The following is a 67,453-nucleotide window of genomic DNA, read 5'->3' as shown; positions in this document are numbered from 1 at the left end:
GGAAAATCGAATTTAGCAGCCAATCTGTGTGTGTTTTTAAAGACTACCCCTTGCTGTGAATTTCACCATTAGAAGACAGGACTTTTTATAAATGATGCGGTCTTGGTGGTGGATAACCGTAAGCAAAGTGGCATCAGTAATTACGTGGTCTTCCTGGCCATCGCCCCGGCCACAGCCTGGGAGCCTCTTGGGGGTATGGGGAGCAGAGTCCTTCAGTATGTGGTCCTCCCGGCCCCTGCAGCGGGCGGCCCTGTGACCAGGGCTTCCCAGCAGCTCAGCAGATGGTCTCTCAGGTTTTCTGTTGTGTGGGGTTTTTGGACAGACGTTATTTTCTTTTTTGTAGAGTAGCCTGTTTGTAAGTTTAAAGTGTTTCTTTTTCTCCTTTGCAGCATCATGGCCAGCCCAAGGACCAGGAAGGTTCTTAAAGAAGTCAGGGTGCAGGATGAGAACAACGTAAGCCTCTGCCCCCCACCCTCGCCCCAAGCCTTGGTCAGGATCAGCGAGTCTCGGGAAGTTGTGCTCTGAGCCCGTGGTTCTGGGACCCTCCTGGAGTCGATGGTGGTTGGCGTCCTCTGGACGTGTGTGACTTGTGCTGGCTGGTGGCCTGGGTGGCCGGCTCTTAGAGTGGTGCCATTTCTGGCGCTCATCAGTGCTGGCTGTTGGGGGTGGGGGCTCCTCCACATTCCTCAGGCCACATCGCTCTAAGGACAGGTCCGCCTCATCTTCCCATCTGAACATTTTATTGCATGGGAGGCTCTTTCCCCTCATGCCTTGCCCTGACCCACCCCCCCGGCCACCCTGGGCAGCCCTCTGCATTCGCTTCTTGAGGCCACCTGTCGGATCTTTGGGGTCCCTGGGCTCTGCCCTGAGCCACCTGGTGAGTCACTGTGGCCCCTTTGCAGGTTTGTTTTGAGTGTGGCGCATTCAATCCTCAGTGGGTCAGTGTGACCTATGGCATCTGGATCTGCCTGGAGTGTTCGGGGAGACACCGCGGGCTTGGGGTGCACCTCAGGTCAGTGTCCTACCACTCCGGCTCTGCGGAGAGCCTGTCGCCATCCCAACATCTGTTTCTGACACTGGAGGTGCTGACGCCAGGGAAGCTTGGGGGCCGTTTCCCATTGCGTTGCCAGTGTCCACTCCAGTGACGCCATGGCACAGGGTTCCAGCTGCTGGCCACTCGGCCTCCCTGCGGCTGCTGCTTGCTGTGTCTAATTCTCAGGATGATGCTGGGTGGAGGGTGTCCCTGGGTGTCCCCGGTGCTGGTTGATTTGCTCAATCCTCTGGTTTCCAGCTTTGTGCGCTCTGTTACTATGGACAAGTGGAAGGACATTGAGCTTGAGAAGATGAAAGCTGGCGGGAATGCTAAGTTCCGAGAGTTCCTGGAGTCTCAGGAGGACTACGATCCCTGCTGGTCCTTGCAGGAGAAGTACAACAGCAGAGCCGCGGCCCTCTTTAGGGATAAGGTAGAGATGGGCCTGACTCACTCTTGCCCATGGTGCGGTGCTGCTCTGCTTTTAGTGGTTCTGGAGTCGGTTCTTTTGCTGGTTCTGACACACCCACTGGGCCACACATAGTCCAGGACAGAAAGGAATGTCGTGGTCCTTGCTGCCCTGCCCAGAGGGGAGGCAAATGGCTTGTGGGAGAGATGGACCTTCCCCGCCTCCAGGGGAGAAAGTAGCTGTGACCCTTTATTGCCTCTGTGACATGTTGGGCACATGTTTCTAAGAAGTTTGGAGGCCACATGGGTGGGTCCCCTTGTGTTTGAAGTTGGAGCTGCACCAACTAGGAGCTCCCCAGCTCTGTTGTTCATGTGAAGGGAGCCCTGGCCTCACGTCCACACCTGGTCTGTGCACCTGAGCAGGGGCTGTCGAGGCGGGGCCGGGAGGAGGCTGCGGGTGGTGGGTGCTCCAGGCGGGCCGACGGGGGTGCGCTCGAGTCAGTGGAGCCCAAGGGTGTCGCCAAGCACCTTTATGCTCTCTGATGCCCTGTGTCTCCTTGTCAGGTGGCCACTCTGGCCGAAGGTAGAGAGTGGTCTCTGGAGTCATCACCTGCCCAGAACTGGACCCCACCTCAGCCCAGGACCCTGCAGTTCACGGCACACCGGTAGCTGCTCCTCATGGGGCCTCAGTGCAGTTTCCACTGGGCCCTGATCTTAGTTGACTGGGTTACCCCGCAGAATTCTCCCCTTCTTTGCTGTTGTGACAGCTCTTTTCCCAGAAGTCAGTGGGAAAAACAGATTTTTTAAATTGCCAAGGCAATTCAAGCTTTTCATAAATTTCAACCCATAAAGCTGTCTCAAATAGTGCCCTAGGTAAGCTCCGCACGCCTTCCAGATGTGCACACAGCCATGTGCGCTGTGGCGCTGTGGGAATTCACATCTCCGTCCGCGGCGCTGTGGGATTCACGTCTCCGTCTGCCCACAGAGGTGTTGTCTTCCCTTCCCCAGAGTTGCCTATCTACCTGTGGCACTGGCCCTGCCACCCTTGAACTGACCCCTGTCATGGATACGTCCTGTGTCCCACTGCAGGGAACGTCCCGGGTGAGGTGACTGGGTAGCACGAGGCCTCCCCACCTAACTTGGAGCCGCGGAGCCCCGCCAGCCAGGTGCTTCTGGCAGAAGGCTTTGCACTGCGGGCAACTCCGGCTTGATTCCAGGCCCTCAGTCCTCTTGCCCCACCTCTCGCCTCTGCCTCCTGCTGACGGGGAGAGTGCAGAGCCCACTGCAGAGGCCTCTCGTGTTGCCCATGAGGCTGGCATTGCTGGGTTTCAGCACCTGAGCCCAAACATCCGCTCAGAGCTGAAGGCCACCCTGGCCTCAGGTGCTCTCAGGGGTGACGTGAAAGCGCTGCCCACGTAGGCCACATGGTTCTGGGGGTGCTGCTGGGGTTCCCTCAGACTTCACCCAGTTTTGGCCTCACCAGCCTTTGATTCTTGGTTTCAGAGCCTCTGGCCAGCCGCAGAGTGTGACTGCCTCTTCGGACAAGGCTTTCGAAGACTGGCTGAATGATGACCTCGGCTCCTATCAAGGGTAAGGACTTGAGAGCTGGGGATGCCTGGGGCAGGCCAGACCCATGGGGTTTAGTCTGCTGGGTAGGGCTGCTTCCCTCTGGGCCTCCCGTGTACAGTGGGTGCAGAGTCTGACTGCAGTGAGTCCCGGCTGCCCACCCAGGTGTGGATTGGGGGTCTTGGATATCGAGAAGAGCTAACACTGAGAAGAAAAGCATAACACGTTTTCTGCTTGGAATTTGCTGTGCCTATACGTGAACTGTTATCCCCAAAGCCGTCGTATGAAGTTGTTTTGATCTTTTCTTCCAGTACTGCTGTGACTGGGCTTGGGGACTTGCTGGGGGCCCTCTCTCTGGTGATGTGGCAGGAGGGTCTTTTTCAGTGTGCAGAAAGCACGTCTGTCTGCTGCTGGGGAGCTGCCAAGGCTCCTGCTGCTGTGGGAGGCGGCGTGCACGTCCTGTGCGTGGGGACGTTGGCACATCCCTCAGAGCCTCAGCCTCACCTCTGTTCAGGGCCCCACGCCTTCAGGAGGAGCAGGGTTCACGCCAGCATCTTCAGCCTCTTGTCCACTTTGTTTTCAGAGCCCAGGGGAATCGTTATGTGGGGTTTGGGAACACGCCACCGCCTCAGAAGAAAGAAGATGACTTCCTCAACAACGCCATGTCCTCCCTGTACTCGGTAAGGACTTGTGGGCCCTGCAGAGCATCTCCCATGGGCAGACCCGGACTGAGGGCACGCCAGGCCGTCGGGGGCAGTGTGGCAGTCCTGGAACACGTGCTCTTTGCCTTGTTGTGATCTAAGGACCCCTCCCTTACCTTCAGTGATGTTTTCTTGCAAAAATGTGGCTTAAATTTTTCAGATCCCAAATTCAGTCACTTCTTTTTTTTTTTAAGACAGAGTATTGCTTTGTCGCCCAGGCTGCAGACTGGAGTGCGGTGGCGCAATCTGGCTTACTGCAATTTCTGCCTCCCAGGTTCAAGTGATTCTCCTGCCTCAGCCTCCTGAGTAGCTGGGATTATAGGCACCCACTATCACGTCCAGCTAATTTTTGTATTTTTTTTTTTTTTTTTTTTTTTTGAGGCGGAGTCTCGCTCTGTCGCCCAGGCTGGAGTGCAGTGGCCGGATCTCAGCTCACTGCAAGCTCCGCCTCCCGGGTTTACGCCTCCGGAGTAACTGAGACTACAGGCGCCCACCACCACGCCTGGCTAGTTTTTTTTTTTTTGTATTTTTTTTTAATAGAGACGGGGTTTCACTGTGTTACCCAGGATGCTCTCGATCTCCTGACCTCGTGATCCGCCCGTCTCGGCCTCCCAAAGTGCTGGGATTACAGGCTTGAGCCACCGCGCCCGGCCTAATTTTTGTATTTTTAGTAGAGATGGGGTTTCACCAGGCTGGCCAGGTTGGTTTCGAATTCCTGACTTCTGATGATCTGTCCACCTCGGCCTCCCAAAGTGCTGGGATGATAGGAGTGAGCCACCGCACCCAACCAACACTTACTTACTTCTGACACAAAATGTGTGTATTTCAAATCTAACAACGGACGTTCTTCCAAGGAACCCCAGGACTCTGACGGCCGCCACTTGGCCGTGTTCTCTGCAGAGGGAGTGCTGTATGCAGTGGGAAGCTGGCTCTGGGCTTGGGGCTCTGTGGCAGTGCTGGGAAGCTGCTTGGGCGCTGCCCGAGGTCACTCAGGGCCACCTCTGGTCTGGGGGTGCCTGGAAGCTCCAGGTTGGATGTTCAGAGTATGACACCCTGGGCTTGTTGCCATTTTCCTATTAACAGAAATACATGTTGTTTGATTTTCATTTTCCAAGGAAATTTTTACCGTCTTTAAAAAATGATTCTTGCGGGTGTGATGGCTCACGCCTGTAATCCCGGTACTTTGGGAGGTGGAGGCGGGCAGATCACCTGAGGTCAGGAGTTCGAGACCAGCCTGGCCAACATGGCGAAACCCCGTCTCTACTAAAAAATATAAAAATTAGCCAGGCGGGGTGGCATGTGCCTTGTAGCCCCAGCTACTGAGGAAGCTGAAGCAGGAGAATTGCTTGAACCCGGCAGGCAGAGGTTGCAGTCAGCCTAGATAGCACCATTGCACTCCAGCCTGGGCGACAGAGTACGACTCCATGTTAAAAAAAAAAAAAAAGATTTTTATTCATCACAGCATTATTGTCTGTGACACTAGCAACCTGAGACTCTGGCCACAGGGGCCTCTTGAATGGGAGCTTGCACTGAGAGCCAAGGAGGGATTTATTTGTTTATTTATTTATTTATTTATTTATTTATTTATTTTATTTATTTATTTTGAGACAGGTCGTGCTCTGTTGCCAGGGCTGGAGTGCAGTGGCATATTTATAGCTCACTGCAGCCTCGAACCCTGGGTTCAAGCGATCCTCCCACCTGGGCCTCTCGAGTCGCTTAGCTTGCCAAAGTTCCAGTATTACAGGAATGAGCCACCATGCCTGGCCAGAAAGGATTTTTAATACTAACATGACAAGATCTTCGAAGTATGTTAACTAAAAACAAGCAGGTTTAAAACGGATGGCTTCGTCTGCAAGGAGCCCTGCCATCGAGTCTTGGGAGCCCCCAAGCGTGTGTAGCTTCCAGTTGCTCGGGGTGGCCTGGCTGCACCTCGGGCCGCTGACGGCCATGGCTGCTTCCTCTTGCAGTCATTGCTGCATCTTTAGGAAAGAAAAGTGCATTTTTCCAGCCTGTGTGTGGGCTTCACATTTGCGGCCCTTCTGCTGCCTTTTGCTGGGCACCTGCTCTCTGGGAAAGGCAGTTCAGCTTAGTGATCTCTCAGGGGAGGGTCCCTTTGCGTTTCCTTTAGGAGGAAGAGGGTGAGTTGTGATTGAAATGAGACATTTTTATTTTATTTTATTTTATTTTATTTTATTTTATTTTATTTTATTTTATTTTTTGAGACGGAGTCTCGCTCTGTCGCCCAGGCCGGAGTGCAGTGGCCGGATCTCAGCTCACTGCAAGCTCTGCCTCCCGGGTTCACGCCATTCTCCTGCCTCAGCCTCCCGAGTAGCTGGGACTACAGGCACCCGCCACCTCGCCCGGCTAGTTTTTTGTATTTTTTTTTAGTAGAGACGGGGTTTTGCCGTGTTAGCCAGGATGGTCTTGATCTCCTGACCTCGTGATCCTCCCATCTCGGCCTCCCAAAGTGCTGGGATTACAGGCTTGAGCCACCACGCCCGGCCGACATTTATTTTTCTAAATAGCTTTAATTGTCTCGGGAGACTCAGGAGGAAACCCTGAGCATAGATGAAGGAGAGCAGGTTACGGCGGTCATGACCCCACACGCCTCACCTCTTTCTGTTCCTCTGGGGAGGCAGGAGGAAGTGCCAGCCGTGGGGAGGAGAGCAGGTTAGAGCAGGTTACAGCGGTTGTGACCCCACATGCCTCACCTCTGCCTGTTTCTCTAGGGAGATAGAAGGGAGCCCTGGCTCTGGGGAGGGGTCCTGCCCTGCAGTGTGGGCTTGCTTCTTGAGGGTGGTGGGATCCACAGGAGGCTGGATTGCATCGTGTTGGGAGCACTGCAGTTGGCGAGGTTGGGGTAGCGGGCACGTGTCCGTTGTGCCCTGGGTCCATTTGTACTCCTCCAGCAGCCTGGCGAAGCAGGCGCTGTGGGGTCAGGACAGGGCGGGGGCCTGGTCCTCGTCCTTGCTGAGATGCTCTGCTCAGCGCCGGGCTCCTGGGTCCCAGTCCTGACGCAGCTGCTCTTTGTCGCCTCCCTCAGGGCTGGAGCAGCTTCACCACTGGAGCCAGCCGGTTTGCCTCAGCAGCCAAGGAGGGCGTAAGTCACCGTCCCCACCAGGCCCCCAGGACACTGGCCGCTTGCTGGTCTGCGGGGGCCACTGCCTCTCAGAGCGCAGGAGGGGGCTGTTCCCACCATGTTGCTCCCCTCCTCCTGCCGGGGGGCTGCCTCATGTACCCGCTCAGGGCCTGCAGGGCCAAACTCGTTTCCTGTTCACGGGTAACTGGTGCAGCCACTGCGGCTGGCCCCCTCGTTCTGGGAGCTGCAGAAGGGATGTGGGACACAGAGGGTTTCTGGGTGCTCCAACCATGGGCTGTGCCAACGCAGTACCAGCCAGGGTGGTCCCAAAGCCTTGGAGGTTCTGCAGGAACACAGCAGCCCAGGCTGTCAGGAGCCGCTCCTGTGTCAGACCAGCTGCTGGCAAAGGGATCCCGCCCTGATGAAAGTGAGGAGATGTGAACCCCATTGATTCCTAGACTCCACCCTAACCAAGCAGGGCAGGTCTCGGGCACCCTGTGCCCTAGAGCTTCTGGGGCTCAAGTCGTGGTTTGGTAGCGTTTTCTCTCTTTCGCCGCTCCTCAGCCTGAAACGGGAGGATCTGGGGCTTTCGTCAGGGCAGACAGTGGAGCATTAGGCAGAGACCCAAGAGCAGGCCTGGCATCAGGATGGGGCGTGGGCCCCCGGGGGCTGGCTGGGCTGTGGTGTGAAAGGAGAAGGGGAAGCCCAGAGCAGGGCAGCTGGGTGCCTGCAGCTGCCCAGACAAGCAGCCAAGGCACCCAGGTTAGGGCTCTTATGAGCGGAAGTCACGGTGCGTGCCTGTCAGATGTCCCCGTGGTCACTCTGGCCCGGTGTCTTCCCTGGGAGAGGCAGGCCTGGGAGCACCTGGAAGGGGCAGCAGGCCAGGTGTCCAGGCTCCAGCTCTCACGGCCCTGTGACTTTGCCAAGTGTGAGGTTCTGGTTCCCGCCAGGGCCTCCGTTTTCCGTCACCACAGGAGGGCTGTGGCCTGGGGAGGCCCAGGTACCTTCCAGCCAGTGTCACGGCCGGGCCTTTTCTCCTCCCCCAGAGCCTAAAAGTGACCGAGGTGGCTGGACTGTGCTTGACATGGAGCTGCCCCCGTAGCGGGGTAGATGGGCCTGGGGCGGTGGCGCCACCCATTGAAGACAGTGCTGGTGTGGCTTCCCCAGCCTGTCCTCTGCTCCAGCAGGCCCCCGCCCTGTCCTGAAGTCTGGAGGATGGGGTTGGCCCTGCTGTTCCCTGGCCTCGCACACTGCTCACGTGTGCCCTCGCCCCAATAGCTTGCTGGGCTGGCCTCCCTCCAGGGAGAAGCCAGCATTGGTGCTAATCCAGGCCCCACTGCAGCTCTTCTGGGCATCTCAGAGTTATAGTCCCCCCCATCCGAGAGCTGCTGGCAGCCCAGGGGCCGTTGGGAGACAGTCTTGGACCTGAGTCTGTGGGCCCTGAGGGCGGAGGCCGGCAGTCCGTGTTAAAGACGGTCAGCCCAGGGGCCGTTGGGAGACAGTCTTGGACCTGAGTCTGTGGGCCCTGAGGGCGGAGGCCGGCAGTCCGTGTTAAAGACGGTCAGCCCAGGGGCCGTTGGGAGACAGTCTTGGACCTGAGTCTGTGGGCCCTGAGGGCGGAGGGCGGAGGCCGGCAGTCCGTGTTAAAGACGGTCAAGCCTTGTTTTTGTTTTTCATTGTAGGCTACAAAGTTTGGATCCCAAGCAAGTCAGAAGGTAACAGAGGAGAAGCTTCTGCACCCTGGTGCTTCTAAACTGTCCTGAGTCTCTGACGTCATGTGCAGCGCCTGAAGCTGCCTAGTCCCCTCTTCTCAGGCCACATGCTCAGAGCATAGGAGGGGCTGTTCCCACCGTGTTGCTCCCTCCTCGTGCCAGGGGGGCTGCCTCACGCACCCGCTCAGGGCCTGCCGGGCCAAACTCATTTCCTGTTCACTGGTAGCCGGTGCAGGTGTGCAGCCACTGCGCTGGCCACCTCGTTGGGAGCAGGACTGCCCGGCTTGGCAGATGGCCCACACTGGCGGTGGCCGCTCAGCCGGAAGGGCCGTCGTGGGTGGTGCTGTACCTGCGGCACGTAGGATGTGTCTGCATGCCGAGGCAACGGAGCGTGCCTTTGCCCTGGCCAGGGCATCCCCCAGTTGTAGGCAGTGTGGCCTCAGGCCTTTGCATGTTTTGTTTTGTTTTTTTCTTTTTTTTGAGACAGAGTCTCGATCTGTCGCCCAGGCTGGAGTGCAGTGACCGGGCCTCGGCTCACTGCAAGCTCTGCCTCCCAGGTTTACGCCATTCTCCTGCCTCAGCCTCTCGAGTAGCTGGGACTATAGGCGCCTGCCACCTCGCCCGGCTAGTTTTTTTGTATTTTTTAGTAGAGACGGGGTTTCACCATGTTAGCCAGGATGGTCTCGATCTCCTGACCTCGTGATCCGCCCGTCTCGGCCTCCCAAAGTGCTGGAATTACAGGCTTGAGCCACCGCGCCCGGCCTATGTTTTTTATTCTTTAGGATGTGGGTGGGGGCCCCACAGTCCCCACTTGGTGGTCAGGGCTGTGGTCTGGCTGTCCTTGGATTCAGAATCACACCCAGGAGGCAGTGCCCACATGAGGCCCACCATGAAAGCTCGACTGCAGGCGTGGAGCTGTGCCTGGCTTTTTAGGACACGCCCTCGCCCCCGGGCAAGGGGGTCCATTCTCACAAAGTGCCCATCTGTCACCCCCGTGGCCCATAGCACCCCCTTCTTGTCTGAGGGAGTCTCCCCACGTGCCCACCCCCAGCTGCAGGGACGCCTGCCTGGCTTTGCCGCAGGCCTCCCGGGGTCCTGAGCTGCCGTCGCTCAGCAGGTCCTGCAGGTGGTGGTCAGTTCCCGGGCAGGGAGCAGCTGCTCCAGGGTTGTGTTGCCTAGAGCCTGCCTGGTGCTGCCTTAGTGCTGCAGCCCCCCGTGGCGGGCTTGAAGGTGCTGCTGGTTACTAATGCCGCCCCTCACCTTGCTCTCTCCTCACCTGTCTCCTTGCTGTCGGGTAAAGTTTTGGGGTCACAAGCAGCAGCCGGAGCCGGTAAAGCCTGTGTCTGCTCGTGCATGCCGCCCGCGTCTCTGCCGAGAGTGTGCTTGGCTTCCTCGGTCCTCCTGCTGCTGCTGCTGTCTGGTGTCACCTCACGCGTGCGCACGCTCAGACCCTCTCCCTGGCCTCGGTCCCTCCTGCGTGCTGCTGCTGTCTGGTGTCACCTCACGCGTGCGCACGCTCAGACCCTCTCCCTGGCCTCGGTCCATGGCTCTCCTTTAAGATCCAGGATCTGCCTCAGGCTTGGTTGTGTGTGTCTGTCAGCCCTGCACAGTACTACTGCGCTCCACCCTGGGCAACTAAATGAGTCCCCCATCTCCAGAACACACAGACCCCTGACCCAGGCTTGCTGTTGGGGAGGCGCTGGAGGGAGGGCAGGGGCACTGGGCGCCCAGCTACTGAGCAGGGTTTCCAGGCCGCCTGCGCTCCCTCGAACACGGTGCAAAGGGGAGGGTGATGAGTTCTTCCCTTTCCGGCCTTTGATCCGTGCTGCTCCCTGCCTTTGGGGGAAGAGGAGACCTCACACCACATCCCCAGGTGGCCTCGACGCCACTGACCCGGGATCAGGAGAGGCTGAGCTCCTTTCTCAGCAGCCTCTTCCTGTGGCCCTGGCCTCCGTGCCCTCTTCCCTTCAGGGGGGACTCAGTGCCTGCCTGGGGAGGAGGGAGCTGCATCCCAAGTCAGCACAGGGTGGCTACAGCCGGTGTTGGCCTCAGGCACAGGCTGCACAGGGCATGTTCCCACCAGCCCAGCCCTGCTGGCCGCATGGTGGCCCGTGAGGGAGGACCCTGGAGGGAGCTCCCCCTCGTCCTGAGGGCACTTCCTGCAAGAATAGGGGTGGGAGGGCCGCGGTCTCCACCTTCTAGATGTGGCAACCGATTGCGCTTTAGGTGTTGTGTGCGAAGCCTTGTTACCTGCTCCCTGCATTTGTATCCTGCTGCCTGCCTTCCTGCTGGTGAAGCTCACACTGCCCTTTGCTGGCCTGGACTGCCACTGACGACCCGTGTCTCGCGGTGGAGCTGCCATGGGGCTCACGTGACTTTCCTTCCTACAGGCGTCCGAGCTGGGCCACAGCCTCAATGAGAACGTCCTCAAGCCTGCGCAGGAGAAGGTAACGGGCAGCTGCGGGTGGTTGACGTGCTGCTTATGCCTGGAGCTCTTCACTCCGGGGGATGTGGGTGTGTCAGGGGCGTTAGGGGATTGTTTGTCCAGCAGCTGGGACTCAGAGAGGTACCTCTCAGACCCCCCAGCGCATCCCTTTCCCCGGTCTAGGGCCTCCCTTGCAGCTCCCCCAGCCCACCTCCATTTATCTGCCTCACCACCACAGCTGGCCCCGGAGCCCAGCACCCCCAGCCCACCTCCGTCCTCTGCCTCACCCCCACAGTGGGCCCCAGAGCTGAGCCCAGAGGAGGCTCTGGTACGGGAATAATGCCCACCATCCTCGGGGGTCGAGAGCCCCGCCAGCTCCCTGCCTCCTTCGGGGCTTGACTGGGACGAGCAGGGCAGCCCCCTGGGCAGCATGGGCGTCCTCAGGTCATGTTGCTATTTGTCAGCAGTGGCTGGCGGGGGCCACGTCTGCAGACACCAGGCCTCACGATGACGTGGCTCTTGATGCTGGAACCCTTTTGGGGCCACTGTAGGACTTTCTGGGGCTCAGCCTGACGGGTGTCCACAGGCCCCTGTTACTTTGGATGCCCTCACCCTGGGGATTCCTGCACTTCTGAAGCTTTAAGCTTTAATCTCTGCCGCCCCCATTAATGCTGCCGTCTTAATCCGTGCAGGTGAAGGAGGGAAAGATTTTTGATGATGTGTCCAGTGGGGTCTCTCAGTTGGCGTCCAAGGTAGGGAGCCTGCCGCATGTGCAGGCACAGTCAAAGCCAGTCTCCATATTCCACGGCCCTGGGCATGAGAGCAGGGTGTGCCCTGTGCAGCCCCCAGCCCGCCTTGGCAGTGGCCGCTGTCCTCTGAGACGGGAGGAGGGCTGCCTGGCCTGATGGCCCGAGGGGTATGGAAACAGCTTGGCCCACTGCGGCCCGGTCAGCCACTAACTGTCGCTTCTCCTGCTCTTACCTTGCTGCCACTGGCCTTTTCCTCGGTAAGTGCCAGCGTCATCTTTGCTGCCATCGGTCCCGCTGCTCTGTGGGCCATTCAGGGCGTGCATTTTGTCCTGTTCCCTGGCATGAAGCGCTCTGCAGATGGGGAGGGAAGAGCAGGTGTCGGTCCTCTCCCCCCAGCATGTGGTCGGAGCTCTTGAGGTCTGTGCCCGAGGCTGTCCTCACTGCCGTGTCCCGCATGCACCTGGTGCCACTGCGGCGTGGCTGTGTGTTTCTGTGTCTGTACGCTGTGTGCGGCACCCCTTGTTTCTGGATGTTTCTGGATTTTACCCGGGTCTTTTCAGTGGTATGGCGTGTGCCAGCTTGTGTGTGGGGGCCTCCAGAAGCTTCCTGTGCCGTGACAGGGCCTTCCTAACCTCTCTTTCCGTCGCCTTCCAGGTCCAGGGAGTCGGTAGTAAGGGATGGCGGGACGTCACCACCTTTTTTTCGGGGAAAGCAGAGGGCCCCTTGGACAGGTACGCTGTGTCCCCTCCTGGGCCTTACGTCCCACTCCCCTGCCTTGGGCACTCCTCCCACAGGCTGTCGGGGAGGTGGTCGGCATCGTTGCTGGGGAGGGGAGAGGGGCACTGTGGAAGGTTCTCTGAGTGCTCTGCAGCTGCAGAGGCCTATCCTGCCTGTCTCTGCCCTGGCTGTGTGCTCTCTGGAACCCTGCAGGAGCTGGGCTCCCCAGGCTAGGGTGGGAGGGAGGGTCTCACCCACACACCCCCATGTAGGAGGAGCTGGCCCTACTCTGCTGTTCCTCTATCTTCCAGACTTTGGGTGGGGGGCCGAGGACAGGAGGGCTGGGGGCCAGAGACCTGTCCAGGCCAGAGACCTGTCCTGGCCCCCATGTCCAGCTCTGCCCTTAGCGCTGGGCACCCCAGCCATTTCTGCTGGAAGCTGGCTGCTTTTCTCGGCCTCTGACTCCGATAGGGGAACCACAGGGGATCTCATAGGGCCTGGCCTTGTGCTGTCTACTGAGAGGCCAGTGCTGGTGGGCACAGATGGGCTGCCCCATAGGTGGGCCCAAATTTTCCCTGAGACGCCCTTCTCTTCCCTCTGTGTGTGTGGTTTTTCAGTGATGTGATTGCAGCTGACGACAGAGGGCAGGGCCTGGTTCGCGGCCGGCATAGCTGAGGACAGGGCAGGGGCCGGTTCGAGGCCGGCATAGCTGAGGACAGGGCAGGGCCCGGTTCGGGGCCGGCATAGCTGAGGACAGGGCAGGGCCCGGTTCGGGGCCGGCATAGCTGAGGACAGGGCAGGGCCCGGTTCGGGGCCGGCATAGCTGAGGACAGGGCAGGGCCCGGTTCGGGGCCGGCATAGCTGAGGACAGGGCAGGGCCCGGTTCGGGGCCGGCATAGCTGAGGACAGGGCAGGGCCCGGTTCGGGGCCGGCATAGCTGAGGACAGGGCAGGGCCCGGTTCGGGGCCGGCATAGCTGAGGACAGGGCAGGGCCCGGTTCGGGGCCGGCATAGCTGAGGACAGGGCAGGGCCCGGTTCGGGGCCGGCATAGCTGAGGACAGGGCAGGGCCCGGTTCGGGGCCGGCATAGCTGAGGACAGGGCAGGGCCCGGTTCGGGGCCGGCATAGCTGAGGACAGGGCAGGGCCCGGTTCGGGGCCGGCATAGCTGAGGACAGGGCAGGGCCCGGTTTGGGGCCGGCATAGCTGAGGACAGGGCAGGGCCTGGTTTGGGGCCGGCATAGCTGAGGACAGGGCAGGGCCTGGTTCGGGGCCGGCATAGCTGAGGGTGTTGCTCAGGAGAGCCTGTGTCCCACCTTGAGGCCAGTGCCCCTGCCCCTCCCCACTTGACTAAACCACTGTTTTATCGCAGCAGTTTGGAGCTAGTAGAAAAAGAAGTTTTTAGTAGAACTATCTTGCAGTTTGGGTGATTGATAAAGAGTGGACCCTGGTTCTCCAGCTCCCCGGCAGTTTCCACTGCTCTGAAGTGGGAGAAACAGCTCCTGCCTGGTGGGGCTGCTGTGGACTCCGAGCGCTGGCCTGGGAAGGTGGTCACTGTCCAGGTGCAGAGCTCTCGGGGGCACAGAATTCCCAGTGGTGGGCTAAGTAACAGTCATTCAGAATCCCCCTTCTGTCTCTTTAAAAGCCCCTCGGAGGGCCACAGTTACCAGAACAGCGGTCCGGACCACCTCCAAAACAGCACCATAGACCAGAGTTTCTGGGAGACCTTTGGAAGTGCTGAGCCCACCAAGGCCCGCAAGTCCCCAAGCAGCGACAGCTGGACGTGCGCGGACACCTCCACCGAGAGGAGGAGCTCGGACAGCTGGGAGGTGTGGGGCTCGGCCTCCACCAACAGGAACAGCAACAGCGACGGTGGGGAGGGCGGGGAGGGTGCCAAGAAAGCAGTGCCACTGGCCATGCCCGCCGACGATGGCTGGGACAACCAGAACTGGTAGGGCCCACCGTGCCCCCGTCCCCAGCGCCCCCGGCGACTTCATGTTTGCACTCTGCCCTCATCGCTCCTCCTCCTTTCATTTGACCCAAGAATCAGCGACTGCAGTGTGAGGACAGCGTCTCGGGAGGCAGGACCCCAGGGAGACTCGGGTTCTCGCCGCCTGCCACGTGGGGGTCTCGGTGCATGGGAGCGGCCTGCTCTCCAGCCTGGGCGGGGGCCATCCCGCCCGACACTCCCCTGGGCATTCTTGGACTCTCCAGAATGCTTTCCAGCCTGGGCAGGGGCTCTTCGTGGCTTGCTGGGAGGTGGCTGCAGCACAGAGGCCCGTGACTGTTCCAGTGGCCGGTTCGCTGCGCAGTGTCTCTGGGGGCTGGGACCAGCCACGGCCGAGCTGTCAGCGACGTGAGGTGTCCCTTCTTGAGACACTTAGCTTTGGGTTTGCTCTAGTTCTTTCTTTCTGAAGAGAGTGACTGGAGTAGCAAAGATGGAAACGCTAAAAGCGATACTGGCGCTCACACTGCCGTCCGACCACCCTCGGCTCCCAAGTCCACGCCTGCCTGGGCCTGTGCGGTCAAACTCGCGTCGGTTGTGACCCTCCGTGGCTTCCCTGCGTCCGCACTGTCCAACCACCAAGTTCACCAGACATAGCCTCCATGATAGCCACACCCACACCTCAGCTGTTCTCAGTGCTGGGACTTGACCATCCTGGAACACCCTAGAAGAAAAAGTGCAGGGTGGGCCCTCGGCCCTGATGCAGCGGCTGTGGCCAGGCAGGAGAGCCCCGGGTTCAGGAGCTGAGCAGGGGATGCCTGTGCGTGGTGCCTGGGCCTGGGGAAGCTCCAGCCCCAGGACGGGGCTGCCCTGCAGACTGGTGCCCGCCACGTGCCGACCCTCACCTCCCTGAGGACTGGATAATGCCGTGTGTGCTCGTGTCTGTTGCCCACCCTGTGTGACCCTTGGCCTTGGCCAGCCGTGCATGCACCCGAAGCTCGTGCAGTTTGTATGTGAGGTGCTCTCTCCCCTGCCACCATGCTCATCACTGTGGCCTTGGCCACGCTCCTTGGTCGCCCCACTTCCCGGTCGCCGTCTGCAGCGCTCCTGGAGCAGCCTGGGCCCTTCAGCCCCTGTGCTCCTCCCACCCTAGGGACTCAGCCACCTGCGAGACAGGATGGGACGAGATTTCAGCGAGCCCTCCTGGCGCCCGGTCCTCCCTGTGGGCACCAGCCCTCTTGGTAGCCGGTGTGGAGGGGCCAGTGTCCTTGGCTGCCATGGAGGAACTTGGTCACTGAAACAGCCACCTGCTGTAATTGGATCTGAAGTCAGAGGCTCATGGTGCTGAGAAGCCACTGGGCAAAGTGGCCCACACAAAGGTCCCGGGAAGCCAGCCCCCGAGAGCGGAGCGTGAGGCCTTGGTGTGTCTTTCTCCAAGCTGAGACTTGGGCGTGCGCGTGGTGTTTCCCGAGGGCTGCTTGGACCCTGGGGCTGAATGCTCCAAGGAGGGGTGGACTCCACCCTGGACGGTGGGATGTGGTGTTCCATGTGCCTGTTTCCACGTCAGCACCTTTTGACTTGGCAGCATGGAGCCAAGCTCTGCCCCCGCCCAGGAGGGTGCCTTCCTTGGGGGTAGGGGAATGGCCCCCTCTGCCTGCCCCAGATCCCCTTTGATGGGAGCTGCAGTCAGCAGTGTGGAGGTGTCTGGGCCACCTTCAGGAGGTGGATGTGGTGGCCAAGAGCCTATCCACAGAGGGTGACGGCCTTTCCCTTCTGCAGGTGTGGGCAGGTGGGCCTGGGACAGGTGCTGGGGCCTCTCCTGGCTGTATATGAGGGCCCATGTGGAAGGCGCAGACCTGACAGCATTCCAATAAAGCATAGGGAACACGCAGAACATCTGGGTGCATCCCAAGGGGGAAGTGTCCAGTGCTGTGCGAGTAGGGTCATGGGACCCCCAGGAAGGCAAGAGTGGGACACTAGGAGTCATGGGCAGGCCCCTCACTGCTCCTGGCCCCCTCCGCCCAGCCCTCCTGGGGAGGCCCTGGCATCACTCCATCTGAGGCAGAGCTGGGGAGTAGGGGAGTAGGCAGCTGGGTGACCCAGCCAGGGAAGAGGTCAAGGGGCCCCGACATGTGCCTCTGGCTGGCCAGTGAGACACTGGGGTGGGGTCCAGGGACCCTTGGCCTGGAGAGGTGAACATCGGCTCCTATACTGGAGGATGGCACCAGAGCCTGTGTCTAGGAGGGCTCCTGCCCTTCCCAGAGATTCAACACCCCCCACACTGGGGAGGATCCCAGCCCGTATCCTGGAAACTCAAGGTGCCACCTGATACTGGGGTTGTGGGGCAGGGAGGGTGGCTGTAGGCAGGAGAGGCCCACGGAGGTCCTGGAGTCTGTGTGTCTTAACTGGGTGGCTCCCAAGGGTTGTCCTGCTCTGGGGCAGCACTTCAGGGCAGGTGGGCTGAGGCCAGAACTGCTAGATGGGGAAGACGAAAGTGGCAGGTCCCAGCCCAGGCTTTGTGGGCCTGGAGTCTGTTCTTGGCTGAAGCCTGGTTTTGGCCTCTGGCTGGCTTGGTGGGGTGTGGGCAGTGATGCTGCACCATCCCTGGCCTCCAGCATGCAGTTTCACCCCCACTGTGGCTCCAGGACTTCAGGCTGACCACACTGGGCACCTTCTACCACCTGTCCCTTCCTTTGAGCCAGCCTCTGCTGTCTGTCCCCAGACACTGGCCTGACCCAGTGGACACTCAAGGCCAGCTTCTGCCCTTCCGGAAACTTTTCTGAGTTCACTGGGCTTCCCCTGGCCACCCACTCATCGCGCCCACTGGCGATGCTGTCCCCCTGTTGAGCTTCCCGGGGGCAGTCCCTGCCCTGTGAGCCTCCATCGCTGGCCGACAGGGGGCTGGCCCTGCTCTGTTCTGACCCAGCCCACACAGTCGGGCGGGGATTGGGGGTCATCCCCCAGAGGCTTCTGCGGGGCTGAAGGCTGCACAGGAGGCCACTGGGGCCATGTCCTCAGTTCTGGGACCTCCGGGCCTGGGATCCCCACGTGGAACCAGGTGATGTGTGACTAGCCACAAACATGCGGGGGGGTGCCTGTGGGTTGGGCCTCAGTGAGGCCACAGTAGCCTGGAGAGGAGAGGACAGTGGCTGACTCAGGTTCTGTCCTGTCCCTTTGTCATTCGTGACCCAAGCAGCTCGCCTGCCCTGTCTGAGCCGGATCACTGCCAAGAGGTCTGAGGGATGCTGTGGGGCGGGGTGAAAAGGCAGACGGGTCCGCCCCTGTGGAGCTCACGTTTCTTGAGCCAGGAGTGCTGCCTGCCTGACTGCCTGGTTTGTGATGACTCTGATGCTGGCTTGCATGTGTGGGATGAGGGTGCACACACGTGTTCCCAGGAGCTGCACTCCTGCGCCCCGTGCCTGGTGCCCGTCTGCCAGGCTGGGCGCCCTCCGCTGGCCACGGCCAGGACTGCAGGCACCTCTGGCTCCCTGGGAGCCCATCACTGCGATGACCTGAACCATCTACCAGGCTGCTGCAGGGACAGCCGGTTGATGGATGGGCTGTGCAAGAGGTGGCTACGGGCCGGGTGCAGCGGCTCATGCCTTTAATCCCAGCACTGTGGGAGGCCGAGGCAGGTGGATCACCTTAGGTCGGGAGTTCGAGACCAGCCTGGCCAACGTGGTGAAACCCCATGTCTACTAAAAATACAAAAATTATCTGGGTGTGGTGGTGGATGTGTGTAATCTCAGCTGCTCCAGAGGCTGAGGCAGGGGAACTGCTGGAACCCGGGAGGCAGAGGTTGCAGCGAGCCAAGATTGCAGCATTGTACTCCAGCCCAGGCGACAACAGTGAGACTCCGTCTCAAGAAAAAGGAGGTGCTCATGAAGAGGTGTATCCTGAATCCGAATGTGTGTGGCACAGGGATCCAGGGAGATGCTGGAGAGGTCGGCCCTCTCCTCTGCAGCATCCAGCCCAGGCCTTTCCCTCCAGGAGGTGTCGCCTCTCCCTCTGTGGCTGCCGTACCAGCACTGGTCTCCCACCAAGCACCTCCAGCTCCTCTTGCCTCTGGAGGCTGAGCCTGGGGTCAGGCCAAGTGGTTTCTCTTGAGCTACTAGAGCAGCAGGCGGGCAGGGAGAGGCAGGCTCATCCTTCCTCAGGCCTCAGGCAACGCAGGGTCGGGAGGCCTTGAGGGGGCTGGCCCTCTCACGCTGTCCTGAGTGCAGAGGAGGCATGGGCTTGGGGACTGGGCTGGCAAGGCTGACAGCTGTCTCCAGTGGCCCTGAAGCACCCGTGCAACGCGTGGTATTAGGCTGGGGTCCTTAAGGCAGAGGTGGGGACAGGCATTTGGGTGCACTCGGGTCTGTCGGGGAGGCAGATGCTGGGCCGGATCCACCTTGAGCTGTGGACAGTGAGTTTCTCACAAGGCTGTGCAGTGAGGCCAGGACGCCCACACTTGTGTCATCACCCAGTCCTTGGGCAGGGGCCTCCGGGGTGCATCTGTAACCTCCCAGGCAGTCCTGGGGCAGGGACAGCTGTGAGCGGCTGGCAGTGATGCCCCAGCCCCAGGGAATGGGTACTGGGCTCAGAGAAGGGGACTCGGGCCCCAGCAGCAGCTCCAGGGGATGTTGACACACCCATGGCCCAGCAGAGCATGGGCTGCCCACCGGCTGCTGTGGTGTGGTGCTGGGGATGGAGGTCTGCGGCTGCCAGAGAGGCCGGCCCTTTACAGCCGCAGGCGCTGCGGGACTCTGTGCTCCCTGAGTGGGGCCTGTGGTGGGCGGAGCTGCAGCAGGGATGGGGCAGGGGTGGGGCCAGGTCCCAGTTGGGAGCAGCCCAGGGTCCTGTGGGGTCAGGGGCCTGTTTTCCAGGCCTGGGTACCTGCTGAAGCTCTGGTTGCCGGCACCAGTCTGCAAAGTGGGTTGGGTGGTGGGAGCCTTCAGGATGGGCTGGGAGGGCATACTGGGGGAGGGGAAGGGTTACCACATGGGTAGGGGTCCAGGTGCTGCTGCAGCCTGCTCCCCACAGTGGGCGGCCAGAGCCCCTAGTAACCAGCACACACATGTGGTGGCCTTGACATCTGAGTGGCTCTCCCTGGGAGCCCCTCCTTGCAGAATGGGCCGTCTGGGAGTGGGGAGTGAAGAGTAAAGGTGTTGGGCCATGCAGCCCCTGCCTCCTCACTGGTGGGACCCTGCCCTGCTGTGCACTGGGGTCTTTCATGCTGGGATCTCTGTGGTCCCCATTCTTGGAGAGATGCCCAGGGCAGCAGACAGAAAGGGTGGAGGGCAAAGGGAGGGGAGGAGAGAGAGGCAGGGCGAGGGGTGGGTCGGAGGGTGGGCTGGGGCAGTGACTTCCATGGAGGAGAGGCCTTTCATAAGCTCCAGACTTCCTGTGGCCACAGCAGGACCAGAGTGGACCAGCGCACCCCAGGAGAGAGGACTGGGGTCCTGGGAGTAGGAGGAGGTGGGTGACTTCCCTGTGGTCCTGAGGCCGGGTGGATAAGGGGCTACCAGGAATTCACTCAGCCTGTGATCTGAAGATGACTTTGACTTTCAGAAAAGTCGAGATAGAGACCAAGTGCCCCTGTGAGCCACAGGACGGGGGTGCCCGGCATGGGGTGTGGCCAGGAGGGGCTGGGGCAGTGGGAGCCTGGGGCTGCCTGAGCTCTCCCCAAGGGCTCCCTTCTGGGGGTCTCAGACAACATCCAGGGCTGTAGGGGAACGAGGAGAGTGGACCGAGCAGAGAGGGGCTTGTACTTAAGGCTGGACGCCTGTGGCCCTGGCAGGGGTCCCACTGAGTCAAGCCAGGTTTCTGGGGTGGGAGGGTCCAGGGACGGGGGAGCACTTGGGCTGCCCACTGGTGCCTCTGTGATCAGATCAGGAGCCCACAGGTGCCTCCTACCCCAACGCCTGGGTCTTATCTGACTGCCCTTGGCCGGGGCGGGCAGCTTTCCCACCTAGTGAGGACTTTCCCTTGCAGAGGGGCTGAAGTCCCTGATTTAAGCCGGCAGCTTTCCTGCTGGGTGAGGCCTTTGCCTTGCAGAGGAGCAGATTCCCTGGTGGGGATACTGGGGTCACACACTGGGAAGGGGTGTGCAGTGGGGGGTGTCTGTTCAGCTGCAGGGAGTGGGAGGGCCTGGGTCACTCAGGACCCTGGAACCCTACTGTGTGGGAGGTTGGTGCTCTCAGACCCAGGGCCTTCACTCAAGTCATGCCCTCAGCTCGTGCCCTCAGCTCAGCACAGAGGAGTAAGGGGCCCGACCGGGAGTGCTCTGCCTCCTGAAGGCCAGCATTGGTGCAGGGTGAGGGGCTGGCGTGAGCAGTCGAGGGGAGCGGGGAGTGCGGGGGAGGGGAGTTCGGGGGAAGCCGGGAGAGGGGGAGTGTGGGGGAGCAGGGGTGCGGGGGAGCAGGAGTGTGGGGGAGCCGCATGAGGGCTAGCAGCCTGCTGGGGAGCGGAATGTGGGGGAGGGCGGGGGAGGGGAGCGCGGGGGGAGCGGGAGTGCGCGGAGCTGGAGTGCAGGGAAGGAGGAGTGCGGGGGAGGGGTGTGCGGGGGGAATGGAGTGCAGGAGAACCAGCAGCATTTCTCCTTCAGCCTTGGGTATGGTGGCAGGTGGAGGACTCGGGCCTGGCAGCTGACATGCACCCCACATCTCCGAATGGCACCTCTGGGCACTGGTCCCTGGCCTCTGAGTCCCCCTCAGCTGCTCCTCAGAGCACCATAAATCCAACCTCCATTCCCAGCCCCTTTGAGCAGGCCCAGCCTGATTTTCCCTGGCCCTCCTTGTAGCCCACTCAGCTTTCCAGTGGCCGTGGCCGCCTCCCTGTTTCGGCCTCAGAGCGGCGTGCCCATGGCACACACACCCTGCACCCCCGGCTGGCGTCCTCCAGACCCACCCGCTCCCCACTCCTGCTTGGGCAGCTCTCACTCTCCTCCACAGGTCTTTGATGACCCCTTCCGCCTCCAGGGCGAGGCTGGGGCCACAGGGACTCCACGTGTTCAGCAATCAGACATGGCCTGGAAAGCTCACAGGTGGCCTCAGCCCTCCACAGCCCTGAGGAGCCCTGGGAGCAGGAGGCCCTGTGCCCGTCCCAGCCACCCCTGCACTGGGCTTGGGGACAACTGGGGGCTGGGGGTCCTGTTGTCACTCAGAACAGCCCCCAGTGGTGTCAATGCCAAGAGGAAGGAGGGAGTGGGAGGCAGACCCAGCTCCAGCCTTGGGTCCTTGAGTTTTAGGCAGCTGGGAGGTACCCTCTAGACAGCAGGTTGCAGGGCTCTGGTACCCACACGTGAGGAGTGGAGCCTGGTGTGGGGACAGCCTGCCTGGCCTTCGAGGATGTGGAGAAGCTCTGGTGTTGTGGTCAGGGAGGGGACAGACCCGGGGATGGCTGAATGGCATGGCCTGTTCCCCTCCACAGCCCGAGCACCATGAGCTCCCGAGCCCCTGCACACCTCGGCCTCTGCCTCTGGCTGTGGCTGAGCACCACCCTGGGAAGAGAGCCAGGACAAGGTAAGGACACTGGCAGTGGACCCCTGCTTGCCCCCAGGCCACGGCTGCCCCACCAGTGCTCACCAGGACGGACGAGCCCTCCGCCCCTGCGCCCGGCCTTCCTTATAAGTTGAATGCCTGCTGAATTCAGAGCAGCTCCCACAACAAAGGGAAGAGGATGGGACGGACGGGAGGGAGTGTGTGCTCCCGCCAAACCCTCAGCCTCGCCTTGGGAACGCGCCTGTGTGTTTAGTTCTGTTATATCAATGCTTGGCTGAGAGTTATTCCACGAACACCTTTTGGAGCAGTCTCCAGGAAGCAGGAGGCTGGGGTGAAGATGGGGCTGCCTTCCCTTCTCCTGCTTCCCACCGGCGCCTCCCACTGGTTTTTTGGGCACATAGCCCTCTGGCTTCTCCCAGTGAGGCACCTGCATTTCCACACAGCACCACCTCCTCCGTGCACATCCCTGGGTGACCGCACCACAAGCACCACGTCCTCAGAAGGCCCCTCCAGTCTGGCTGTTACTGGTTGGGGCGTTTGGGTAACGTAGGGCACCGCCCATGGCAGCAAAAGGAAATGTCAGAGGTGCTGTGGGCTCACGGGTCTGAGCAGCTTCTTCCTCCCGTTGAGAAATGTGGGTTTAGATTGATTCTAGGAAGGTGAATCTCTGTGTCTGTGGAGAAGGATTTGGGCCTCGGCCATGCTGTAAACTTGTTCCTGGGCTGGGCCAACGCGGCCCCTCCTGGCACCTGCAAGCTCCTGGGAGGTTTTGGGCTCCCACTGAGTGATGGTTTTATTCCGCTGGGATGAAAAGCAGGAGGCGGCAGCTCCCCCTTCTAATGTGCATTTAAAGGACCACCACCAGGGCCTGACAGGCCGGGCGAGGGAGCCTCCACGTGTCGCTGCCGTTGCAGAGGGGCGGGAGAGATGCAGGAGCCCAGGTCTAACATGCTTCCGGATTTCGTGGCTTGTCTCGCATGCTGAGGTGCCCAGTTTGCCCTGCACGCAGGCAGCAGGCTGTTGCATGAGCAGGTGCCTTGGTCCCCTCAGCTCAGGCAGGGTAACCCTGCCCTGGGGCCAGTGGAGGCCGAGATTTCAGTTTGAGAGAAGCTTTCACTGTCAATTTGAGACAAATCAGTAAGTGGTTCTACAGAAACAACTTGAGTTTAGGCAAATCTAGTTCTGTCTAGTTCAGGATTCAGCACGATGGGGCCGCCCCTCACAACAACCTTTCAGGGGCCATTAAGTCCCCGAGGACAGCCAGGTGGGCTGGGGGCACTGAGTCCAGCCCAGGACGGGTGGGAGCCCACACGCTGGGGCAGCCCTTCCCAGGATGGCCGCAGTGCGGCCACAGTCCAGGGAGGGGAGCGTGGTCCTGGGTGGGGCTCTTCCCACCAGCCGCTGTCTGCCCAGCACGCTGCTCAGGCCCCAACAGTGCTGTCCCCCAGCAGGGAGCTGGGGAAGGGCTCCCTGACATTCTCAGGCAGAGTGGAGCAACAGAAGGCTCTTCACAAGCAGGGGCTGCGGGAGGGGCCCCGCTCACAGCTGGCCTTCAGAGCCCCCTTCTCATCCCCCACACATTCCTGCCTCTCAGCCCCATCCGGAGACCCGGCCCAGCTGCTGCCCGCTCTGAATGGGTCGTTGTGTCTGCCCCAAGTGCACCCCAACCCCTGCCCTTCCCCCTGAGCCCCAGCTTTCCGGGGGGCAGCCCAAAGAAGCCCATCTCTGTCCCCATTTTCCAAAAATAGCTCTCCCTACTGCAGAGCCCCGGGCCCCTGCCACCCCCTCCTCCTCTCAGATGGCCTGGACACCCATCCCCCACCGTGGGAGGCAGCCCTGTCTTGGGGGTGCGGACACACACACGTGCCAACGTGCACGCACTTCCAGTGTGGGATTCTGCACCCACACTCCCCACTGAGGGGGCATGTACATCTGGCAGTGACCTCGGCAGCGAGGGGTCTGCAGCTTGCATGGTCACTTGTCCCGGGACCCAGCTCAGGGGACTCAGCTTAGGGGCCCCAGCCCAGGGACTCAGCCCAGAGGACTCAGCCCAGGGGCCCCAGCCCAGGGGACTCAGCTCAGGGGACTCAGCTCAGGGGACTCAGCCCGAGGGCCCCAGCTCAGGGGACTCACCTCAGGGGTCCCAGCTCAGGGGACTCAGCCCAGGGGACTCAGCTCAGGGCCCCAGGCGCGTTGCCAGCTGCTGTGTTGGCTCGGGGCCTCCAGTCACCAGTGGGGCAGTTGCTGCCCTCCCAGATGTGGGCCTGAGCCTCTTCCTGGTGGGAGGAACCCCAGGGAGCCCGGCCGGGGCCTCCCTGGGTGGGACTGGACTCCCTCTCACCGAAGCTACCAGGGTGGCCCTGTCACTGCGGACCCCGGGGAAGGCCGGGTTCTACTCAGTGCCCAGGCGAGGCCTCGTCTCCCCAAGTGGGGCTGAGTCCCCCTCAGACACCCTGGGTGGGCTGTGTCTCTTTGGGGTCCCCCGGGATAGGACTGTGTCCCTCCCAAACGCTGAGGGCAGGATGCCTGTAACCCCCACAGTTGGTTAGGTGGCTGGGGAGGCCGGGTCAGTCCTGACCACTATGTCCTGTTTCTGTAGCAAGTGGCCACCTGAGGCTGACTGTGCTGCCTGAGGACCGGCTGCAGATGAAGTGGAGAGAGTCGGAGGGGAGCGGCCTCGGCTACCTGGTGCAGGTGCAGCCCATGGCAGGTGAGGACCTGCGCCCTCCCAGGCCCCCGTCCCCGTTAGCACATGCTGAGGACAGTCAGTGTGGCGGCTGCAGCCACCGCTCAGGCCCACGGTGTCCCTCCCACCAGCCCGTTCGTGTGAGCACCTCTGTGGCCTCAGCGTCTGCTGTCCCCACATTCCTTTCCCCCGTCATGTACGACACGGAACAGGGAATGTTCCTGGCATGCAGCCCCTGCAGAAGGCATTCAGTACATACTTTTAATTTTTTTAATTTTGAATTTTTTTAAAGACAGGGTTTTGCTCTGTTGCCCAGACTGGAGTGCAGTGGTGCGATCACAGCTCCCTGCAGCCTCAATCTCCCGAGCTCGGGAGATCCGCCCACCTCAGCCTCCCGAGTAGCTGGGAGTACAGACGCATGCCACCACTCCTGGCTGATTTTTGTATTTTTTGTAGAGAAGGGGTTTCACCATGTTACCCAGGCTAGTCTTGAACTGGGCTCAGGTGATCTGCCTGCCTCAGCCTCCCACAGTGCTGGGATTACAGGCATGAACCCCCACGCCCGGTCTGTATTTTTTAAATAAATGACTCCCTCCTCAGAACGAGTCTCAGCAACTCAGGGGCATTCAGAACAGCCTGGACTCTGCACAGTGAACCCCAGAAGCACCTGCTCCCCACGTGTTAATCCTTGTTTACAGGAGCAGGGCCTTAAGGACACCTTTTCAGGGAACCCTGTTCCTAGAGCACGGAACAGCCCTAACCTGACGATGGGTGCTAATTTTAAAGCTTTTCAAAACTCAGATGGAAAAGCGCACAGGCGTAAATGCTAACTGTATGAGTCAGCACAGTGGGGCGGCCAACACAAACCCCTCCTGGGGTGGAAAAAGACCGTCCCGGGTGCCCTTCCCAACGTCCACCCTCCCCTGCTTCCCGGACGGCCGCCTCCGACAGCACAGACTGGTTTGCCTGTTTCAGAACGTTCTCTAAGTGGAATCACACTGTGATGACTCCCTCGTGTCTGTGTCTTTGGTGGGCATTTTGTGAGGTTCACCCGTGGTGTGTAACAGCCATCCGTTTTCTTTGCTGTATAGTATTCCTCTGTGTGATTTGTTCTGCTGTTGTCGGACGTGTGGCTTGTGTCCAGGTTAGCTGTTGTGTAGACGCCGTGTGAGGGATCGTGGTCCGTGCGCATGTTGTTCTGGGTGTAAACCCAGGAGTGGAAGCACCACAGCATGTGCATGTTTTCAACGTCAGTAGAAAACGTTGAACTGTTTTCCAAAGGGGTCGTGCCAGTGTCTACTCCCATCACAGCGTGTGATCATTTCCGGTACATGACGCCCTTGGCAACCAATGCTTGGCAGCGGGACTTGAGCTACTCTGGTGGGTGTTCAGTGGTATCCTGTGTTTCTTTATTGAGCTGTAATTTACATGCAGAAATATTCACCCTTTTGTGAATAGCTCTGTGAGTTTTATTTATCACATGAATTCAATCCTGTAACCACTGTCACAATTGATGCAGAGGACAGTTCTCTTACCCCAAGGTCAACCCTTAGCCCAGTGCTCCGTAACCACTGAGCTGTTTTCTGTCGTTCTGCCTTTTCCAGATAGATGTGCCTTATCAGGTTAAGTCCTGGTCTGTTCCTACTTAGGCTGAGTTTTTACCAAGAGAATGCATTATTTTTTCCAAATTCTTTCTTCAGTGAGGTGATTATTTTCTCCTTTATTTGATTAATGTAGTAAATTACAGTGGTTGATTTTTTCAATATTAAACATAATATATATATATCTTAAGAGACAGGGTCTCGCTCTGTCCCCCAGGCTGGAGTGCACAGTGCAGTGGCACAGTCATAGCTCACTGCAGCCTCCATCTCCTAGCCTCAAGCCATCTTCTCACCTTGGTCTCCTAAAGTGCTGGGATTATAGGGGTGAGCCACTGTGCCCGGCCTATCCCCTTTTATATATTATTAAATCAATTTGCAAATATTTCGTCTAAGATTTTTGTTGTTGTTGTTTGAGATGGAATCTCACTCTGTTGCCCAGGTTGGAGTGCAGTGGTGCGATCTCAGCTCACTGCAAGCTCCGCCTCCCGGGTTCAAGCGATTCTCCTGTCTCAGCCTCCTGAGTGGCTGGGATTATAGGTGCCCACCATCACATCCGGCTAATTTTTGTATTTTTAGTAGAGATGAGTTTCACCATGTTGGCCAGGCTGGTCTCGAACTCCTGACCTCGTGATCCGCCCACCTCGGCCTCCCAAAGTGCTGGGATTACAGGCATGAGCCACCACACCCAACCCATCTAAGATTTTTATACTTATATTCATGAGGGAATATTGGCCAATAATTACTCTTTCTTATAAAGTCCTTTTGGTATCAGCTTTATACCTCATAAGATGAGGTGGGGAAGGATTCCTCTTATTCTATTTTCTGGAAAAGTTTGTGTCATGGTGGTATTTTTTTCCTTAAACGTTTGCTAGAATTCGCTGGTGCTGACTTCTGGGCTTGTGTTTTGTGTGTGTGTGTGTGTGTGTGTGTGTGTGAACACTTTACATAATTGATTGAATCTCCTCAGCAGACATAGGACTACTCAGATTTCCTGATTTTTTTGGTCAGTTTTGGTAAGTTAGTTTTTTAAATAGGAATTTGTGTTTTATATAAATTTCCTGATTAATTGGCATAACGTTTTTCATGTTATCCCGTAGATTCTGTGGTTATAGCAACCCTTTTCTTTCCCGCTATTGATTGAATCTTCTCTCTGCTTTCAAAAGGCAATCTGGAAGTTTATATACTTTATTGGTCTTTTAATAAAACACATTTTTGGTTGGTCTGTCTTTGATTTTGTTTGTTTTTTATTTTATTTGTTTCTGTTTCTTTTACTCTCTTTGTGTTTAATTTTCTGTTTGAACTTAAGATGGATGCTTAAATTCATTGATTTTCTGGCCTTCTTTTATAAGATATGAAGTTAAAACTATTGAATTTTCTTCTAAGCATTAGCTATGGCTGCATTTTGATATGTAGAATTTTCATTATCATTCAGGTAAAAGTATCTAGTTTTTGTCATGATATTTTTATTTGACCCATAGGCTGCTTAGAAGTGTGTTTCTTAGTTTTAAAACATGGGGGGATTTTCTCCTTACTTTTTGTTTTGGATTTTCTTCCTTAATTGCATTGTGACCAGAAATGTACAATATGCTTTCAGTCATTTGGAAAGTACCTTGCTGGCCGGCCGCGGTGGCTCACGCCTATAATCCCAGCTCTTTGGGAGGCCAAGGTCGGCAGATCACTTGATGACAGGAGTTTGAGACCAGCCTGGCCAACATGGCAAAACCCCGTCTCTACTTAGCCGGGTGTGGTGGCACATACCTTTCATCCCAGCTGCTTGGAAGACTGAGGAAGGACAATCGCTTGAACCCGGGAGGTGGAGGTTGCAGTGAGCCGAGGTGGTGCCACTGCGCTCCAGTCTGGGCGACAGAGTGAGACTCCATCTCAAAAAAAAACCAAAAATCCTCACTTTATGGTCCCACATATAATCCATTTTGGTCAGTATTCCCTGTGACTTTGAAAATATATGCAATTTGCAGTTGTTGGGTAGAGTTTTCTAATGTTCCAGTTAAGTTATTTACCTTATTTTTCAGATTTTTTATATAGTTACTAGGTTTGGGGTCTACTTATCCTGCTACTGAAGAAAGTATTTCAAATCTGCATTGTGATTGTAGATGCTTCTTTCTTGTGGTTGTCTTACTGTTCTCCGCTTTGTGCATGAGGCTCTGTTACTGGGTGCACACAAACTTGGAATGATTATATCTTCCTGGTAAGCTGACCCTTTTTTCATTTTGAAGTGCGCTTCATTCTCTCTCTAGTGCTGTCTTGTTTTCCTCATATCTTACTTGTGGTCCTATTGCTTCACCAGGTAGCATTTGCATTAAATCTCTTTTCTCCTTCTCTTACTGTCAACCAGCCTCCAGCCTTTCATTTTAGATGTGTCTTCTAAGCAGCATATAATTGGGTAGGTTTTCATCCAGTGTGACAGTCTTTGTCTTTTTATTGAAAGATTTTTTCCATTTATAGTTAATGAAATTAATGATCTGAGTTTATATCTATAATCTTCCCTTTTTATCGTACTTGTTATAAATTTTTGTTTTCTGCTTTTTTGTCTTTGTTTGAACTGATTTTTTAATGGAAAAATTTAAACATGCAAAAGAAGAGACCGTAGTGTAATGAAGCCTCATGTTTTCGTGATGTAGCTTTCAGCAGTTACCAGTGTGTGGCCAATATTGTTTCATGTCGCTCTCCTCAACCCCCCTCTACATTCTATATTATCTTTTTTTTTTTTTTTTGAGACGGAGTCTCGCTCTGTCGCCCAGGCTGGAGTGCAGTGGCGCGATCTCGGCTCACTGCAAGCTCCGCCGCCCGGGTTTACGCCATTCTCCTGCCTTAGCCTCCCGAGTAGCTGGGACTACAGGCGCCCACCACCTCGCCCGGCTAGTTTCTTGTATTTTTTAGTAGAGACGGGGTTTCACCGTGTTAGCCAGGATGGTCTCGATCTCCTGACCTCGTGATCCACCCGTCTCGGCCTCCCAAAGTGCTGGGATTACAGGCTTGAGCCATCGCGCCTGGCCCTATATTATCTTAAAGCAAATCTCAGACATCATATAATCCTGTCTATAAATATTTCAGTATGTTTCTCTAAAAGAAAAGACTCAGACATAACCCCAATACCATGAGCAGCTCCCAAACTTAAAATGTTTCGGTACTATCATTGAATATTTAGTTGTGTTGAGTTTTTTTTTTTTTTTTTTGAGACGGAGTCTTGCTCTGCCACCCAGGCTGGAGTGCAGTGGCTGGATCTCAGCTCACTGCAAGCTCCCCCTCCCAGGTTTACGCCATTCTCCTGCCTCAGCCTCCCGAGTAGCTGGGACTACAGGCGCCCGCCTCGTCGCCCGGCTAGTTTTTTGTATTTTTAAGTAGAGACAGGGTTTCACCGTATTAGCCAGGATGGTCTCGATCTCCTGACCTCGTGATCCGCCCGTCTCGGCCTCCCAAAGTGCTGGGATTACAGGCTTGAGCCACCGTGCCCGGCCCTGTGTTGAGTTTTCTAACTTGATGCATGTCACTTATTTATTTATTTATTGAGATGGAGTCTCGCTCTGTCACCCAGGCTGGAGTGCAGTGGCATGATCTTGGCTCACTGAAGCCTCCTGCTTCCAGGTTCAAGAGATTCTCCTGCCTCAGCCTCCCAAGTAGCTGGGATTACAGGCGCATGACACCACGCCCAGCTAATTTTTGTATTTTTAGTAGAGACAGGGTTTCACCATGTTGGCCAAGCTGGTCTTGAACTCCTGACCTCAGGTGATCCATCCGCCTCGGCCTCCCGAAGTGCTGGGATACCAGGCATGAGCCACCGCACCTGGCCTTGACGCGTGTGTTTTACAGTTGATTTGTCTGAATTGGGATGTGAACAGAGTCTGCACAATGTGTTTGGTTCCTGTGTCTTAAGCAATTTTTAATCTAAAACAGTTTTCTCCTCTCCGTTTTCCTTGACATTTATTTGTAGAAGAAGAAACAAGATTGTTCTGTCGAACTTCCCACTTTCTTCTCTTGCCAGTGGCATCTTTGGGGAGCCATTTAGCTCGCTCCTTCCTCTCTCCACCCTGTCTCCCATGGACTGGCAGTTAGATCCTGGAAGTTTGGCAGAGGCAAATTTGATTATGTTTGTTAAGAATTCTTTATCAGTGGTGCTGTGTTATTCCTACGTCACCACAGCTGGCAGTACATAATGTCTGGTGTGTCTTGTGAAGTTAAGATTGTTCAGTAGGTATGGGGTGATTCTTCCCTGATGCCATCAACTTGGTGATTCTATGTCCGTTTACCCTTCAAGTAACCACGCTAGCGACCACAGCATGCAGTCTTGATTTATCAGCATATGATATACATGATGGTTGTCTTGGCTGTCCCCAGGCAATGCTAGGACCTTAGAACATCACAATAACATTTATCCCGTTTTCAAGCACCTTATTTATCGATTTTTGAGATGGGGTCTCACTATACTGCCCAGGCTGGACTCAAACTCCTGGACTCAAGTGATCCTCCCACCTCAGCCTCCCAAGTAGATGGGATTACGGGCATGCCGTGCTTTTAAAATTGTATATTTATATTAAATGTCATAAAACTTTTTCATGGTTGTCATTGCTTGTTAATCACGTTTGTGCAGGAAGCTTGGGAATATGACAGACCTGGGCTGCTATGCCACTTCTCCTGTGGAGTAGCTGTGTGATTGGTCCTTTGTGCCTCAGTTTTCCTATCTAAAAGATGGGTGTAATGGGGCTGTGAAGATTATGAGGCTTGATACCTGTGAAATGCTTAGGATACTGCCAGGAACACAGTGAAAACTCAATAACAGTTAGCTATTGATGGTAATGACAACACCCCTGCCTCCTATTTGCTCAGCCGAGAGCAGAGGGTCCTCCCTGGCTGGTCACTCCCTGGCGCAGGGCTGGGTAGGGCTGTGGGGAGCTGCTCACTGCGCAGGGAGGATGGTGTCAATTTTCTTTCCAGGTGTGCAGGTGCGGGCTCCTCCCTCCCTTCCTCCCTCCAGGTGTGCAGGTGTGAGTTCTCCCTCCTTTTTTCCCCCAGGTGTGCAGGTGTGGGTTCCTTCCTCCTCTTCTTCCTCCAGGTGTGCAGGTGTGGGTTCCTCCCTCCTCTTCTCCCCTCAGGTGTGCAGGTGTGGGTTCCTCCCTCCTCTTCTCCCCTCAGGTGTGCAGGTGAGGGTTCCTGCCTCCTCTTCTCCCTCCAGGTGTGAAGGTGTGGATTCCCCCCGCCTCTTCTCCCCCCAGGTGTGCAGGTATGGGTTCCTCCCTCCCTTCCACCCTCCAGGTGTGCAGGTGCGGGTACCTCCCTCCTCTTCTCCCCCCAGGTGTGCAGGTGTGAGTTTCTCCCTCCTCTTCTCCCTCCAGGTGTGCAGGTGCGGGTTCCTCCTTCCTCTTCTCCCTCCAGGTGTGCAGGTGCGGGTTCCTCCTTCCTCTTCTCCCCCCAAGGTGTGCAGGTGCAGGTTCCTCCCTCCTTTGCTCCCTCGTCTTAGCATTTGAGACCCAGAGAATCACCCAGTGCCCAAAGTGCCTCTTTAGGTCTGACTGCTACCTCCTGAGTGCTATTTCAAGGCCATTTCTTCTTGCTCTTTCCTCTGAGAATATGACAGTGTCCCCTTTGGAATCATTTGTTTGCTTTTCACACTTGAAATCTAGCCCTAACTTTAGAATCATGGAGTCACACAGCAGAAAATACTTGCGGCTGGTCGGTCTGCGCGGCCCATAGAGTGGGAGCCTGTGGGAGTGGGTAGGGCCCTGGCCCCAGACTCTTCCTTCTTGGACCTGGCCCATCCGGTCGTCATCCCATCCCTGGGGGCCCCATCTTCATACCTTGACAGTGTCTCTGAGGGTTGATGGGTTCTCACCTCACCATGTGACGGATTCCTCTAGGGGGTTTAGTAAGTGACATCTTCTTTTTTACTGCCCCAAGACCCATTCCCTCTCACATTGTTACCCAGGAGCCTATGTCCCTTGCATCAGACCCTCTCCCTTTCTCTCTCCCTGGCCTCAAGGGGAGGAGCTGGGGTGGGGAGGAGGAGCCAAGAGGGTTTCACTTCCCACCATGACAGATGCACACACGTGTGCCCACCTTGGCCTCTAAAGCTCTCCCCACCCCCACCCAGGGGACTCGGAACAGGAGGTGATACTGACCACCAAGACCCCTAAGGCCACAGTGGGGGGCCTGAGCCCCTCCAAGGGCTACACCTTGCAGATCTTCGAGCTCACTGGCTCTGGGCGCTTCCTGCTGGCTCGGAGGGAGTTTGTGAGTAAGTCCACCGGGTACTGCCAGCTGGGTACACCCTCCTCCAGGCTGGGGTCCTACCCTCCTCCAGGTTGCGTTCCAGCCCCAGGGGTGGGTGTGTGTGAAGCAGCTCTGGGCTGGGCTAGGGCCAGGTTCGAGTCCTGACTCACCAGCAAGGCTGCCTTGCCCCTGATGTCTTTGCCGCCCAGGGTCCTGGGCCCTCAGCACCTGCACACGCGCCCTTGAGGGAGTGTGTGTGCAGCTACCCCAGTGGACCAGGCCCTCCGCTCCCACCCTGATGGCCCTTGGTGTCTCCCTGCAGTTGAGGATCTGAAGAGTAGCTCCTTGGACAGGAACAACCAGAGATCTCTCAGCTCTGGAGCCCCGGAGCCCACCCCCTCCCTCATGGGGAACCCAGACCCAGAGCAGGCTTCCGAGCCCCGAGTTGCCTTCGTGCCAAGCCGGGATCCGCCCATTCCCGGTGGGTCAGAGTGGAGAGAGAGGAAGTCTCCGGGGAGGGAGTGACCTTTGGTTTCCCACCATGAGGCCAGGAAGTTCTTCCTCATGTCTGACCACACACTCTCTAGCTTTAACTTAAGGCTGTCACGTTACCAGGTTCACTCAAGCCAGGCCACTGGGAGCAGGTGGTCCCACTACCTCTGACCCCTTTGGGAACCTCCAGCTTGGGTCTAGGGGGTGGTGAGAGGGTTGGGTCATGCTCTGCCAAGAGTGGGATCAGGAGCAGAGCTGGTCCAGGGGCCCTGGAGGGAGGGCCCTGCCCAGCCGGCCGCAGGTGTGGAGAGGCAGGATCACACCAGGACAGAAGAGAAGCCGGGTAAGGGGTAGGCACAGACAGGGGAAGTGCACTGTGTCTGCCCACAAGGCCCCTGCAGATGGGGCCGGGCTTCCCCATGGAACTGGGAGGGCCTGGCTTTGTCTCCTCCATCAGATTGGGGTCCTCAGAGGCAGGATTCTGCCTCCCCGGTCAGACTTGGAACTGAAGGAAGTGTCCACCTCCTTGGCCTTGGACACACCCCTCCAGAGGTCGTCGGGTCCCGTGCTGTCCTCCCCCAGAGCAGCTGGGCCTCTTCGGTCGCCCCACGGGGGCTCCACCGTGATGGCTGCTGGCCTCGTTCAGGCACCTCCCCAGGGATCTGGCCCGGCTCTGTGGCCCGCCCCACCAGGCACTGTCCCTGCGAGACTCTGGGGAGCGCCAGGCTGGGGCTAGGGGCTTTGTCTCCACAGCACCGCCAGGGCAGTGCTCACAGTGGTTCTGCTGGAGCTGTCTGTGGGGCCCACCCTCCCCTCCTCGTCCAGTTTGCACCCAGTGGGCCTCTGGGCCTGGTGTCTGGGCAGGCAGCGAAGGCCAGCTCCCGTGCAGATAGCCCCGTGCAGCCGTGGGGGACAGAGGTGCCTGAGCACCAGGCTGCCTCACGTTCGTGGTGGCTGGACTGTGCAGCCATGCCGGTGTGGGGCTGTCTAGTCTGGTGAGGCCTGAGGGTCTTGGAGTCCTTTCCCTGATACCTGACCCAGCCTGCCTCACTCTTGTGGCTGGAGCCCCAGGGAAGGTGATCTGGGGGCTGGGGCCAGGCCGGGAGCAGTTTAGGGGTCTTGGACCAGGGCTTCACCTAACACCTCACCCACTCCCACCACCCCAGCCAGCCCCCAGTTCCGCTGCCTACCCCCTGTGCCTGCTGACATGGTCTTCCTGGTGGACGGGTCCTGGAGCATTGGCCACAGTCACTTCCAGCAGGTCAAGGACTTCCTGGCCAGCGTCATTGCACCCTTTGAAATCGGGCCGGATAAGGTCCAAGTAGGTGGGTGCTGGCCCGGCCCGCCTCTTGTCCCCCCCGGGCGTGGTCCCCACAGCTCTGACTGCCGGCGGAGGCTGTGACCTGTGGGGGTCCCCACACCAGCCAGGGCTCCCACCTTGTGGGGTGGGAAACTTTCTCCACTTGGGGTATTCTGGGGATGCTCTGTGTGGGGGCCCTGGCTCTGCAAGCGTACTCTCTCTGGGGACTGGCTGCTGTGGCCGGGGACACCGCAGAGGCACGTGCAGCTCTCAGGTGTGCCCTGCGCCAGCTCCCTGGGCCCCTCAGCATTGGAAACTCAGCCCGTGGCCACGCCCCTGCTCCCCAGGCCTGACTCAGTACAGCGGCGATGCCCAGACTGAGTGGAACCTGAACTCCTTCGGCACCAAGGAGCAGGTGCTGGCAGCTGTGCACCGCCTCTGCTACAAGGGGGGGAACACGTTCACAGGTATGGCCCAGGCCGCCCCTCCCTCCATCCTGAGGGCGGACCTCCTTCTGCCGCCCTCCCAGACCCTGGGAGCGTGTGTGTAAATTGAGCTCTCAGTGGTGTGGACCTGAGCCCTGTTCACACCTTTATAAAGGGCAGAGTCACCCCCTTGTTTACCTTGGGCGAAAACGAGGGCCCATGTCCAGCACGTGGCTCCTCTGTTCCGTAGCAGCTCTGGCTGGGTCCACACCCAGCCCAGTCGGGGTGCTCACCTTGCAAGTAGGGCCTGGCTGGGGAACTTGGGGTGCCACTTGGGGCCCCTCCACAGGCAGACCCTCCCTGCTCCCTCAGGCTGCCACCTAGCCTCCTGGCACCCTGCAAGGGAAGGAGAGGAGCATCTCTGCTGTCTGGTTGCTGCCAGCCGAGCACCAGGAGGGGATGCTGGCAGCTGCCTGTCACTTTATTCTTGCTGCTCCCAAGGCCTCGCCCTGACCCACGTGCTGGGGCAGAACCTGCAGCCAGCGGCCGGCCTCCGTCCAGAGGTGGCCAAGGTGGTGATTCTGGTGACAGACGGCAAGTCCCAGGACGATGTACACACTGCTGCCCGTGTCCTCAAGGACCTGGGCGTGAACATCTTCGCTGTGGGTGAGCACTATGCGGCCCCCCGGCCCTGGGCTGGAGTCTCACCGTTGGGTGGGCTTTGGGTTGCAGCTGGGAGCTTGCATCGGGCACCTGGTCCCTGAGCCCCAGCTTCCACATCCGCAACATGAAGCTGCACGCAGAGCTGGGCACTGCCTGGCACTCAGAGGCGACTGCTCCTTTTCAGTCGCCTGCTGTTTGGTGCCTTCCGTAGAATCCCCCCAACCCCACCCCTGTGGCGTGAACCTCCCTGGTGCAATATTCACTGAGCAGCTCTAGCTGCCCCCTCTGGCCACCATCCCTGTGCCTGGCGACTCCCGCCTGCTGTCCCCTGGCGAGGAGCTCCCTGGCACCCTCCAGGGCCTGGGATTCACAGGCGAATCCACTCTGTCCTGTGGGAGGAAACCCCAGATTTTGAGGCAGGAGTCCTGGGAGCAGAGACCCTTCCTTGATGCCCCCAACCCCTCAGAAGCTCCTGGCCCGGCACATGGGTGGCAGGTGGGCCGAGTACAGCCCATAGGCCTCTTCGCTCCTGACCCACTCTCCACGGAGACCTCCACTGCAGGCGGCCCCCTCGGGTGACCCCAGTGCAGGCCAACCTCACCTCCCTCTTCACGAGCAGGTGTGAAGAACGCCGATGAGGCTGAGCTGAGGCTCCTGGCGTCCCCGCCGCGGGACATCACCGTCCACAACGTGCTGGACTTCCCGCAGCTTGCCACGCTGGCTAGCCTGCTCAGCCGCCTCGTCTGCCAGAGGCTGCAGGATGGGGGCCCGCGGCGGGGCCCAGGTGTGGGGCAGGGTCACCCACACAGGCTGCAGCCCCACCTGGCTGCTTTGGGCAGGGGGTAGGCGGACACTATGGCTCCTGGGTGGTACCTGAGGCCGGTTCCTGTGGCTCTGAGGGGGTCTGCAGCCCCCGCTTACATCTGTCCACAGAGGGGCTGGGGAGCAGCTCTCCTGTCCCTCCTGTGAGTGGCCACCAGGGGGAGCGTGGACACACGGGCTCGTGCGCTGACCACCTGTCCCCCACCCCCACCACTCCAGCAGCAGCGGCTCCAGCCCTGGACACCCTCCCCGCCCCCACCAGCCTGGTCCTGAGCCAGGTGACCTCCTCCAGCATCCACCTGTCCTGGACTCCAGCCCCCCGGCTCCCCCTCAAGTATCTGATTGTTTGGCGAGCCTCCAGAGGTGGCACCCCCAGGGAGGTGAGGGGGCCGGCATACAGGGCTTCCCGAGCCGGTCTGCAGCCGTTGTGGGTCTGATGAGCCAAAGGGAGGGCGGGAATAAAGGCCCACAAATGACTGGGTCCAGGCTGAGAAGGGGGCGGTGAGGGGCTGGCAGCCCAGGGACTCACCATGGAGCTGCGTCTGGGAGGCAGCCTGGGGTGAGTGCGTTTTGGTGGCTGAGGAGGGCAGAGCAGGGGTCGTTCCGAAGGTGCTGGGGATAGGTTCAGACTCAGGGCCCCTTCTCCCTTTGATGGATTGATCAATTGATCGATTGTGGTGGGCCTGCCCACACCGTGCCTGGCACCGTTCTGTTGTAGGTACCGGGAGCCCAGGCCTGTGGGAAGCAGGGCACCCGGCGGGCCCCAGCTGAGTTCACACTCCAGCTGACAAGCTCCCCGTCCCCCAGCACCCACCTTCCTGGCTCCATCCTTGCTCACTCCGTTCCAGGTGGTGGTGGAGGGGCCTGCCGCCTCCGCAGAGCTGCACAACCTGACCTCCCGCACGGAGTACCTGGTCTCCGTGTTCCCCATCTACGAGGGCGGGGTTGGCGAGGGCCTGCAGGGCCTGGCGACCACAGGTAGGTGGCGCAGAGGCAGTGGCCAGTTTCTGGGTGGGAGGCCCCACTTGTGACCGTCCCTTGGAGCCTGGCACCCCAGGGTAGCATAGCCCTGGATCTTAACCACCCACAGTTGGCACCATGCCCAGCTTGCTGTGTGACCGAGGCCGAGCCACTGGGCCCCTCTGACCCTTGGTGTTCTCTTCTGAACACCAGCTGTACCATTGGTATCATCACCCCAACCATAATCACAACCCATTATACTCCCTGTCCACAGTGTTCATGGAGTTCCCCACTGCTTGGCCCCCAGCACGTGGCTTAGCTCCTGGGTTCTTGGACCCCCAGGGATTGCCATGAGCCCATCTGTAATAGCTTTCTTGAGATGAAATTTACACACCATACAATCTGACCATTTAAAGTGTACAACTCCAGTGGCTTTGGTATATCCAGAGCTGTCACTCATGGCCACAGTCCATGTTAGATCATTTCATGCCACCCCAGAGGAACCCCTGCACCCCTAAGCACCCGCCCCCCTGCTCCTGCCCCAGCCACCTTCTGCCTCTGGACGTGCCTGTCCCAGATGTTTCCTGCAGGTGGAGTCACACCGTGTGGCCTTTTGTGTCTGGCTGTTTCCCAAGGCCCCTTTCACCCCCTGGAGGCCACATTCCTCCCATGACCTCAAGGCAGATGGCCTTAAACAAAACCTGTGGGGTGGCCTTGTGTCCCCAGAGCTGGAGTCACAAACCTTGGCCCAAGGTGAAGCCTGGGAAGTGCCACTTCGAATCCTGTGCATCTGCCGGGCGGTGGCCGCGCCCACCCGCTCTGGTGTGAGGGTCCTCCCGTGCGTGGGTGTGATCTCTGTGTGGGCTCCCTTCCTAAAGTGCCCCCTCATGGGCCCCCAGCACCTCTGTCTCCGCCCCGGGCGCTGACCCTGGCCGCAGTGACGCCCAGAACCGTCCGCCTCACCTGGCAGCCCTCAGCCGGGGCCACCCACTACCTGGTGCGATGCTCACCTGCTTCCTCCAAGGGTGAGGAGGAGGAGCGAGAGGTGAGCTGGGCCGGGAGGTGATGGGAGGCAGAGGAGCGGGGCAGAGCGAGTGGGGGCTGACCTGGGACGTCATGTCTCTGCAGGTGCAGGTGAGGCGGCCTGAGGTGCTGCTGGATGGCCTGGAACCAGGCAGGGACTATGAGGTCTCGGTGCAGAGCCTGCGAGGCCCTGAGAGCAGCGAGGCCCGGGGCATCCGTGCCAGGACCCGTGAGTGCCCCAACCCCGGCTGCCTGCCCGTGGGGCAAGTCCCCTTCTTGTTTCTCAGCCTTCCATGGCATGGGGGACCTCAGGCCCCCTTGGTCCCAGCCACTGCCCTACCCACCCCTGCCGTGGAGGCCACATGCTGGCCTTGAGGCTCTGCTGTGCTCTGCAGCCATCCTGGCCCCACCGAGACACCTGGGCTTCTCAGACGTGAGCCACGACGCGGCGCGAGTGATCTGGGAGGGCACCCCAAGGCCTGTGCGCCTGGTCAGGGTCACCTATGTCTCCAGCGAGGGTGGACACTCGGGGCAGGTGAGAGCAGAGCCTGCTGGGGGCCCGAGTGTCTTGAGGGACCACAGGGCCCTAAGGCAGGCCTGGGGTAGAGCCAACCATCAAATAACACACTTAAAACCACGGATGCCACGAGGCGCACCGGGGGCACCTGGTGTGGGGACACCTGGTGTGGGGGCAGATGTGGGTGTGGGGGCTGTGGGGGACCAGGCTGGGGAGGCCCCACCCCAGCCGTCCTACAGTTCTGTTGCCCTCCCATCCCTCAGGACAAGCCCATTTTCCCAATTTGGGGGGTCATGGGGTAGTCCTGGCCGCAGGTGCGGGGCCTGGGTCTCCGCCTCAGCAAGGGCTCCAGGCACTGGCTGGGCCTGCCATGTCAGCCTCTCACCTACTGCAGACAGAGGCTCCTGGGAACGCTACCTCGGCCACACTGGGGCCCCTCTCTTCCTCCACCACCTACACTGTCCGTGTCACCTGCCTCTACCCTGGGGGTGGCTCCTCTACACTGACCGGCGAGGTCACCACCAGTGAGTGGGGAGAGGTTGGGACTGGGGGCCTGGCGAGGGTTCTACGTCCTGCCCCGCTAGACAGTTCATATCAAGTGTTGTGGGTGCCTGCCCTGGGCTGGTGCTGAGCCAGGTGGGGATGGGCACCCGATGGGTGTGATGGATGGGGGTGTAGGGTGCTCCTGGGTGTGGCTGCCCCTTCTCTGAGGCGCCCAGACTCAGAGGCTGCACCCCTAGCCTGTGTCTCCACTTCCTTCAGAGAAAGTTCCTAGCCCAAGCCAACTGTCCGTGACGGAGCTGCAAGGGGACGCAGTCCAGCTGGCGTGGGTGGCTGCAGCCCCATCTGGCGTGCTTGTCTACCAGATCAAGTGGACGCCCCTGGGAGAGGGGAAGGCTCACGAGGTGGGCAGGGATGGACTCGTCCTTCAGAGGGGCCCCCCCGGGCCCCCAGTCCTGAGGCCCACGTCCAGGGCTCAGAGCCCTGTGTGCGCCCACCCTGTCTCCCAGAGATGCCTCACTGCCCATGGCCTGTGCACTGGACCCCCCAATCTGAGGACTCCACTGTACCTGGTGACCCCTGGGGCTCTCCTCTTCCTAGATCTCTGTCCCAGGGAACCTCGGCACGGCCATCCTGCCTGGCCTAGGGAGGCACACGGAGTACGACGTCACCATCCTGGCCTACTACAGGGACGGGGCCCGCAGTGACCCTGTGTCCCTCCGCTATACCCCCTGTAGGTGCCCCTCCACTTCCTCTCTGCTGGGTGTTGGGCAGGGATGGCCCAAGGGGACCCCTGACTCACCCGCTCCACAGGCCCAGGACCCCAGGCTCCCAGAACTGCTGGCAGGCCGGCCCCGGAGCCCCTGACCGCTGGCCTGGGCACTGGAGTCAGCCCACACGGGGATAGGTGTTCCCCCAGTGGCCGAGTGCACAAACCACGTCACGGAGTGTCTCACAGGGCGGGTGCATAAACCACGTAGTGTCTCACCGGGCAGCCCAGGCAGCAGCCCAGGTTGTGGGTATGGTGGGGGCCCTGGCAGGTGGTGTGATGTGGGTGTGGCAGGGGTCCGGTGTGGGCTGTGGCAGGGACGCAGTGTCAGCCGTGGCGGGGTGAGGTGTGGGCTGTGGCAGGGGTGTGTTGTGGCGTGGCAGTGTAGTGTGGGCGGTGGCAGGTGGCACAGTGTGGGCCATGGCAGGGGCACAAGTGTGGATGTGCCGGGGTGTGGTGTGGGCTGTGGCAGGGACGTGGTGTGGACTGTGGCGAGGGTGTGGTGTGGCATGGCTGGTGGCGCAGTGTGGGCTATGGCAGGGGCGCGGTGTGGGTGTGCCAGGGGTGTGGTGTGGGCTGTGGCAGGGACGTGGTGTGGGCTGTGGCGAGGGTGCGGTGCGGCATGGCCAGTGGCGCAGTGTGGGCTGTGGCAGGGGCGCAGTGTGGGTGTGCCAGGGGTGTGGTGTGGGGTGTGGCAGGGTGTGGCTTGGTGTGGTGGGGGCATTAGAGCAGGGTAGGGGCTGGGCGGCTGGTCCTCTGGCCACCCAGTGCCTCCTTTCTGGAGGGGCCTGAGCCCCACACAGCCTGTGCTCTCGGTCAGCCACAGTGAACAGGAGCCCCCCCTCCAACCTGGCCCTGGCCTCGGAGACCCCCGACAGCCTGCAGGTCAGCTGGACACCCCCACGTGGCCGCGTGCTCCACTACCGGCTCACCTACGCGCCCGCCTCTGGCTCGGGACCCGAGAAATCCGTGAGTCTTGGTAGAGCCTGAGGCTGCCCCACCTCATGGGGCCTCCTGGAAGGGGCATGGCCACGCTGTCTGCAGAGGGCGGCAGCTCTGCCATGGTGGGACACAGGGAGGCAGCTGAGCCGTGTGGACGAACAAAGTTGCCCAGGAAGTGGGACCAGGTGCCCTCCCTTCCCCTAGGTCTCCGTGCCAGGACCCAGGAGCCACGTGACACTCCCCGACCTGCAGGCAGCCACCAAGTACAGGGTCCTGGTCTCAGCTGTCTACGCAGCAGGCAGGAGCGAGGCTGTGTCTGCCACAGGCCAGACAGGTGAGTGGGCACCAAGACCCCAGACCCAGGTAGACCCAGACTCTGGCAGGCCCTAGCTCCCAGCCCCAGCCAGGCCCTAGACGCCAGACCCTGCCAGCTCCAGACTCATCCAACCCCAGACCCAGCCAACCCCAGACCCAGTTGACCCCAGGGGTCACAGGCAGGCAGGGGTCCCGGGGGGCTGGAGATGCCTGGTCCCAGGCTGGCCCTGCCTGGATTCTCCAGGGACGAGGACGTGGTCCCAGTTGCCTGGGGTCTTTCACGGTGGGAGCCACTGTTGCTGGTTTTTTGTCTCTTGCTGGTTTCCTGGAGAACCACAGGTGCAGGGTGAGGGCTCTCAGAGGCATCCAGCTTGACCTACCACCTCCCCTCTGGGGGAACCTCCCCGTTGTGGGGTCTTCCAGTCTTGGCTTGCACGCCCTTGGGGTCGCGGTCCTCACTGCTTGGACAGCTGCCCCGGCGAGGCGGCCTTCCCACGGGAGGGGAGCGGCTTCTCCTGTCGGAGGTGCTCCTTCCTGCCTTCTCTGCCCATGAAGGGTTCTGAGCACCTGCCATAGAGCAAGCCCATGTCCCGAGGCCCCCAGGACACACATGCCCCCAGCCTGCCCGCACGCCAGGCATCTCCCTGCCCCCAGGACACGCGTGCCCCCAGCCTGCCCACACGTCAGGCATCTCCCTGGCCCCAGGACACGCGTGCCCCCAGCCTGCCCGCACGCCAGGCATCTCCCTGGCCCTGCCAGCTCAGGGCACACCTGGGTGACCAGTACCCTCGAAGGGCATCACGCCCAGTGGGATGCCTGGTGCAACGCTGGGCCCATCGGGCTGTCTTCTGTGGGAAGAGTGGGGGCAGCTGCTTCACTCAGTGAGATCCAGAGGGGCAGGGACCATCCCTGTTCCCTTGCTCTTCTGGGAAGCGTGGGGACCACTGGTCTTGCAGGTGGCAGATGGGACACAGCACAGTCCCACCTGTACAGATGGAGCTCAGGCTGGGGCATCATCCACAAAGCGGCCCCTCCCCAGTGGTCTGTCAGGCACGGGGGGCCGGGCCGCTTCCACTCACACTGACCCCGTCTCCTCTCAGCAGCCTGCCCAGCCCTCCGCCCTGACAGCTCCCTCCCAGGTGGGTCCTGCGCGCCCTCCCCTGCCTGCCCCCCTCCCCTGCCTGACCCCCCTCCCCTGCCTGCCCACCCTGCAGTCTCTCAGGTTCTTCCTGGGCCTGGGGGCCAAGGGTGTCGTGACCTGGGACCTGGGGGTGGTGCAGTTGGAGGATGTTTGGGTGGGTTTGCACCTCCACAGACGTCCCTGTGGCTGGCTGGGCGGTGATTATTCCTGCTTCTCACTGAGGGAGCCGAAACTTGTGCAAGGTCAGGGCCAGGACCTGGCAGAGCCCAGGCAGCGCTGGGGGCCCTGGGTCCTTTCCAGTCCCATTCCAGGGTCCAGGGTCTCTGCTAACTGGAGCCTGGGGTCCTCATTCCAGTTGCCTGAGAGTGAGGCCCTCCCCAGAGAGGGGCTGAGAGGTGGACGACTCGAGGGCAGGGGACGGTGCCCCGAGGGTACAGGGAGGGCTGTGGGTGGTGAGAGCTGAGTCTCACCCAGTGCTTCAGTGAGTGAACCTCCGTGGGGCTGTGACTGCTCTGAGCCTGCAGCAGGGACGAGACAGGACGGTGGGGCAGGCGGGGATGGTGGGAAGGCAGGGACTGCTGACTTGAAACAGGCCTTGGAAGGGGCTGCGGCCTCTGCCGCCTCCTGCCCGGACCTGCTGGCAGCGCTGATAAGCAGCAGTGTGACTGGGATTTCACCCTTCACTTTGTACCAGTTAGTGCTGGAAAGGAGCTGGGGCTTTGAGGATGGCGTTGGCCCCTGCGGCTCTGTGCGGTGGGCTTGCCGGGGAATGGGGTCATTGCAGGCCCCCAGGCAGGGATGGAGCCAGCCGGCCACGCTGTGTGCCAGCAAAGGGGAACTCACTGGCGGAGGCTTCCTCGGAGGGAAAAGGACCGTGGGCGGGCTGGGGATGCTGTGTCGGGGGCTTGCTGGGGGGCAGGGGTGAGAGGTGAGAGTTGGGGCTCAGGGTCGGGGACTGGGCTTCCACCCTGTCCATCTCTGGGTCTCTGAAGCTGGGCATGTGGCCCAGTGATTTCCCAGGGAGGCCTGGGGTGGCCCCTCCCAGTGTGTTGGATTCCCCTGGGGAGGGGCGGGGGGCGATGCCCAGCCCAGGGCCTGAAGTAGACCCCTGCCCAGCCCCCAGCCCCTGTGCTCACTTCCCACCCACCCCGCTGCGTCAGCCCCTCCCTCCCACCGTGCTGCAGCCACTGGGTCCCTCTTGAGTCCCTGCTCCTGCCCCTCCCTCCCTCCCTCCCCTGCCATCTCTGATGGTCCCTCGGTGCCCCCTGCCCCCTCCATGTCCCCCAGGGTTTGACCTGATGGTGGCCTTCGGCCTGGTGGAAAAGGCTTACGCTTCCATCCGGGGTGTGGCCATGGAGCCCTCTGCCTTCGGTGGGACCCCAACCTTCACGCTTTTCAAGGACGCCCAGCTGACAAGACGGGTCAGGTGTGAGGGCGAGGGCTGGGGTGGAGCTGGAAGCCCATGCTGGGGCCGCTGAAGATTAGGAGGACATGGAGCTGGGGCACAGGCAGGAGACCTCCTGCAGGCTGTGGGACGTGGCAGCGCTGCCACGTACTCACACGTCGGAAATTCACATTTTACAAATTAATAAAATCTCCATGGGCAGAGTGAGGCCAGGCTTGGCATGTTTTTGCACCCAAGTATGGGTCTGTTTGCCATGATCAAACATGCAGGAGCCCCAGGCTGACCTCCTGCGAGAGCCTTTCTCCCACCTGAGGCAATGGGATGAATCTGCCAATAGCTGGATTTAGAGGAACCGATAACTCTCAAATAGCTTCTAAGATTTGGGATGACTCCTGATATCTCATGACCCTCCTACCTTATTTACAGAGATGTTGTTCATTGTGACCCTGAATTCTGATGTATGCTGCTGATATTTTAAGTTAAAATGTTTGATTATAAAGGTGGAAGCCAGGTGTGTTGGTGCACATCTGCAGTCCCAGCTACTGGGGAGGCTGAGTCCAGGAGGCTGAGTCCAGGAGGTTGAAACTAGCCTGGGCAGTGCAGCAAAACCCAACCTCTACAAATAAACAAACAAAATTAGACAGGTGCAGTGGCAGGCACCTGTGTTCCCAGCTACTCGGGAGGCTGAGGTGGGAGCATGTCTGTCTCAGGAGATGGAGGCTGCAGTGAGCCAGGATTGTGACACTGTAGTCCAGCCTGGGCAACAGAACAAGACTCCGTCTCTTTAAAAAAAAAAAAAAAAAAAAAAAAAAGTTACAAAGGTGAGTTACATTCTGTAACAGAGATTTTAAAATTACAGAAATATATATATTTAAAAACTCATCTAGCACTGCTGGGGCTTAGGAATGTCCTTCCCAGCCTGTTTTCTCCCCACACAGCCGCCCGCCCGTGCTGTGCTCGGCCCTGGCCCCCTGGTCACCACGGCATCTTCGTGGCTGAACTCCATGACTGTTCTCCAGCTTCCCTCACCATCCTCTCCCTTCCCCCAGTCTTGCTGCGCACACCCCCTGCGCTCCGCCCCCATGGCAGTTTCTCTTCAGGGTGATGTAGACACCCCGCCCTCCTCTCTGGGCAGCGGGCTGCAGAGCCCTCTTCCTCGGTGGTCTCAGGTGGTGTAGACGCCCCCTGCCCTCCTCTCCTCCTGGCAGCTCCAGGGCCTCCTGGGTGCCTCCCTAAGCTCTCTGCTCTCAAGCAAACCCTCCTGGGACCAAACAGCCAAAGTTGTTCACCACGGGGCGGCTGTTTCCATGAGTCCCTGTTCTCAAATGAGGGCTCCTCCCAGCCTTGCAGCCCGAGCGGGCGCTTCCCGTGCCTGTTTGCCCTTCCGGAGCTCCCGGCCCGAGAAGTGGAGGCGGATGGTTCTCTAGGTGCGGCCGCCCAGGGTGGACCCCCGTGAGGGCTGCCACGCCGAGAGAGGAGGGCTCCTGCTGTGTGGGGTCGGGAGGCTCCTGATGGGGCACCGCAGGTGCCCAGGCCCCGGATCAGTCTGCTCTCAGGATTGCAGGAAGGTGGCTGGACAGGGTCTTTCTTGGGCTGTTGGTTTTCATCCTAAGAGTGAATGGAAGCCAGATAGGAGGCTGTGGCCATTGGGACCCCAATTATGTCAGGGGCCTGAGACCCTGCTCCCTGAAACATTAGGGGACCAAGACCCTGGTCCCGGCCCTCAGGGTGTCTGGCTGGGCACTGCCAATGAGTGTGGGTCAGGGGAGCTGCTCCCGAGAGCAGAGCTGCCTTTCAGAAGTGACCCTGAGACCCTCCTGTGGGGTGTCCTGGGTCGGCACCCCCTCACCCTCACGGCGGCCCCCAGGAGCACGGGTCTTTGTGAGCCCTTGCTGGGGGCATCTGGTATGTGACCTGAGATGACCTTGGGCCTGGTGCCTCCGAGTACTTCTGTTGAATCCGTCTCATTCCACGGGAGGGGATTCTGTCCTTTATGTACCCCATGTTACTCCTGGGAAACCGAGGCAGGGAAGCCCCATGTGGCCTCATAGACCCTCAGCTCTGTGGGCCCACCAGTCTGGGCTCTCAGGGAGCCAATGGCCTCCACGCTGAGTCTACAGCTGGGAAGGGTGTGCAGGTGCACGGGTCCACCATGACCCTCAGAGCAGCTTCAGGGACTGGGGCTGGGGCTGGGGCTGGGGCTGGGGCTGGGGCTGCGGCTGCATGAGCGGATCGTCCTGCCAGGCTTGGCCGCCCTCGGGTCTGCTCATGTGCCTCCCGCTCCCCCAACCCCACAGTGACGTCCACCCAGCCCCACTCCCTCCAGAGCACACCATCGTCTTCCTTGTGCGCCTGCTTCCCGAGACGCCCCGTGAGGCCTTTGCGCTGTGGCAGATGACGGCCGAGGACTTCCAGCCCGTCCTCGGGGTTCTGCTGGACGGTGACGTGGGCCCCGCATCGCCCCAGCAGTCAGGAGGAGTGGGGGCAGGGAGGCCCCAGAGCCCTGGGAGGCCTTCAGAGGAAGTCCAGCCTCCAGGCCAGGCCCTCAGTGCCCCCAGGCAGCAGGGCTGTTGGCACCCACCCTGGGTGGGAGGCAGGTGTCCCGGGCAGGGGGCCGTGGGCCACATTGAGAGTCACCTCCAGTTTGGCACCCTCAGGGCTGCTCCTGGCCTGTCATGGGGGCTGCCCTGCTCAGGGTATAGGCCCGGCTGGCTGCAGCCCATTCTCACCTGCTCCTCCCCTTCCCTGGCAGCCGGGAGGAAGTCCTTGACCTACTTCCACCGCGACCCCAGGGCTGCCTTGCAGGAGGCCACCTTCGACCCGCAGGAAGTGAGGAAGATTTTCTTCGGGAGCTTCCACAAGGTCCTGGAAGGCTGCAATTCGCACCGCTCTCCCCTGTTCCCCCAGCTCTGAAGCAGCCGAGCCCCAGAAGGCCCTGCTGGATCCCTACTCCTCTCCCTAGAAAAGCAGGACCTTTCTTGGGAGGGAACGTTGACCTAGGGCTCTGTCCCTCTACCCAGCTCTTCCATCTTAATTGGAGTCGAACAGCTTCCCAGCCCGTCTCTTTGGGACTCACAGACCCCGGGAGGCTCCTGCAGCAGGTGCCATTTGGTCCATTTTACAGAGGGGAAGCCGAGGTGCAGCAAGGGGGAGCTCTCCCAGGGTCCCCTGAAACCTGAGGGGAGATCAGGCTTCTGACCCCAGGCCCCGGTGATGGGTGTTACTCCCCAGCTCTGGCTTGGCCTTGGGGGCTCAGGTGGGCACTGGCCCTGCCTGGGCTGTGGGGAACCTCCCGTGCTGTCTCGCAGGTGCACGTGGCTGTGGGCCGCTCCAAGGTCAGGCTCTATGTGGACTGCCGGAAGGTGGCTGAGCGGCCCCTCGGGGAGGTGGGCAGCGCACCCTCTGCCGGCTTCATCACGCTGGGGAGGCTGGCCAAGGCCAGGGGCCCCCGGAGCAGCTCGGCCGCGGTGAGTTGTCCTGCTGGGCCGCGCTGGTTGGGGCTGGCCGCCTCTCTGAGCCCCTGGGGCTGAGCCGGCTCCCCTGCGTTGCAGTTTCAGCTCCAGACACTGCAGATCGTGTGCGGTGACACCTGGGCCGACGAGGACCGGTGCTGTGAACTCCCTGCCTCGGTGTGCCCCGTCTCTTGCCCCTGTTCCATGAAGCAAGTTAGAGCTGGTGCCCATTGAGGGTCAGAGTGCCTGGGGTCTTGGCCTGTCCAGATTGCCACTGTGCTGGGAGAGATCAGGGAGGGCTTTCAGAGGAGGTGGCCTCAGGGCCAGAGGGTGAGTCCAGGGGGGCTGGACGGAGAGTCCTGGAGGCCCTGGGGCAAGCTGGGAACCCCTGGTCCCACTCGGGGCCACGCCCACCTCTGTGGGCCCAGCCACATGCAGATGAGTCAGGAAGGGTCCCACAGCTAGGCCAGAGAGCCCCTCCCAGCCTCGGTGACTCCTCTGTGTACCCTGTGCTGGGCTTGGCCATACTGGGGGCCCAGATGGTGGAGAGAGGGAGGCGGAAGGCACCACTCTGTCCTGGGCTCATGCAGACAGCCTGGCAGGGTGGGTACCCAGGGCTGGCTGCACATGCAGGGGCTTAGTGGCCTGAGCCCAGGACCTGCCCACTGTGCACTTGTGCCCCTGACCTTCACCCCTGCCTCCCAGGTGCAGGTCTGGAAGTCTCCCTGGAGCCCAGGTGTGCTTGGCTGAGCTCAGCTCTAGGGTCAGGCGAGAGCCAGGGAGGGGGTCTCTGATGAGCAGGGTCTCTTTTCTTCCAGAGGGATGGAGAGACCTGCCCAGCCTTCGTGTCGGCCTGCTCCTGTTCCTCAGAGACCCCTGGGCCCCCAGGGCCCCAGGGCCCCCCAGTGAGTCCAAGGGTGTCTCCCTGGGGTGACCGGGGAACCCTGGCCAACGTATTGCTGCCACTGGTGGATGTGGAACCCAGGCCCTCCCGCCCTGGCCCATCCCCCCGTCCTGCCACAGAGTTGGGATGTACTTCATGAGCCTCCTCCCTGCTGCGCCCGCCCTGGGCCCAGGAGACAGAGGCCTGGCCCAGCCCCTTCCTTCCCCCAGGCTGGGCCTCCCCGGCAAGCCCTCCTCTGGTGTGGAATCCAGTGTTTCTCAATGTCAGGGTTGGGAAGGGAGTCCAGGTGCAGCTCCTTCCTTCCCCCAGGCTGCCCCCACCCCCACGAGCCCTCCTCTGGTGCAGAATCCAGTGTTTCTGAAGTGTCAGGCTTGGGACAGGTCCAGGTGCAACTGGGATCCAGAACAGTGCTGTGGCTGCAGGGTGTGACGTGGGCCGGCTGTGAGTAACAGCCACTCGGACGGCCGCTGTCCTGGGTGCTGGCAGCGCAGCTCACCTGCAGCAGGAGCTGTAGAGTCCCTCTGCCCAGGCCTGGACCCCTGCCATGGGGACCTGAGAGGTCATTGGACCTGCCATGGCTGCAGCCGCCTCTGCTCACCCCAAGGTTCCAGCACCCCGCAGGTGATGGCTGGGGCTTCCAGAGCTGGCACCCTGGGACCGGTCAAGCACACTCACTCTGAGCACAGTGTCCACAGCCCTGTCTGCTCTGGGGGCCGGGGACTGAACGTGGAATGCCTGACTGTGAGAGGGCAGGACGGGCTCGTGTGTCCTTGCCCTGGAAGCCCCTTTCCTTCCCCCTGACAGCAGTGGACAGACCCAGGCTGGGTGGGGCTAGGTGCTCAGCGTGGACCCAGCATGGGGCTGAGCGGCTGGTCTGTGCCCCTGTACCTCGGTTGGGGTGGTTCTGGGGGCTTAGCCCTGTTTGTGCCTCTGCAGGGCCTCCCTGGGAGGAAAGGCACTCCAGGAGAGCAGGGCTTCCCAGGGCCCAGGGTAAGTTTTTGGTGAGTCCTGGGAGGTGGGGGGCCTGGATCCTACCTGCCAGAAGAGGACACCCCTCCCAGGGCGTTCTTGAGAGTGCAGGGAGCTGCATGTAGCCTCCCTAGGCAGGGCGGGGTCTCCCAAAACTGCAGACAGGCAGGGACTCCAGCACCCCAGGGGTCCAGGGGGTTTGGACTGGCCTCTCCCATGTGCCTGCTGGGTGCCTGGCCTGGTCCTGGTTACGGTGGAAGTCCCCTTTTCACCCAGATAGGGAGGATGAACCCCATGGCCCGACGGGGGAAACTGAGGCTTGGGGCGGTGAGGCCACCTGTCCTGTCAGCCCTGAAGGCCGCCCTTGATTTCTACGGGGCAGGCACGAGCCAGATGCCTTCTGTGTGCTGGCTGGGCCCAGGAGCTTAGGCCCACAAAGTATTTTCAGATGTAGCAGCATATGCGCGGTGTGCAGGGAGGTGTTTCGGGGGTGGCGGTTCTGGTTCTGCAGAGAGGGATGTGGAAGACAGTGCACCCAGCAATGATAGCAGCGCCCCACCCCAGACGTGAGAGGGCTGCCCTCCGGGCTCGATTCTAAGCATTTACCTAAACCACGGTACTGCACAAGCATGACACAGATGCCAAAAGTGTGGTCGGCGTGCAGCGAGGCCGTCCTCCTTCTGACCCCGACACCCACCTCTCTCCCGGCAGCCTTCCGGAGAGTTCTACATCCCCGTGAGCACAGACGTGCGCCTGGCTCTGGCGGGGCTGTCCTGTTGCACCTGCACTGCCTTTTCCCTTTGTCTGCGGTTGTGCTGGCTCCTGAGAGCGCATCCCAGGCTCAGATTCCCTAGGAGAGTTGCTGAGTGGAAGGGCACACGCGGGCCCCTGTGCTTTGGGGTGGATGTCCCCAGACTGGCCCCGCAGAGCCGTGCAAGGTGCTCCCCCGCGACAAGCCAGCACTGGCTTCCCAGCCCCATCTTGTGTAACTGGCTGCTTCGGGAGCCGTCTGATAGATGAAAATGCATTTCTCTTCCAAGCAGCGTGAACGTCCTTTGAAAGTTGCCAATGTTTTCTTGCTGGGGATGTCCTCTGACTTCTCCACTGTTATTTTTCTTAATAATTTGTGGGCACGCTTTTTACTTGCTGGAACCAGCCCTGTGTCTGTGATGTGAGTTTTGACTGCGTTTGGCATTTTCTTGTCTTTTGACCTTGTTGGCAATGTGCGTTTCCATACAGAGTTTAAAATAACTTTTACGTAGTCCGTGTTAGTGCTCTGTTCTATGGCTTCTGAATTCTGTATCCTGTTTTAAAGGGTCTTCCTTACTCCGAGAGTAGAGAGCGCCTCCTCCTGGTTCCTCCTGGTGCTTGCAGGCCCTTTTCAGTACTCCCAGGCGGATTCCTCTAGAGCTGATTTTGTTACAACGCTGGGGAGGACAGAGGACGGGGAGGACTCCGGCTTCATCTCTTCACAGACCACCCGTGGTCGCCTGAGTCTTTCATTACACAGCCAGCCCCTCGGGGAAGTTAAACGCTGTTGCTCTTGTGATGTCCCAAGGCCCCTGTGTGTTTTGGCGGTTTTCAGGTGCTCCAAATCCATCCCGTTGATTTGTCTGCTGTTCACATGCAAGGGCAGTGCTTATTAAATTATTACAGATTTATTTAAAACTTGGATGCCAGGCGGGCTGGTCTTCTTTTTTCTTTATTCCCCCAGATTTTTTTTCCTGGCTCTTTTTGATTATTTCATTGTTCAGTGAACTGTAGAATCAACTTCTCTGTTTAAGCTCAACAATTCAGTTGGCGTTTTTATTGGAACCGCTTATAGACATACTGTTCGCTTTATAGGCATACTCGGGAACAGATGACGTTTTTATGGTGTTGAGTCTTCTCATCCAAAAACACAGCCATCCTGTCATTTGTTAACAGGGCCTTTTGTGGCCCTCAGTACAGCGTGGGGACGGTCGCTTCCTACAGACCCGCTCAGTTCTCCTTCGTCCCTGCGTAGTTCCTCTTTTTTGTTGCTGTTGTAAGTTAGGTCTTCTCTCTCATTACAGCGTCTACCTCATTATTTTCACACAGGTTTCTTTCTCAATTATCTTCTTTATGATTTTCTTGGGTGTTCCAGGTTTACAGTGACATCACCTGCAAAGAAACACTTCACCTTCGGCTTTTCGGTCTTGATCACTCGAATTTCTTTTTCTTATCTGATGGTGTTGGTGAATACTCCAGAATTCTGTCAGAAAGCAGTGGTGGTAGCAGATATTCTCATTTTCTTCTTGGCTTAACAAAAGTGCTTCTAGCATTTGACCGTTAAAATGCTGTCCTGGAAGCGGAGACAGGTGCATTTTGTCATCTGGTAGTGAAGTCCATCCACTCTTATTTTATTAGATTTAAAACATCAAGAATGCGCATTAAACAAGCTCTAGTGCTGTTATGGACATAATGAAATGACTGTGCCTTTTGAGCTATTAATTGTAGGATATCTCTAAATACTGGATGATTCCTGCATCCGTCAAAAATCTGACATGGTCGCTGAATTCTTGTTATCCGTGTCATGTGCTGCAGAGTTCAGCTTGCTGACATTTTGTTTTGGATTTTGCATTGGTGCTTATAAATAAGACTGTCGCAGTTTTCTTTATAGTGTTTGGAACTTCGATTTGCTTTGTTCAAAAGATAATTTGGGTTTAAACAGCAGCAGTGTCTGCCCTACAGGGTTGGATTTCCCATAAAACCTGAGTCTAGTGTTTTGGGGTCCAGAGCTTGAGAAAGTCTTCTGTCTCTTCCATACAGTTGGCCTGTGGGGGGTCTCTGGCTTTTCCTCAGTGATTTCTGCAGCGCCCCCCACATCCCCGTTGGAACCCAGAGTTGGGCAGTGGAGGGCTGGGGTGGGGTTGGTTGGAACTGGCTTCACAGGCTTGGCTCGGCCGTTCTCTGGCGCTGCAGACCCCTACTGTGGGTGCTCCCAGACCCTCCCAGGGTGGCCAGTGAGGGTGCTGAGGCTGCCCCTGCCTCTTTAGTGGAGAGGGCCTGGGCCTGAATGCCCAGAGGGCCGAGAGGGCGGGCTGTGACCCAGAGGGGCCAGAGGAGGAGCAGCCAGCATGACTTTTTCAGGCCCTCCCCACTGTGTCTCCAGGGAGAGCCCGGGCCACCTGGACAGATGGGACCAGAAGGTCCTGGAGGCCAGCAGGGGTCACCGGGGACCCAAGGCCGCGCAGTCCCAGGGCCTGTGGTAAGTGTCACCCATTCCCTGCCTTCCTGCCCTGTGCCCCCTCCGCTTCACTGTCCAGCCCATCATCCCCCTCCAGGGTCCACCAGGGGTCAAAGGAGAGAAAGGAGACCATGGGCTCCCAGGCTTGCAGGTAGTGTGGCTGGGGCCGGGGGCCACAGGGGTTGGTGGTGGCGGGGGGGAAGGACGTGTGGGCAGCGGGGAAAGGACGTGTGGCCGGGGCCGGGGGCCACAGGGGTTGGTGGCGGCGGCGGGGGGAAGTACAGGGATGGAGATGGGGAGTGCATGGGGGACACAGGGGTCGGGGGGTGAGGCCTCACAGGCAGGGCCACCTCTTCCGGATGTGACCTTGGCCCCTGCCTGGCTGGCCCCTCTGTTCTCTCCCAGGGCCACCCCGGCCACCAGGGCATCCCTGGGAGAGTTGGCCTCCAGGGACCAAAGGTGCTGACTCTGGGCTTGGAGGGTTCTGTCAGGGTGGTAGAGACTGGCCTGTGGTGGTGGGGGTGCTTGGAGATGGAGACTGTGGGGTAGGGAGGGGGAGGTGCTTCCTCCTGGGCTCCTGCCTCACCCACTGCACCATCCCCTTCAGCCTATGGCCTGGCCAGAAGGCAGGAGAGCTCCAGCCCACCCCAGGCAGGAGCTGTCACTGAGGGGTCAGGTCGGGGGTGGCTGAGTAGGAGCCTGGCAGCCTCAGCTGCCTCACCTTTGCTACTTGGGTTATGGTTGTATTGGGTGCTGCGGGGGGCTGTCACCATGGGAGGGCTGGGTACAGGTACAAACCCCACCCAGCTTGCGCCTTCCTATGTCATCAGGGAATGAGAGGCCTGGAGGGAACTGCTGGCCTGCCCGGACCCCCTGGCCCCAGGGTAGGCACCAACCTTCCATGACCCCCACCCCCACCCAGGGCTCCTATGTTCCAGAGGCCAGGCAGAGGTTAGTCTGAACACCAGCTGTCACCCCTAGGTCACCCCAGGAAGTGGCCTGGGAGGGCCTCACTTCTGCTGGAACTTTCTGCAGGGCCCTGTGGGCGGGTGAGCATCTGCCCAGGAGCACTACATGCCCCCAAGTGAGGGCTCTGTGCTGAGGACTCAGTTCCTGGGAGACCTTGATGGGAGATCTCCTGGCGTTGGCCTTGGGCTGAGTGCTGCAGGCCAAGTTGCCTCCCCGTAAGCACCACTTCCGGGGAAGCCTAACTTGCAGTCACACTGGGGCAGCTGGAACAGCTAGGGACATTTAGAGCAGCGTGGGTGCTGACAGCACTGGAGGAGGAGCGCAGGGCATGGGGAGCCAGGGCCTGGAGGCAGGGGAGGCACCGCCTGCCAGAGGAATGGCCTGAGGGAGGCTGGGGCCAGCCGGGGATCCACTGCCCTTGTCAGGTCAAGGGGGCCCTGGGACGTCTGGGAACCAGGGCTGAAGTGGGAGCAGATTTGCTGGGGGCCTAAGCCAAACCCTGACTTCCATGTCTCTGCAGGGGTTCCACGGCATGGCAGGGGCCAGGGGCACTAGTGGAGAGCGAGGAGCCCCAGGGGCCGTGGGGCCCACAGTAAGTTCACTTCCAACACCCACCAGCCAAAGGTGGGGGAGTGAAGGGTGCAATCCCCATTTGCTCAGGGACTTCCTGCTGACCACCCAGGGACTTCCTGTTGATAGCCCATGGACTTCCTGTTGACAGCCCATGGACTTCCTGTTGACCACCCAGGGACTTCCTGTTGACCTCCCAAGGACTTCCTGTTGACTGCCAGGGACTTCCTGTTTACCACTCAGGGACTTCCTGTTGATGGCCCAGGGACTTCCTGTTGATCACTCAGGGACTTCCTTTGACCACCCAGGGACTTCCTGTTGACCGCTCAGGGACTTCCCATTTGTTGTTGGAGGCCTGTTCTGAGCTGGGAGCTTGGTGCTGGTGCTAGTGCAAGAGAGTAGAGCTAGGGGCTGGTTCTGTACCTCCCCCAACCCCACCCAGGACAGACCTGGTGGAGGGGATGTGGTGGGGCGGCAGGCTCCATGGAGGGTAGGGGGCAGACGTGGGAGATGGGAGTGTAGTATCCCCTGGGGGATGCCTTGACTTTCAGCAGCTCCATGGGCCCCCGCTTAGGTGGGCTCCAGGTTCCCCAAGGAGCTGGAGAGGTGGAAGAAGACAGAAGATGGCAAGGAAGCGCTGGCACAGGCCTGGCCTGGGCCCGGGAAGGGTCTGTTCTCTGGGCAGTGTCCCACACCCGCCATCTCCCTTAGCACAAAATCTACAGTCAGAGGCAAGTCCTTTGTGGCACAAGTTCCAGCCCCACTCAGGACTCTGCTGCAGAACCAAACTTCTCACATGCCTGCTCTGGGGTGCAGGCAAGGACCACAGGCTCGTGCGATCTGGGAATTTGGGATTGGGCTTTGGCTCTGCCTGCCCCGTGGGGTCACACTGCCACTGTGGCTATCAGGCTGCCCAAGCCATGATCCACCCCAGGGCCATCTCACACTTCTCACGTGTGGTCTCAGGCCATCCCTGCTGACTTCTTTTCTCTTCTCCTCCTCATCAGGGGCTGCCGGGGCCCAAAGGGGAACGAGGAGAGAAGGTGAGTGAGACTGAGAGTCTGGCTCAGCTCGGGATCACCTGGGAAGGCACCAGCCACACGGGTCCCAAAGCTGCACCACCTTCCCTTCCAGGGCGAGCCACAGTCTCTCGCCACCCTCTACCAGCTTGTGAGCCAGGCCTGTGAGTCCGCCATCCAGAGTGAGTGAAGCCAGTAGCCCTGTACCTGTGCCCACCACACCTGTCTGTCCTCACAGTGGCCAGGCCGAGAGAGGCCACCTTTACCCACCGTTAGCACACCTGGGTATCCTGGCATGGCCTGCCCAGGCCTCGCATCCCCTGGCCCCCGCTGCATCCTGCTGACACCCCTCCTTCCCACAGCACACGTGTCAAAGTTTGACTCCTTCCACGAGAACACCAGGCCCCCAATGCCCATCTTGGAGCAGAAGCTGGAGCCGGGCACTGAGCCCCTGGGGTCCTCTGGCACCCGCAGCAAAGCCCTGCTTCCTGGAGAATGGGGGCATGGTAGCCGCCGCCTAGAGGGCAGAGGTACTGGGCTCCTGGCTCTTGGGGAGGGAGTTGTGGCCAGCAGGGAGCCAGTTGTCCCCTGGTCCTGGGGCTGGAGCGTCGATCTGTGTCAGCACAGCAGCCCCTGCTGGAGACACCACTGTCCAGCCTCTGGGGTGCTGGGGTGAGGACACGGGGCTTCCCTGAGCCCACACAAAGCCAGTCGTGACGCAGAGGTCAGCCTCGGCCTGGCCTTCCAAGGCCCTCAAGGTGACCCCTTCCCCAATCTTCAGGAAACACGAGCTGCCTGCTTAGGGCCACCCAGGAGGGCCCAGCCTACCTCCCATCCTCCCTCCCTCCCTCCTGGCCTCTCATCCTCCTGGCTACTGCTTCCCCCGCCTCTCCCCACCCAGCGTGGAGCCGCAGGCTCCCATAACCTTGGTGCTCCTCCTCCTCTGAGGCGGCAGTGGTGGGTCATGACTCGGATGCTGAGATGGAGGAAAGGCTGATTTGGGAGCTGGAGCTGGAGAGGGTCGTCCATGTGGAGGACAGACAGGGAGATGACCCAGCCAGACGAGGACTGAGTTCTGCACTGGCCGGGGCAGCAGCGGCTAGACAAGGGTGACAGGCACTGTCACAGGGCCCCCACCTGACGCCTCCCCACCTGGCCATGCCCCCCCAAACCTGTCATGGAGCCCAAGGGGTACCTGTGTGGGGCACAGGGACCTGGCACGCTGCTGTCCCCCAGATCTCAGCCTCCATCTGAGGACCAGACCTGCTGCCTGTGCCCAGGGAGGGGCCCTGGCACCCTCTGTCCCCGTCAGAATAGGGCCCCAAGCCACTGCATTGCTCCATCCTCACATACCCTCCTTTCCTCGCAGGGGAGCCTGGAGCTGGTGGTCAGACAGGCAGCCCTGGGCAGCAGGGGGCCTAGCACCCAGGGCCTCTGGGAGTGACAGGTGAGCCCCTGCTGCCTGCACCTGCCAGGACTGAGGGCATCCAGGAAGGAGGAGCTCCTGAGGGGCTGACGGGTGGGGCCATAAGGCGTGGGGTCCCCGGGCGTGGGGCCACAGGGCGTGGGGTCCCGGAGACAGATTGGCATGCCAGGAGCCTGCTTGACCTCATGGGCTGCAGAGTTGCATGCTGGGACGGAGGAGGCCCTGACCAGGGTATAGTGCAGCAGGGAGAGTGGAGCTCAGGTGTTTGCTCAGTGGGCACCTGGTCCAGGTGTGGGGAAGCTCACAGGAGTCCCAGGAGGGGCCTGTGAGGCCCCGGGTATGTCGATGAGAGAGGCAGGGTGGGGGCCATGGTAGCACCAGGTAACCTCTGCCTTCCTCAGGAAGCACTGGGCAGGCAGCCCCTGTGTGCAAACTTAGCTGAGGGGCTGGTCCCAGGAGCAGGTGTGGGGACAGGGTGCAGGTGGGTGCAGCACAACTCCAGCCTCAAGTAGCTTCAGGGGCCAGAGTGTGGCACGGGGTGTGTGACCTGGGCCCGTGAGGGGCCGGTGCCTTTGAGCGAGGGGACTCGGCAGGGGCTAGGAGGGCTGAGGAGCACAGGCAGGAGACTCAGGGGCTCCTGGCCAAGCTGGGGCAAGAGGGCAGCTGCCTGAGATGCCTGAGAGTCAGGACAGAGCCCAGGGCTAAGGACAAGCAACCTTGCTTCTCCTTCACAGACCCATCAGAGAATGACCCTACCCACAGCCCTGCCCACAGTCCTGCCCATCCACAGCCCTGCTGGACGCAGCATGTGGAAACCCAGGATGCAGGCTCTCCGGGTGGCCATAGTACCAGGCACTGGCCCGGAGCCGGTATCCAGCTGTCTTCAGCCTTTCAGATCTGTCCGCCCTTCTCTCCTGCCAGGACATTTTCTGCACTGTCCCGAGGAACCCTGCGCCTTCCTCCCTGGGTTTGTCTGGACACCAAGAGTGACCACATCCTGGAAAAGCCAGGAGAAAAGCTCAGGAAGCGCCTGCAGGTGGAAGGAGAGGGAAGGAGCAGCCTTGGCCAAGGCCCACCCCACACCCTTGGCTCTGTAGCATTTCCAAGTTCAGATAAACCATCGAGTGCTCACCCACCCAAGCGAGGGGGGAGTCATTTCCCTGGAGGGTGTCCCCCACCCTGGCTCCGTGCACCCCACCTTGAGGCCCTGCAGCTCCAGCTGCAGTGGGGAAGGGGAGGGGCTGGGCTGATGGTAAATCGGGTCCAGGAGGGCAGCGGTGCCCCATGGCCGTCTCACTAGCTCTCACACAGGCTCACCAGCATGCCCCACCCCTTTCTCTGGGCCTCATCAAAGCCTGGCCGGGACCCTGCAGACCCTCCTCACTCTGCGCCTCACGCAGGCAACAGACGGCTCCACTGCTGGCCCACCGGTCACCTGCATGGTGGCTCCTGCCTCAGAAGAGCACTCCCACCCTGGCCCCAGCACCTTTGCATCTGGGAACAGGCAGGGTCCTGCCTGCCTCATCGTCCCCTCTGTCCCCAGCCCAAGAAGGAGTTCAGATCCTGTGTGTGAGTGGCCACCCCTCACACACCCAGACCTGTGCTGAGTTCCTTGTGCAGGGCCATTGCTTTGAGACTTGGCACCATCAGCCCCTGGTCCTTAGGGTCTCAGAGCAAGGTCATCCCTCAGCAGGCTTCCGACCTGTGTGCTCCTCAGCACCTCTGCCCAGGTCTCTCCCAACCATCACAGACCCTATGAGCCTGGACTTCCTGCCTTATCTCCACTGTGTCCCAAACAGCCTGGGGGCAAGCTCAGAACACACACCTGGGCTTCTGGGCCTTGTGGCCTGGGGAGGTGAGGTGGGAACTTCTACTTCCTTTCCAAACAAATATTCAGTAACTAGTCCACTGTTACCACTTAGGCAGCTAAGCAAGATAGGTGCTAGAAATGAAGAGGGAACCCATATAATTGAGGAGAGAATGAAAAGTATTAAAAAGGAACAAAGACCCTTGATATTGACGGAAGGAAAACCCACCAGGTTCCCCAGTGCAGCACTGCATGCACCAAAGCATACCCCAAAGAGGTGAGTGCAAAACAGCTTCAGGGCAAACACTTTGTCTGTGATTCAACCGTTCCAGGAACTGACCAGACCTGGAGACCAAATGGAGAGTGATAGGCAGGGTCAGCAGGATGGGAGAGTGCCTGCCCCCACAGGAGCTGCAGCCCTGACTGAGGCCAGGAAGCAGCCCCAAATGCCAGCTCCCACTGCAGCATGAGGACAGAAACAGACCACTGAGAATTCCCAAGTTCTGTGGACAAGTCAGAGGTCAAAGAAGTCAGGTGGTGTCAATACAGATTTTGCCCTGAGGGACAAAGAGAGCATGTGGCCAAAGTAGTTGCAGGTAAAGCAGCATCTGGGGAAGAGTCATAGCCTTCAGTGCAGGTATCAGACACAGTTGTTGAGAGCAGCAGCCCAAGCCAGCCCCTCCATCCTGCAGGGAGGACACCTAGGTCACTTGACTTCTGCTGGGGAGCTGAGTTGCTTCAGATTGTGTGACCAGTGACACAGCTTGATTGCACTCACTTGGTTTCTCTAGGGCTGGGAATTAAATGTCTCCTGCTGAACTGAGAAGGCTCTTTGAGCAGTGGAGTGAGCAGGCTTTGTCATGAGGCGGGAGTGGGGCTAGAATCAAGCCCAGAGCCCACAGGACATCCAGAGCCTTCCAAAGGAGCCCCTCTCCTGGGCTCTCCAATTTGAAGGGACTGGGCACTGGGTGGCTCACGGAGACCACGCTGGCAGCTGGGAGGAGGCAGCCTGGCTGGGGGAGGGGAACCAGGGTCACTCCAATCCCCGCCAACCTCTCAGCTGCCCTACCCCCCCACCCTGCTGACGCCAGTGACGAGGCTCAGCCTCAAAATAGGAGTCCGGGTACCTTCAGGAAACTGACTTCATGCTGGAGGCCAATTAAAATGGCACAGCAAAGGCAGCAGCCAGCTGGTGCCCAGGCCGCTTAGGGACAGGTTCCTGAGGCCCCACCCACTCCAGCCTGTGCAGTGAAGCTGAGTACGAATCAAAGGTGAGGACAGGCAAGGGAGCTGAGAGCAGCCCCTGGATGCAACGCACCGGCCTGGCTCCTCTGTTTACAGGAAGGCAGCCTCCCTGAGACCCAGCCGAGCTGGGCGTTTCCCATCAGCCCTGACTCCACCGCATCCCTCCGGGTTTTTAGGAGCCCCCGGGGACTGAGCTGAGGCTCACGCTCCTGGCCAGAGCGCCGGGCTCCTGGCAATGTCTCCCCGGCTCCCTTCGTGGCCACAGCTCTCCCCTCCAGAGGTCCCTCTGTAGTGGGCCTCAGTTCCCTCTCCACCCCCAGAGGCAGCACAGCTTCAGCCCTATGCAGTGTGGGGGCTCCAGAAGGAAATGCAGGGAGGGGCTCGGTCTTGCCTGGAGCTCATGGCCTTAGGTGCTGCCCCCGTGTCACCCCCATGCCCATGCAGTCCAGGATGTTCAGCTGAGGCCACGAAGGTGGTGTGATGCGAGGCTGATCTGATGCAAGCTCAGGCCACTGAGGTCACGGGCGTTGTGGGGAGGTCATGGAGTCTCGGATCTCATGCCGGCGCCACAGGGTCGCCACAGGGTGGTGTGGTCGTGTGGACTGTAAGGGGCCCTGCAGCCACGCGTATCTGACTTGCCCTCCCCAGGTCTGCAGGCAGTGCCAAGTGACTCTGCCTGAGGCCCCAAGAGCAACCCTGGCAGCTCCAGGCCTTCACGCCCCCCACAAGAGCCACCTGCAAGGTGGGAAGCTGGGAAGAATGGCTCAGTGATGAGCTCGGAGGGAGGGGTGGGCACAGCCCCCAGGAAGGCAGGTGGGTGCAGGCCTGGGAAGAATGTGTAGCAGGAGGCAGGGGGTGCTGTGCCCACAGGACCACCAGGTGAGGCATGTCCACCCACAGAGGATGGCTCTGGCCCAGGCAGTGTCAGAAACGGGAGCTGAGGAAACCCAGCCCCAATTGTAGAGGAGCCTGCCCTGATGCCATCTGCACCTGGGGGGTGAGGTATGGCTGCCAGCCCCTTTATCTACCAAGGACCAGGGCAATGGCGACGGGAGAGCTGGGACACGTGAACCCACACATGCGCACACACCAGGGCAGACGGTGGGGGAAGCCAGTGTCTGAAGATTCAGTTCATTTCTTGGGGAAAGGCGTGGAACATTTGAACTTGAGCCAGAACCCAGAGACGATTTCATAATACAGCCCACCATCATGATCTGATGGTAAGCACAGAACTCCCTGCCCAGTGGAGAAACACTCTCCTCTCACATGTATGGAATATCCACACACTGACCATGAACTCGGCCACAGAGAAACCTTACATTCCAAAGGATCATGCTGTTAGGAACTCACTCACTCACTGATGAAACTGGAAAAACAACCAACAATCACAAGCTAAACAATGCCTCTAGAAGCTAAAAGACACACCCGTGACTCCACAATAATTCATGGGTTAAAGAGAAAAAAGGAAACGTGAAGATACTTGTAACCACATAAAGATGGATGCAGCACCATGTCAGAATCTCTGTGCTGTAGCTAAAGTGGTACCTAGAGGGCAATTTATAGCCATAAATACAGTGCTTTGTTTTGTTTTTTGTTTTTTGAGACAAGGTCTTGCTCTGTCACCCAGGCTGGAGTACACTGGCATGATCTCAGCTCACTGCAACCTCTGTGCCACCCTGGGCTCAAGTGCAAAGTCCTGTGGGCAGGAATGGACACTGAGAGAATCCCAGGCTGTTTGGCCATCCTTGGCATGTAGCTGGTCTTCATCAGAAGATGGCTGCTGCTCCAGGAGCTACACCTCACTGGGGGGAAGGGGTGGGGGTCATACTGGGTGAAGAGCAGCAGCATTAACAGGAGTCCCGCTTGGAGACGGCTGCTTGTACCTAATGACAAAGCCTGCAACTCTCCTTGTCCAGGAAACAGACGTTTTAGCTGAACACACGCCCACCTCCCACAAAGTGATTAAATGCATCATGTAGGGCTCGATGTGGCTTCAAGTAACAACAATAACAGGATAAGAGTGACTCAGAGTGTGGAAGTGACCCTGTCAGAGGCACGGGGAGGCCCTTTCTCTCGGCTGGCTCTGCATCCTCCACACAGGACACTGCCACGGGGAGGCCTCTTTCCCTGGGCATCCTCCACACAGGACACTGCCCTGGTCTCCGCTGCTGGGTCACCTTCCACCAACAGGAAGAAGAGAAGGGAGGAGAAGAGCTGGCCTGGAATCGGGTCGTATTCCAACAACAGGAAGAAGAGAAGGGAGAAGGGCTGGCTCAGAACCTTGAAGGGCACATTCCAAAGATGTCCTTGCCACTGTCAGCTACATCCCCGTGGCCAGACGTCGTCCCACAGCCAAGTGGAGCTGCAAGAGTAGAGCCTTTTCTGGCTCCTCCCTGAGGCAGGAGGGGAAAAGGGAGGGTGGGGCCAGCTGTGGGCCAGCCACAGGGAGGAAGGCGGCCCCTGTGTACGCAGGGCTCAGTGAAGTGCATCTGGCCTGAGAAACGAGAGGGCCACCACAGCGCTGGGGCAAAGAGGACAAAACCACAGATGAAGAAGAGGCTGAAAACCAGAGCCCGCTGACCCATTTGACGCCAACAGATCTGCAGGCCCAGGTGAAACGGGCGTTCAGGCATCCACATTTCCAGAAGAGTCACCACAAAGACTCCTGGAAATAAGATGGTCACTAACAGAGGCTCCTGCCCAGCGAGACGCCAGGACGGGAGGGAGCCCAGCAAATCCAGGATCTGAATACAGAAGCTGAGAAACCCTGAGGATGACTCAGGCCACCCTGTGTGTGCACGTGTGTGCGTGTGTGTGCATGCACGCATGTCTGCATGCCCATGTGTGTGACAGTAGCCCACAAGAAACCATTACATGACAATGGACTGTCTCCTCCCCAAATCTGTACACACACACACGAGGCATGCATTTGCAAACACACACCCGTACACACACGTACTCACACATTCGTGCACGCACAGCGCTGTTATCCATGTTGAGGGGACGTATTCACAAGGGAAAGTGAGGTATCCGAGATCAAAAGCTTTGGGAGAGACAAACCAGAGAATCTGTACCAGGTAGAGAAGAATTCATGTTTGTTCTCTTTGGTCTATTAATTTTTAAAAATTGTAATCTCTTAAAGAGGCAAGGAGGGATATCAGTAACATGACACCAGAATTACAGGTATAAAGGAAAACCAACTAGGCATATGATGTGTATAAAACAAACGAGAAATTTTAAAAGTGGAGCTGTAAGATCAGGTCTGAGACGCCTCCTGGGAGGCTTTGGGAAAAGATAAAAAGGAAACAGAACAGGTAAGTGTTAGACCCACACGACGGGGGCTCTACGAGGAAAGAAACAGCAAGAAGTGGGGAATGGTGAAAATAACTGGGTTTTCTGAAGATTTGTGCATTAGAGAAAGATTTAAGATCTCAGATTTAAAGGGCTCAGAATGTCAAATGGAGTGAGTTTTTAAATGTACCCTTAGGTTCCTCAATGCCATATATAATGCAATACATAACGATGACGGAGAAAAAAATTCTTTTAAAAATCTTTAGTACACATACTAAAATTGGAACGATACAGAGAAGATTAGCATGGCCCCTGTGCTGGGATGACACACAGTCAAAAGAAAAAAAGAAATAGAAAAATCTTTCCAGGGGAAACCTGCAGCCCAGACTACAGAAGAACCAGGGGCCAGCAGAGGAGACGCTGGGACGGTGGCTCCACAGGGTTCAAGAAAAATGCTCGTGTTTCATATCCAGAGAATTATCACTTAAATGAATGAGACAAAAATACATTCTGAATCCCAGCGTGTCAGGAGTCAAACACAAGATGTTCTCTGAAAATACCACTGGAGGAAGTATTCTGCAAAAAAGGGAAAATGATCAAAAATTATACCAGATACCTGGGAAAATCCACAGTCAGTGTAAAACTTAGTAAAGTTCACTATGAACCAAATAATCAAGCCCTTCACCCCAGACAGATCAGGTCTGTGGCAGTCCAGAGCTGAAATTCTAGGTTATTCCAGTGTGGCCAGCATGGGGGAGGCCAGAATTCCTGAAGGTACGCTGGGGTTCTTGTTTTCTTTGGAGGTGGGAGGCATTCTTCAGATCAATATACTGAGCTCTTGAAAAACATAAATGCTTGCTTTGAGTTAGGAGCAGTCACCAGGGAATGTGTAGCTTCCAGAGCAGCTGACTATACCAGTTTTTTCCCACAGAAGGGATGGAACGTATTTCCACAACAGCAACAAAAACCACAGAGATGGCCTATATATCCCGCTGTAGTGGAAATTGCAATACCTCTCACTGATCGAAGGGTGAATTCTCCAGATGGCATTTAAAGACGACATGCAGCTTTCTGCTTCCGGCCATGGTAGAGCCATCCTGGGCCCGTAACAACCGCAGAGTTGGGCAACACGCTCGCGACACTGTCTCCAGCCACTTCCACAGGAACGGAGACCAGACAATGAGCCTCCACCCTTATCTCACGCCAGACACAACAGTTAGTTCAAAGACTCTCACCTAAACACCAAAGCCAAAACTACACTTTCCAAAAGGAAAAAGCGGAAGATCACGTTTACAGCCTTGGCGCAGGCAAAGGTTTCTCAAACACGGCACACGAAGCACTAACCGTTAAAAGGAACAGAAGGAAAAAATTTTGTCAAAATTCAAAGCTTTTCTTCAAAAGACAGCATTAAGAAAATGAGGGCTGTCAGAGGCAGAGAGGACATACTCTGACCACAAGTCCTGGACGGAGGTTTTATATCCAGAATGTACACAAAACTCATACAACTCACTAAAAGCAGACAATCTGATAAAACAATGGGCAAAATATTTCAACAGACCCTTCACAAAAAGAAGACATACGAGTGGCTTGTGAGCACCTAAAATGATCAACATCCATCACCAGGGAGGCACATATGAAAATCACACTCACTGCAATAGCTAAGACACTGCGTGCTGGTGAGGACGTCGGGGCGTGTGGATGCTCCCGCCACCCTGGAAGACAACGTGGGGGCCCCTTACAAAGAGAAAATACAGGCTGGGCGCGGCAGCTCACGCCTGTAATCCCGGCACTTTGGGAGGCCAAGGCGGGTGGATCACCTGAGGTCAGGAGTTTGAGACCAGCCTGGCCAACGTGGTGAAACTTCGCCTCTACTAAAAATACAAAAATTAGCTGGGCGTGGTGGCGCACACCTGTAGTCCCAGCTGCTCGGGAGGCTGAGGCAGGAGAATCGCTTGAACCCAGGAGGCGGAGGTTGCAGTGAGCCGAGATCGCACCATTGCACTCCAGCCTGGCATCATAGCGAGACTCCATCTAAAAACAGACAGACAAAACCAGAAAAGTACAACTATCCTATGCCCCCAGCAATTCTACTAGGTATTTGCCCCAAAGAAATGAAAGCAGGTGTCTGCACGAAGCCTGCGTGGGAATGTTCACAGTCACTTTAATCAAAGGAGGTCCAGACTGGAAACAATCCACATGTCCATCGATGACTCAACTAATTGCAGCAAATCCATAAAGATGAGTGAATTACGTCATATCCACACAGACGAGTGAATTACGTCATATCCACGCAGACGAGTGAATTACGTCATATCCACGCAGACGAGTGAATTACGTCATATCCACGCAGACGAGTGAATTACGTCATATCCACGCAGACGAGTGATTTACGTCATATCCACGCAGACGAGTGAATTACGTCATATCCACGCAGACGAGTGAATTACGTCATATCCACGCAGACGAGTGAATTACGACATATCCACGCAGACGAGTGAATTACGTCATATCCACGCAGACGAGTGAATTACGTCATATCCACGCAGACGAGTGAATTACGACATATCCACGCAGACGAGTGAATTACGTCATATCCACGCAGACGAGTGAATTACGTCATATCCACGCAGACGAGTGAATTACGTCATATCCACGCAGACGAGTGAATTACGACATATCCACGCAGACGAGTGAATTACGTCATATCCACGCAGACGAGTGAATTACGTCATATCCACGCAGACGAGTGAATTACGACATATCCACGCAGACGAGTGAATTACGTCATATCCACGCAGACGAGTGAATTACGTCATATCCACGCAGACGAGTGAATTACGTCATATCCACGCAGACGAGTGAATTACGACATATCCACGCAGACGAGTGAATTACGTCATATCCACGCAGACGAGTGAATTACGTCATATCCACGCAGACGAGTGAATTACGACATATCCACGCAGACGAGTGAATTACGTCATATCCACGCAGATGAGTGAATTATGTCATATCCACACAGATGAGTGAATTACGTCATATCCACAAAGATGGATGAATGAATTACATCATATCCATGCAGATGAACGAATTATGTCATATCCATGCAGATGAATGAATTACGTCATATCCACAAAGACGAGTAAATTACATCATATCCATAAAGATGAGTGAATTGCATCATATCCACACAGATGAATGAATTACACCATATCCATAAAGACAAGTGAATTATGTCCATTCAACAACTTGGGTGAATACCCCAAGGACTAAGCTCGGCTTTCTTATCTTGCCCAAATTCCTATCAAAGGGGTCTGGGGAGTCATGCCCTACAAACCATCCATTCTCACCAGATGTGCTTTATTTGACCAGTCTCACTCTGGTGTAACATTATGAGGCAAGGAAAAAAAAAACATTTTACGCCAAAATATATTTCCTTGCCATACCTTGAAATTGCCCTGCAAAGTCTCTTGTGGGAAAAACCCACATTCTATAGAGAATCCCCTTCCCCTTTGTTTTCCTTCCTTTCCAGATCCAGGAGATAATCAACTAAGCGCCAGGCACCCTTTTAGGTCCAATAAGAAACATTTTACAATCTGCTGTCTCTGAAGTCTGCTGTCTGAGAGCTTCCTCTGCACCAATCAAACTTGGTCTCCACAATCCTTTATCTCAACCTGAACATTCCTTTCCATTGATCCCAGGTCTTCAGATAAACTCAACCAATTGTCAACCAGAAAATGTTTGAATTCACTGTGAATTGTCCCACCTTTCTGAACCAAACCAATGTATTTCTTAGATGTATTGATGTCTCCTGCCTCCCGAAAATAGATAAAACCAAGCCGTGCCCGACCACCTTGGGCACGTGTCCTCAGGACCTCCCGAGGGCTGTGTCATGGGCCATGGTCACTCATATTTGGCTCAGAATAAATCTCTTCAAATGTTTTACAGAGTCTGACTGTTCGTCTACAACCCCGAATGCCATGCTGTGTGACAGAGGCTGTCCACAAACACACCTGTTCCACTGACATGAAGTTCTAGAACATAACAGAAATGATCCACAAAGCTGGGAATCCTGTCAGCGGTTTCCTGGAGCGCAGAGGGTTTTAGCTACACAGGGACATGAAGGAGCTTTCTGGGTGACAGAAACGTTCTGTGTCTGACTAGGATGGTAGTTACCTGTTGTCTGCAAGAAACCCTCTTTATATGTAATGAAATGGAACAGTAAGGTTAAAAGGAGAGACTAGAAAAGGATCTACCAACAACTCTCAAAAGATGGCTGGAGTGTCTGTGTGATGATGAGAAAAGGAAACTTGAGAGTGTGGAATGGTACGAGGGATAGAGAGGCTGTTCCATAGCGAGCAGGTGTCCCCACCGTGAGAACACAGTAGCCCTGAACGTGACAGCACAGAGCTTCCAAATACGCGAAGCAAATGCCAGCACGCCTGCGAGAAGGGGTAAAGCCACGATTCTCCTTGGTGACCTCAGCTCCCCTCTGAAGCCTCCTACACCATGTAGACAGAACACTGGCCTGGGTGTAGAAGGCTTGAAAGACACCTCAGCAGGCAGGACCTGGCTGGCATTTCTAGAACATTCCCTGAAGCAGAGCGGAAGATGTGTTCTTTTCAAGGCTGCGTGGAACCCTGATGTGGACAGACCATATGCTGGACCCAATAACAAGCATGACAGATTTGAAAGCACTGAGATTAAATGGAATACTTCCCTGACTCCAGAGGAATTAAATTAGAAATAAAAAATAGAGATTCAAAACCCTGACAAAAGATAATAGGCGCATCATAGAAGAAACTTGGACAGTCGACAAACGTGTGAGAAGATGCCCCACCTCTAATAACTAGAGAAATGTAATTTAAAACAGAGCGAACTGTATTCCCACCGGGCTGGCAAAAATTAAGAACCCTTGGTACAGGGGAGAGAATCGGAACCCTGAGAGGAGGTGATGTCAATGCAATCGCGCTGGCAAACCCTTCGTCAGCAGCTC

General features: G+C 58.4%; 2 protein-coding genes and 1 pseudogene across 4 annotated transcripts in view; all 3 read left to right on the top strand.

The window, feature by feature from the left end:
- The window catches only part of ARFGAP1 (ADP ribosylation factor GTPase activating protein 1), a 19,242-nt gene extending 3,022 nt beyond the window's left edge, over positions 1-16,220 (top strand). Inside the window, exons 2-13 of one of the 2 annotated variants that reach the window (XM_030914498.1) lie at positions 390-453; positions 903-1,012; positions 1,292-1,463; positions 2,003-2,103; positions 2,942-3,028; positions 3,588-3,684; positions 6,749-6,805; positions 8,467-8,499; positions 10,887-10,943; positions 11,614-11,673; positions 12,325-12,401; positions 14,030-16,220. In XM_030914498.1, coding sequence (XP_030770358.1) covers positions 394-453; positions 903-1,012; positions 1,292-1,463; positions 2,003-2,103; positions 2,942-3,028; positions 3,588-3,684; positions 6,749-6,805; positions 8,467-8,499; positions 10,887-10,943; positions 11,614-11,673; positions 12,325-12,401; positions 14,030-14,339 — 1,221 coding nt within the window. In that variant the 5' untranslated portion in view covers positions 390-393 and the 3' untranslated portion in view covers positions 14,340-16,220. Of the gene's footprint in view, positions 1-389; positions 454-902; positions 1,013-1,291; positions 1,464-2,002; positions 2,104-2,941; positions 3,029-3,587; positions 3,685-6,748; positions 6,806-8,466; positions 8,500-10,886; positions 10,944-11,613; positions 11,674-12,324; positions 12,402-14,029 lie in introns of those variants that run through there. The other variant, XM_010365222.2, reaches the window with a different exon arrangement.
- A 3,485-nt stretch (positions 16,221-19,705) lies between these two features.
- Positions 19,706-57,249, top strand: COL20A1 (collagen type XX alpha 1 chain). Of its 2 annotated transcripts, XM_010365223.1 has the most exons (36): positions 19,706-19,789; positions 21,743-21,834; positions 24,413-24,523; positions 32,204-32,347; positions 32,645-32,803; positions 33,981-34,139; positions 34,462-34,581; positions 35,041-35,205; positions 35,822-35,986; positions 36,247-36,404; positions 36,873-37,002; positions 37,884-38,029; positions 38,113-38,236; positions 38,403-38,542; positions 38,919-39,048; positions 39,287-39,429; positions 39,626-39,758; positions 40,615-40,763; positions 40,941-41,070; positions 42,155-42,190; positions 43,480-43,618; positions 45,895-46,037; positions 46,350-46,459; positions 46,906-47,064; positions 47,149-47,226; positions 47,868-47,954; positions 48,890-48,943; positions 52,228-52,281; positions 52,536-52,589; positions 52,961-53,014; positions 53,620-53,691; positions 54,677-54,712; positions 54,804-54,852; positions 55,051-55,218; positions 56,058-56,135; positions 57,036-57,249. In XM_010365223.1, the coding sequence occupies exons 2-35, from the start codon at positions 21,753-21,755 to the stop codon at positions 56,108-56,110; spliced, it is 3,834 nt and encodes a 1,277-aa protein (XP_010363525.1). In that variant the 5' UTR covers positions 19,706-19,789; positions 21,743-21,752; the 3' UTR covers positions 56,111-56,135; positions 57,036-57,249. The 2 variants fall into 2 exon arrangements, with proteins under 2 accessions (XP_010363525.1, XP_010363526.1); XM_010365224.1 differs by lacking the exon at positions 19,706-19,789 and having other exon boundaries at positions 21,753-21,834; positions 32,645-32,807; positions 33,985-34,139; positions 57,036-57,096.
- A 5,454-nt stretch (positions 57,250-62,703) lies between these two features.
- On the top strand, positions 62,704-62,821 carry LOC115893000 (annotated as a pseudogene).
- Positions 62,822-67,453: the final 4,632 nt, after the last annotated feature.

The sequence above is a fragment of the Rhinopithecus roxellana genome, chromosome 13, assembly GCF_007565055.1.
Source record: "Rhinopithecus roxellana isolate Shanxi Qingling chromosome 13, ASM756505v1, whole genome shotgun sequence".
Lineage (NCBI taxonomy): Eukaryota > Metazoa > Chordata > Mammalia > Primates > Cercopithecidae > Rhinopithecus > Rhinopithecus roxellana.
This window is presented reverse-complemented; position numbering and strand designations above follow the sequence as displayed.

What these genes read in the sequence shown, in the direction of transcription:
- COL20A1 (XM_010365223.1), top strand. Translation starts at nt 21,753, where the DNA reads ATGAGCTCCCGAGCCCCTGCACACCTCGGCCTCTGCCTCTGGCTGTGG. An exon ending in GGGAAGAGAGCCAGGACAAG is followed by an intron (nt 21,835 to 24,412) that starts GTAAGGACACTG and finishes CTGTTTCTGTAG; the next exon opens with CAAGTGGCCACCTGAGGCTG. An exon ending in GGCTCGGAGGGAGTTTGTGA is followed by an intron (nt 32,348 to 32,644) that starts GTAAGTCCACCG and finishes GTCTCCCTGCAG; the next exon opens with TTGAGGATCTGAAGAGTAGC.